At 45.8% G+C, this 72,089-nt stretch overlaps 1 protein-coding gene across 1 annotated transcript; it reads left to right on the plus strand.

Annotated features, from left to right (window-relative positions):
- Positions 1–19,107: 19,107 nt before the first annotated feature.
- Positions 19,108–51,413, plus strand: ccdc102a (coiled-coil domain containing 102A; the record flags this gene model as incomplete). Its single annotated transcript, XM_080843028.1, has 8 exons — positions 19,108–19,787; positions 22,945–23,171; positions 23,368–23,476; positions 25,937–26,053; positions 28,236–28,445; positions 42,081–42,251; positions 43,024–43,127; positions 51,272–51,413. Exons 1-8 carry the CDS (start codon positions 19,125–19,127, stop codon positions 51,411–51,413), a joined length of 1,743 nt encoding a protein of 580 aa, XP_080699154.1. The 5' UTR covers positions 19,108–19,124.
- Positions 51,414–72,089: the final 20,676 nt, after the last annotated feature.

A 72,089-nucleotide genomic window follows, 5' to 3' on the forward strand; every position in this document is an offset into this window, starting at 1 on the left:
ATTAAAGGCGCAGTCCCTTTTGATCGCACCTTGTAAGTCCTAATATCGTTTGCAACACTTTACATTAATGGAAACACGCCAGCCATCGACGGCTGTAACAGTGAAATATAGAACTGCTGTTGCGGGCCGTTATGGGGTCTAGAGAGGAACCTCTGCAGACACAGAGGGCGAGTGGGGGCAGAGTTGAGTGAGGAGAGTGTCAGAGAAGACATGCAAACACTGACATGGCTTTACGGTAGAAACAGGTTATGTTACAACACAACAAACAATGTCAATGTAAACAGTGTATCCTATCTTGTTTGAAGATAGATCGATGTAGCTTAAAATGTTGATATACTGTCCAGACCTAGAATATACAATAATTTTTTTAAACTTCAAGTTGTATTGTTTATGTGGTTATTAAGTTAAAGAGTACATTAATGTTTCATGCGTTGTTGATTTTGTGCTTGTTGTTGTCTACGGTGTCTAGAATTCTTTTTTGTATGACTTCTGTGCTAGTACTGTGTGTTTGTGTATGTGTTTGATGTGTAAGATGCAATGTATGCCGTGAACTGCGGCAGAAAGGTGTGAGGTGGTGGGCACATTCCTCTGTCAGCAATTTGGCTGAATTTAATTAGGCTAGGCTTTGCCTATTTTCCTACCTTGTGAGCTTAAGCTAAGGTTCTGCTATAGTTCAGTAGGCACTGAATCCTTTGATCTTCTAATTGAAGTCCAATGCGTTTAATATGGCAGTGATTGCGGTTACAGAGACTTAAATCATTATTTTAATGTGTGTGTGTGTGTGTGTGTGTGTGTGTGTGTGTGTGTGTGTGTGTGTGTGTGTGTGTGTGTGTGTGTGTGTGGTGTGGGATAGAAAGAGGGAGAGGGGCGAGACAGTGCTAGAGAGACTTGGAGCCTTACATTTTTCTATGGCGCCAGCTCATTCTTGACATGTGTTGACAGATCACATCACTCCTGGATTTCATGTGTGTAGTGCATGGGTGGGTCGACATAAATGAACGCATATGTGCTTTATGAGTTTGTTGGTCGAGTATGGCAAATAGGAAAGACTGTGTGTGTGCGTTTGCGTGTGTGTGCGCGTGCGTTCTTGTCCGAGTCATAGGTAAGGAATGCACTGTGTCGTCGGTCACCTGACACCTGAGCTCGAGGAGGAGGTGGCCTCTTTGGAGTCCCTGAAGTGGTGGTGTGGAGAATAAGTGACACTGATTTACAGTCAGCCAGTAGGACTCAGACAAGTGAGCCCCACGGATCACTGGGTCTGTCTGTCCTGGAATAACAGGGAATAATAGCACGTTGCTATGGTGATGTTGGCACAGTCCCAGAATATTCCCGTCCTCTACAAAGCTGAGCTAAGCCATACCTTGTCCTTGTTAAAATCACGTACAGCATCTAGAAGGCTGAAAGCACCCAGAACCCTTTTGGAAAGTCTTGGAATCCTTTAAGTAACAAGCTGAGACCTCTTTCAGTTGGAGGGGACACGAGTTTGAAATGATCATCTATAACCAGATACATAATTCTGTTGCATTTGATTTAAACACAGATGTGGAAGAACTAAGCTTTCCAGCAAGGCTACAATTGACTGTTTCCTTAGACAGTGACATGTCAAGCCCCCTTTTTTTTCTGCTGACCTTGGCTGTAGCCAAAAGCCCTTGTTCCCAGGCTGGCCTTGATCCCTGATCTGACCCTGGGACAACTATCTCTATTGTGTGGGAGTGGAGCTAGGGGCTGTGCATGACCGTTCCAGGGAACCTCTACTTCATTTCTGAAGTTCAAAGTCTCCAGGAGTTCACAGCCTCGGTGACGTGCCTTCCAGGGGTGTGGATGTCAAGACCCTGCTTCAGAGATTAGGGTTTGATGAATATTTGCGTGCAAAGTCCTGTTTACAGAGTATCTCAAGTGTTTAAATCCAGTTCTCAGGGTCCTTTTGATGTTTTCGCAAAGCTCTGGCTGGCCCTGTTTCAAAGCTGACTTAAATTGAATTCATTTCATACAAGACAGGGTAGAGGTAGAGACAGAGAGAGGGAGACTGGAGGGCTGTGTAGTCTTACATTTTAAATCGGTTGTTGTCTGGTTTGGCTCCATGACCTTAGGGTTCTCTGTCTCTCTCCCACTGCTGCCTGAACTCCTTCCCACTTCTCCCGTCTCCCTTCCCATTCCCTCCCACCCCTTTATTCCTCTGTGTCCCTTCCTGATTCCCCCTTCCCCCATTTCAAAGATGCCAACAGGATTCCCCTGTCACAGGCTATATTTTATGACCTAAAGTTTCTGTGTGTCCCTCTGCCTCTGTCCCCCTTTCCCACTCTCTCTTTCGTTCTAGATCTTCACATCTTATGATGGTTTATAGGTTCGCTCAGCCAGGTGCTCTGGCCCCGTTCTCCTCTCATGAAGTGTCCTTCCTTAAAAGACCCCTGTGATTCTCAGATGGCCAAAGCCTCACAGCGAGAGGCACATTCACACCCGTTCAGCAGCGGTTTTCTGGGGAACAGATACTACTCCAAGGCCAGCCTCTGGACAATGTCCAGCAGGCTTTTGACAGGGTTTATGATCCAACCCTCCCTAACTCCCTAGGAGAACCATTCAGATCTCAGCAGGGTTTTAGCATGCCCTCTAAAACCCTCAGAAGAACGCTGACTTTGCTCTTAAGAATTTGAAAATTAAGTGAAGTTGAAGTTCTACAAAATGGTCTGTAGGCTTAGAAGGTTTGGTGTTTTGTGTTGGGAGGACATTAGATCTGAGCAGTGTTGCTCAGGGCGTGCCCACATCAGGCTCTCTGACCGGGACAGCTGAACTAACAGAGGTGGCATATGGAAACAACTGGGGTTAAAGTTCATTAGAACAGCTGACTTCCAACCAGACACCTGTCTTTGCCAGTGCCCAATGTAACACTTTCCCCCACTGACCCCATGGCCCAGTAGATCAGACGTTTACTGGCCCCTTGTATATTATTGTGCCCTGAAAAAAAAGAGAGAAAAGAAACGTTGCCATAATATAATAGGGGTGCACGATTCAGAAAATGTCACGATTCGATTCAATACCGATTTTTAGGCTCACGATTCGATTCAAAATCGATTTTCGATTCAAAAACGATTCTCAATAAAAAAAATTGATTCACAGTATGTAAATGTTAGTGCTGTCAAACTACTGTCTGTCTGACTACTCTATTCTGACTACTAGACTCTACTCTATTTCTATTTCTGACTATTTTCTATTTAAGTCTTCCATACATTTCTTTCTAAATCAGCTCACATATTATTGATTGAATCCTTGACTCTTCATATACAGATATATTCTTGTCAGTAACAGCTTATCCAAAAGTGACTCTTGAGGTCCATCCCCCTTGACTTTTTGCACCATACAAGTTGAACAATTGTTGATGGACGTTTTAGAGCCTTCCCCGGGGTGATGTGTGGATGCATTGATATGGTAAGTATGGCAATGACTAAATCGCTCAGTCGTGCCTTACAATGCCTACAGCCCCAGGGTACAGAACAGATGCCTGGTTGCTGTTATACTATTACCCACAGCAGTGAAACTGTTTTATTGGCTTGCAAATCTGCTGTGGCTGTAGGGAGAGGTGAGTTGGCCAGTAGTGTGGGAGGGTGAGGCCCAGTTTGAGAGGACGTTGAATAGAGAATGGTCTTAACAGAGGTAGTAAAGTCGGGGTAATGATTGTGTAGAGCGGATTTACTGACAGGTGAATGAAGACTGTTCTGTCACCATTTTTTTGGATGGTCGAACCTTCATTTTGAACAGCCAATTACGATTCTACTGACCAAATTCTGAGTCGGGTACAGTCTGTGTGTATGTATGTGTGTGTCTGAGAGAAATACACTACATTAGTACAGTGTAAGCCAATATTGTCCACCAATAAACGGCTTTTCTGCTGAGTTTTGACATCTATCATGTGTGTGTGATGTTCACGGCTTTTCTGCTGAGTTTTGACATCTATCGTGTGTGATGTTCACACACACACATGCACTTGCATGCACACATGCACGCACTTCATACATGCACTCACTTCACATTCTCCAGTCACCTGTGCTTTGTTAAAGCAGATCCACCCCACTGTATTTCAGATACAGCCTTGAGAGCACTTTTCAGCTGGAGGGTATGAAGCCATGACCCTATTTTACCAGGGCCTGCATTATTGTGGGCAGGAGCTAAAGCCTGGCTCTTTTAGTGATGGCACATGTGAAATACTTAACACAAGCTTCAGAGACAGCCTGCCTCGACAGAAACGCAGCCTTCAGCTGAGGTAAAAGTGATGACGAGAGCGTATCTGCATGCATGCATACAAACGAGGAGGCCGTTTCTTCCCATGCTTGCATAATAACGAGAAGGCCGTTTCTTGCCTCATCTCAGAAGTTAGGGGCTGAGGGGTAATGGGCTATGAAAGTGAGATTTTAATTACAGGTCTTGAGATTCATCGAAAATGAGAAATGAGTTTTTCACATGGGTTGCATGGATATGAGGCTGTTATAGAGAGAGAGAGAATGGTCTTTGTTTTACCTTCTTTGAATTGGATTGTATGTTAGGCATTTTCTACTAAAGGGATTTTCCAACTCTGCCTCTCTCTTTGTTCCTACTTATTACTTCTCTTTGCTTCCATTGTCTCTCTTTGGTTAAAAGCCTAGTCCATTTGCTGGTTCTGATTAATGGGTCACGTAATGGTAGCTGGTCCCTTCATTAGTCTGTTTGTGAGTGTGTGTTTGTGCTAGATGACCCGGCACTTCCTCTTTTTGGTCCTCAGAGTAAAGGAGGCTTGTTTGGCATCACAATAAACACGCCACAAATCGTCCTGTTCCAGCCGGGCATAGAGGCTCCTTTGTGTTCTCTGAAGTCTGTCTTGCGCAGATGGTTTATTTTACCCTGGCGTCACACTTTCTTGTTGATGCACATACACTTTTTACCACTTTACCACTTTTAACACACAACTTTTGCTGTTTTCCCATAGATTATAAGTGTCAATGATTTGTATAGATAGTTTCGCTTAATCCAAGACCAACTTCTTACCCCCCTCTTCCGCACAAGACAGCACGTTGTTTTCACACATTTTATCCCTACACCCTGTGCTTTCACACATGGCTGTCCTCTTCTTGCTCTTTATATCGAGCTCCTCCCTAGCTGTGTTCTTTAACTTTTATTTAGACATCTCTTGTTGTCTAGACATCTCGACAATATGTTTCCATTTTTCAAACTTAGTACCAGACAGACAGAGAGACCAGAGGGGAAAGTTTTCGAAAGAAAAGGGAAGGAAGCAGGGCCTCGAGAGAAAGCTGTTGCTGTCTGACCCTTCGGGTTGTAAATTAGGCCTGTAGGTTAAAGCTGTAGTGGGGGAACCCCTCTCTAAAGAACTACCTCATTTTTCTGCCATCTGCTGCTCGTGCTCGTGTTTCTTCCATATCTCCTCCTTCTGCTCCTCCTCCTGATCCTCCTCCTCCAGGACCATGCTCTCAGACATGGCTGACATTCCCTGCATCTGTAGTGAGGACTCGTACATCTTGGCATTGTTTTTGTGATCACTTGACACCATTTTTACCTCCCAGTGTGCCACGCAAAACAATCTATTCAAACGTACTTTGTATTTAACCTTGTTGTGTTTGTTTGTTTATTATTTATTTATTTGTTTTCTTATCAGCGCATTTAGGCTAACAATGCATAATACTTGTGTTACCTAATGCCCGTTAACAGTAGTTTCTGTTACAATCCGAGGCTAATACAGTTACACAACATAGCTGCAGAATTTACAACTCTGAACAAAACCGTCTCACTCCAGACACTTCCTGTAGACTGCAAAGAAACCTGTGTGGTTTCCCCTCAGCACTACGTGTATCCTGTAGCGCTGAAGTGTAATAGAATGACTGAGAAAATCAAGTACTTTATGCAATACCATGCCTGTGCCCTGGACATTTTCCAGTTGGCATTCAGTAGGAATGTAGCCTACCCCTAAAGATATAATTAGCGAAATAATGACAGCCGACCAATTCATGTCGCTTGTCAGCTACTTGATGTTAATGCTCTCTTAGGTGTTATATAACAATTTATATTGATAATCTGTTGCCACTGCTCCCCCATGGAATCACTGAACAAATCATGTTTCAGGCTGACTCCGCAGTAAAGAAATTGAGGGACCATGTACCACTAACGCACGCATATCCAAAGTAAAGACAGGCAATTTATTTCTGTGAGGAAACCTTCAATCTTCCTGCTGTGTCAGACTCTTGCTCTTGAGACTATTTTTGTCCCCTCTTTGATCTCTGAGTGATGGCATGGAAGGCATCAATGCTTAGGCCTGCGGATGACTCTTATTTCAACTCTCCTCAGTTTCCATTCTTAGCCTCTCTGTCCTACAGGCATTAGTGCACTTAGACATGCAGGCAGAGTATTAGCATTAGCGCTAGCACTGGTAATGAGCTGCCGACCAGTTTAAATATTCATGTCACAGTGCCTGAAGGATGCCATTGCACTGCAGGTTCTCCCCTCCCAAATGTCGCCACCTGCTGTCAGTCAGGTTGCTGCCTTTCAGGCATTTCTGCAGGCCTTTGCTCCTTATGAGCCAAACACAAGGCTAATCAGTATTCTCAGGTTTCACTTTGACAATCGTGCTGGGTTAACAGGCTTTGGTTGTGAGACTGAAACAGTTGCCAGGTGTGCAAATGAGGACCATCCCACATCTAACCTCAGTCATTTGTCCCATGGCTCATCATTCTGCACAGCTGTGCTGTCAAAGGTAGGCTGCATTACTTGAAAAAAAACCAGGCATGATCTTGACCACAATTCCAAGGCAGATTGTGTGACCTCATTTTTTAGGCTGCAGAATCCCAGTTTAATTTGGTTGAGATAATACGACTGACTTCCTTAGCATGCTTAGAGCTGGCTCAACAAAATGCCGGAGAGACTTACTGGGTTTCACTGAGCAGACATCTCCCTGAGACAGAATGGGGAAACCTGCAGACAATGTCATCCACCTCAGGAAACAGGACATCCTGTTCTCATTCTCTCTACTATTTGGTCTGTCTCATTCATTCTCCTTTTTGTCTCCAACATAAATCTGGCATTTTGACACTTTTTGTTAACATTGCTGTCTTGCCCTCTCCACCTCTACCCAACGCTCGCCCCTCATCCAGTTGTAAGGCATGCTCCGTTTTCTCTCCCCTCTACACCTCTCCTCAAGGTCCTTTGGGGTTTGCCCAACAGCCCCTGCTGCTCCAGAAAAGCAAAGGCACAGCAGGTTTTTTTTATTCTCCCACAAACTGCTGTAAAAAGAGCACACAGCAGAGGCATTGTTCAGCGTACCCTTCCCAGTTTAGGGCTGTAAGTGCTGCCGTGCATTTGTAGTCACAGATAGTGATATCGATAAACATCGATCTCCTGCCCACACCTGCCAAGAGAGGCTGTGTCTCCATTGATCGAGCCACCTGACTGCCTCTGTGCCACGAGGATAAGAAAAAAGAAGCTGTAGATCTAAAAGTGTTCTTAACGTTGATTACATGTCCATGTGGTGTGTTTTATATGACACAAAAGATCATGAGCAAACCAACAGTCGACATCATGGTTGAATATTTCCACCTTGGAACTGCAGTGAACCAATGTAAGTCTCTAAACCACGGAATCAGAGAGCCTGGCTTGTATACGTCACAAACCTAGGGAACCAATCCTGTCAACTTACCTGTGCCATCCATCCCTCTTTCTTAATCTGTTAACCTAGTTCATGTTTATTAGGGGTGTGCAAAAAAAATCGAAATCGTATCGCGATTCAAGTGCTCCCGATTCAGAATCGCTTCATAGAATTCCAAAAATCGATTCATATTTTTTTTTTTAAAGATTAACGTCCTTTTTGGCTTCACAAACTGTGTAGTAGGCTAACGTTACGGTTTGAGTGATGGTGAGCGCGATACGGCGAAATGGTTGATCAAAAGCTTCTGAATAGAAAGTTTACCTTTAAAAGTTGTGTTGTGCAAAAGAAGAAAGCTTCACTGTTGTCTGAAAATGTCAACAGGCAGCTGGCTGAAAGCACAGAAGTAGTAGGCTTACCTTTTATTGGTAACCTTACTGTTACGGTTCATTGTTTTTGAACTAAGAGGCCTGACTTCTATGTTCACAGCAAACTTGAAAAAAGAAAATATTAAGCCATGGTTTAACTGCACTATAGGCTGAGTCTGAAATATGCACTTTATAATTTTATTTTGTACCGCCCTGTTTGGCAATGTTATTTTTCAATAAAATAAAACATTGGATAAAGCAAGCCAATCCACTTTTCCATGATAAGAGCATAAAAATAAAATTGGCGATGAATTAATTTGCGATTATTCGCGATTCATTTTGAGTTAACTATGACAAAAATGCGATTAATCGCGATTAAATATTTTAATCGTTTGACAGCACTAACATTTACATACTGTGAATCAATTTTTTTTAATCGAGAATCGTTTTTGAATCGAAAATCGATTTTTAATCGAATCATGAGCCTAAAAATCGGTATCGAATCGAATCGTGACATTTTCTGAATCGTGCACACCTAATGTTTATATGTCATCATCGACAGAGGTGGCTAGTTCTGTATTTTTGGGACTAGATATCATTGCGGCTTTGCATTTGACGCAAGTATGGTGTAAGTTCCTCCAGTTGTATTCTTCTGTTTTTCCATCTTCACATATAATAGGCCTGTAGTGGTTCAAACCAGATAGATAACCCAGACCCATTTTTGAAGTTCCTCAAGTTACGTGTTCCTTATCTTCTGGTGCCTCCTGGCTTTTTCCCAGAACCTTGTGGCCCCTCTAAGCTTCTTCCAGGAATGACCAAGCCGTCTTTTTGAAGCCTATACTAGTGGCTACCCAGCACCCCTCTTAAATGTGCCAGTGAACTTTGACTCTTAGCTGGCCTCACAAATTGACCAGTCATTGACCTTAGTTGAGGCCTGTCATCTGGACGCATCCCTCCCGCGGTGTCCAGTGTGCAATGTGAACCCTTAGTCAGCACTCCTGGGGTAGTTCCTGTTGGCTCTTATATACAGCCGCGGAAAAAATTAAGAGACCACTTCAAAATTATCAGTTTCTCTGGTTTTACTATTTATTGGTATGTGTTAAAGTAAAATGTACATTTTAGTTTTATTCTATAACCTACTGGCAACATTCCTACCAAATTTCAAATAAAAATATTGTCATTTAGATCATTTATTTGCAGAAAAATGACAATTGGTCAGAATAGCAAAAAAGATGCAGTGTCTTCAGATCTCGAATAATGCAAAGAAAACAAGCTCATATTCATTTTTAAACTACACAATACTAATGCTTTAACTTAGGAAGAGTTCAGAAATGAATATTTGGTGGAATAACCTTGATTTAAAATCACAACTTTCATGTGTCTTGGCATGCTCTCCACCAGTCTTTCACATTGCCGTTGGGTGACTTTATGCTACTCCTGGCGCAAGAATTCAAGCAGCTCGGCTTCTTTTCATGGCTTGTGACCATCCATCTTCCTCTTGATCACATTTCAGAGTTTTTTTTTATGGGATTCAGGTCTCGAAATTGGGCTGGCCATGACAGGGTCCTGATCTGGTGATACTCCATCCACACCTTTACTGGCCTGGCTGTGTGGCATGGAGCATTGCCCTGCTGGAAAAAACACTTCTCAGAGTTGGGGAACATTGTCAGAGCAAAAGGAAGCAAGTTTTTCTTCCGGGACAACGTTGTACTTTGCCTGGCTGAGGTTTGTAAAAGACCATAAGGATTGAACCAAAGCCGACTGGAGGGTCTCCTAGTTCGTCTTCTCTGATGAGTCCAATTTCACAGTAGGTGCAAGACTCTGTGGCTTGTAGGCCTCTCCAGGTCTCCGTCTAACCATCAGACGACCATGTGTTGGGCAATGCTCCATGCCACACAGCCAGGCCAGTAAAGGTGTGGATGGAGTATCACCAGATCAGGACCCTGTCATGGCCAGCCCAATTTCGAGACCTGAATCCCATAAAAAAAACTCTGAAATGTGATCAAGAGGAAGATGGATGGTCACAAGCCATGAAAAGAAGCCGAGCTGCTTGAATTCTTGCGCCAGGAGTAGCATAAAGTCACCCAACGGCAATGTGAAAGACTGGTGGAGAGCATGCCAAGACACATGAAAGTTGTGATTTTAAATCAAGGTTATTCCACCAAATATTCATTTCTGAACTCTTCCTAAGTTAAAGCATTAGTATTGTGTAGTTTAAAAATGAATATGAGCTTGTTTTCTTTGCATTATTCGAGATCTGAAGACACTGCATCTTTTTTGCTATTCTGACCAATTGTCATTTTTCTGCAAATAAATGATCTAAATGACAATATTTTTATTTGAAATTTGGTAGGAATGTTGCCAGTAGGTTATAGAATAAAACTAAAATGTACATTTTACTTTAACACATACCAATAAATAGTAAAACCAGAGAAACTGATAATTTTGAAGTGGTCTCTTAATTTTTTCCGCGGCTGTATATGAGTAGTGTGATGCTCAGTGTTTACATTTCTTCCACTCCACTGTGTTCCAAACCATTCTTCTCTTCAAGGAAACCTTTACATGCAAGTCATAGCCCAAAAGGATGGTCCTGGTGTTCTTCTGGTTGTCTGAAACACTGGAACTGGCCGACCAGACTAAACATTTCCAGCGTCTTAAATTGGATAATAATTGTGTGTGACGCATATTAATTGTGTGTGACACAGTGTCGTACAAGGGCCATCTCTGGTGAAGAAGGTTTCCTTTGGCCTGTATTTTTATCCCCTCAGCTTTGAGGAATCGTGTGTGTAAAGCTATTGTAACTGGGGGATTGTGAAATATGTTCTCAGTGGGGCAGGTATCAGGTGGAAAAGCATGGAGAGCAGTACAGCATCAAACCTTCTCAACATTCATGAGACACAAGGTGCTGTCTGCTTGGCTGTGTTGATAGTTGATAGCCTGTCGCTTTTTTCGATGTAGGTTTCCTTTTTGACTTTGTCCCCATATGGCAGATCGGTTGTTTTTCTCTCCAGTTGCACCTCAAAAGGTCACACAAACAAATACAGTTCCAGGGGAAATGAGTTTAGCTACAGTGCTCAACAAAAAGCAGGCTAAAGTCTTGCTTAATCCTTTTTTTACACATAAAAAGGAGGCTTGTTGCACCACAATCGTCACCCTGAGAGCAATGATAAAAGCATGTGGTTTGCACTATCACCTGTAGCATCTCCATCTCTTCAGATGCAGACACAGGGGTTAAACCTCTACATCCATCTGTACTGTCTGTACTGTCCCTACCTCTGTGACTTTACTTGCTGTCCCTCACTTCTTTCAAGTTTTTTTTTTGCAGTGTAGTGTAAGCTGATCCTTTTGTGCGTGTTAGATGTAGGCCGGAAATAGCTACTGTCTTTTTTTGTGTGTTAGCTTTATTCGTTTTATAATGAAGGGTTTCAGCTTTTGCCATCCCTGACTAAAGTGAAGATGAAAAGACAAATGGCAGTCTTGGGGCAGTCTTTGAAGTCTGTGTGGACTACCTCTTTTAACAATGTCACCAGCCCAATACATGTCATTCCTTCTGGGAGAAGTTAATTATCAGAAAGAATTCACATGTTGAGACTGAACGCATTCCACACGCTGCTGCTGGGGCCTGTGAATGACATCATCATGCCCCAGAATTCCTTCACGTCTCCCACTGTTCCTGTAACCCCCTTTCTTCCCAGCTGCTGCTCATCTCCCACTGTTCCTGTAACCCCCTTTCTTCCCAGCTGCTGCTCATGTCCCAGTGTTCCTGTAACCCCCTTTCTTCCCAGCTGCTGCTCATCTTGCACAGGTCATGGGCATAGAAAATGCAATGTCATTTTTTTACCAGTCATCTAATAAGTCTTGATAGCCTTAGTTTACTATTATCCTTAGAAATCTAGACTTTCCTAGAAATCTAGGGCTTTCTGTAACACAGCTCCTCTATCACTTTTGGTTTCTGAACTCTGCAAACGTCATTGCTTTATCCCTGACGGCTGTCTCAGACAAAGTTTAAGATAAGGTCTAGTGGTGTGTGTGAATATGTATGCTTTTGTGTATGACCGGATGCTCCTCTACCTGTGGAAGGGAACACACTCGTCATCTGTTTATGGAAGGCATATTTCAGGCCATTTCTGAATACTTCAGTGTAGTTTTGTAGTTCTCATGATAATCATGTTACCGTCACAGAGAAGAAATAGTTAGACAGTTGAAAAGAGATCACCGGAAGGAGAGCTCGTGCCAGTCCAGTTCTGCTGGATCGCCATCCCAGACCGTCCAGCCATAACCAGTCTCCATGGGATCTCTGGGGAGCAAGTCTCTTTATTTATAGCCGCATTTAAGTCTTGGGTCAGTGATCTGCGATACCGCTGTCTCAGAACTGACAGCATACGCGAGCCAAGCACAATACAGTTTCCTTGATTCTGCGCGTCTGGCTCGCCTCTGCTCTGTGGTTTTGTGCATAGTTTACTGTGTCGACTTATTTCTGTCACTTTTGTCCTTATTTCTTTTCCTCTGCCTCTTCGCATAGCTCACCTCGCTAGCTCCTCTTTAACCCTTTAGGGGCACCTCCTCTCTGCCCCAGATTCAGCAGGGCTCACATAAACCGGTGCTGCTGTTGTCTGTGGCCTATTATACTGTGTCTGCCACACTCTGTCTACCTGTGTGTTTTGCCCTCAGGAATAATATGAGTTGCCAGACTGTTACTTGTTTTATTGTTTGTGTCACCATGTTGATGTGTGTGCATGCATAGATTTGTGTGTGTGTGTGTGTGAGTATCTACAAGAGCAAAGCCAAACAGAGCCATTGAAGCATCAGTGGAAACTAGGTAGGTTGAGTTAATGATCAGGCTAGGTGTTGCAGAATGAAGAGGAGATAGTCCAGCACTAAGGGAATTGAAGTCAAACACACTGACATGTTGCAACTGCTTTATGGGCACAGCACACACGCTGCACCGGGTTCACCTTTGACACACTTTAAAGGAGCAATAAGGAGTTCTGTTCCAAAACTAGCAAGCTAACTACCTAATAGGCATGCAAAAACCTTGCAAACATCGACAACAGCCCAGTTGACACTGATATAATCTTGCCAACAGAAATACATAGGGCAAATCCTGGATAGCAAGTGGGAAAGACACAGGTGTGTATCTGTCCTTCACATGACCATATGCTATCAAAATTTTAGGATGGTACCAAAACTAGTTGCCTATAATACCATACCTCAAAAAGTGTTACTTTAACGGTCAAAGTCAAATTTATTTATAAATCACATTTAAAAACAACCTCACATTGACAAAAGTGCTGTGTCTTTGTGTGTTTGTCCCGACTGCAAACTCTGCAGAGACTTGCATCAGACATGAGACTGTTGTGTATGAGAAGGGCCTGCGGTAATGTCAGCCGTTCACGCGTCTACTCCACACATCCTCCTCTCTGTTTCCTCTCCTAACCTCAAGCTCAGTTCTGAGAAGATTATTCAGTGTGCTACTTTGCGTCAACCTGTTATGTTTTTATTTAATTTTTTGGCACTCTGGTAAATGACTGTCAAAGCAGACAGCAGAGCTGTGCTTTTTATGTGGGCTCTCAGAAATCTTTACTTCAAAGGAGCATATTTCCGTATGTTGATGTTTTTTAGGTCATAGGGAGCCAAGGTGCAACTCTAAGATCAGGAGCAATAAGGTTTAAGGCTGCGCCAGCACAGGGTCATTGCCAGGTGATTGTTCATAAACCATTAGCCTACTCTTTTTTTTTTACGATGGTTGTGAAGAAAAGAGGTGTCACTGTGTCAAGATGTAGACCTGGTGCTATTGCATACAATGTTCTATTGAAAAGATAGAACAAACCCAAACATAAACATGCTCCTTTGGCCATCATGCAAACATGAACGTTTCCTTTGGCTGGTGCAAACAGAGGCATTTCTCAAAAGTGTTGTGCCTACTTTTGCACCCTGTCTAAGTATATTCTTTTGGCTACATGCTGACACTCCCTCTTCCTCTTGAGCTTATCTGCCTCTGTAATACCCATCGCAAAGAACCAGGGTTTTCTTTCCTCGTAACCCTCCTAATGCTCTACTGCTGTTGATGTAGGTCAGATTACATGGCTAATAGGAACCACAAGTCTCTCTCTACTTCTCTCTGTATCCCATTGCCCTGTTACTTCTGTTTGTCTTCTCTTTACAGCTGCTCAAGTTGAGTAAATGATCATTTTCTCTTAGGCTTAGTTTTCCTCCCATGTCTGGTTACTGTCTGATTGCTGTTTATCTTTCTTTTTTTGTCTCATTTATGCCCCATTGTAGGGGGAATTGGGGAACAGACCTGTCTGTCTGTTAATGTATCAGGTATAAAACAACACACATTTTCCCACTCAGTCTTCCATAATGGTAAAGTCACGGGTGTGGTGTATTCCCACCTGACTGTATTTAACAGCATGCTACAGAGCACAAACCCCCAGCAGACGTGTAAAACATGCAAGGCCTCATGTCCGTCCGTATGAACTATCCTAGCTATCTTCAGCTGAGGGAACCACCTTAACAGTTACCAGTTGCTAGGGTTTGTAAATATGAACTAATAAGCTGCTAAGTTAAATGTTTTATTTATTTGGGGGGAACACCGTAAAGCTGCACAGGCACCTTGAAGGTTTCTACCTTTTCCTATTATAATTGTATACGTTAAATAGAGGAGACTGTAGCATTAACTAGATAGCTAGCTATTAATTCAACCACATCTCTGCCTGAAAATAACAGAGGTAAATGCATAATTACATTTATGATGATTGTTACTGTCTGTGGTTGTTCAGGTAATGATTTTTTTTATTACTTTCTCGAATATATCTTCCTTTCTACATGAAAATTGGGCAACCAAAGTCTGAAGAATACCTGACTGAAGGGCTACCAGGGATTTAGTGTCAGACTTTTTGTACCTGTGTGTGTGTGTGTGTGTGTGTGTGTGTGTGTGTGTGTGTGTGTTTCCATCTTTGTGCGACATCCTGTCTGTGGTGTTCACAGCCACTCTCTGGGCTGACAGCCGGTTGTCATCACTTAGCTGCTGATCTCCAGATGTGTCTCAGACACGAGACGGGCCTCCTCTCCTCTCCTCTCCTCTCCTCTGCTTACCAGAGATTTTGCAGACCTCTGCCTGATCTGCTACAGATCTGTCCCCCTGAAAGGGTTTGAAGGCCCCCAGATTACCTTACTAAAAGTTGTCCCTCTCCAGAGCGTCGTGAGATCTCTAGAACGGCTTGAGACACAGGCTTTTCCTCTCATTGGAATAAGAGGAAGGAACACTGCTAACTGAAGGGGTCACCAGGTCATCTGAACTATGAGGTCATCTCTCAGTGCTGATCAGGAACTCCAGATGTAGGTCACGTCCCCCATTGGGAGGAGGCTTTCAGTGGGATATGGACTGGGTTTGGTGTTTTAGCATCATGGTGCATATTTAATGCTAAACATCTGCCTGATTCAGAGATTGGGTGTCACTTTTTAAAGGTCATAACTTTCTGTCATTTCTCTTTGTGAGGGAAATCAATACACATCCCCAGTATTTACAGAGATCCCGTTCCTCTCCATCCAGTTTCCAAGTACATGGATGGAGGTTTTTTTGCTGTGTCTCTTATGCGTCTTTACCTTCCCTCCTTCTGAGAACCACTAATAGGCCAGACTGCAGCTCCTTTAAGCCACAGCTCTTTTGAATTCTCTTAAACCTGCTCTGGCTTTTATTACTTTTATCCCTGAATTCATAGCACATTAGCCCAAGGCTGACTTCAAATAGATTTTAAATCACACTGTCCAGAAATCTGGGGACTATCTGCTTCACTTTTTGCCCAACTTAATGATTCTGATGATTGCTTTTCATCAAATTAGCTTGTTATACAAACATATTGGACACAAACATGTTGGTTTGATTCCCACACACAAAACTGCATATGAAATAGCTATAACATTGCAACTACAGTAATTAGCTAAACATTTTCTTTTTCCAACAGAATTAGGAATTCTAGCCCACCAGTGGCATCCCTGTATACAGCCAGTAAATCAAAACTCTCCCCACTCGTGTTGCATCGCTACTTCAGCTGGCAGTTGGACCCATGAAGCACTGTCCCAGACTGCACCCCAGTTGCCTTTGTGTAGGAAAAATGAAATGGGAGGACTTGAAACAGATCTTAACTCCCATGTGAGATGTTTTCAGAATGGGGCTTTATTCTGTCAGCACAGTCCAGACATGGTGTTTGGACAAGACACTCCCAGAAAGAGCTTCTGACACCGATCCACGTTAACAGTCAGGGCTGAGTTGAGGTGCGTTTTTGGCGGCCATTGTCAAAGTTGTAAATATGAGGAGATATGAAGAAATATAGTGTTTTTTTGTTGTCACCCCTTCTCCTTCCATCTGTTTGGATGCAGATCTGCCAAATCTCTCCCCTCTGTTCTGTGTCTGGATGACAGCGAGTAAGAAGGGAGAGAGAGACCACGAAAGAAAATCTGAGTGGTTTATGGAGGGGAGTGTGTTTTCTTTGTGTGCTTTTAGCCTCGTTGCAATGCGCATGAGGCTGCCCACAGGTTTCCTGTTTTCAGCCACCACAGAGTGTGTAGTGGGGGGAGTCTTTGTCTCCAGTGGAAAACAAGTTTGTAGTTCTCGTACAACACATGTCCGTGTCTAATCAAGGCTGTCACAGGCCTGTTTGTTTGTGTCCGATGTTTGTTTGTTTTTGTATTGTCCCCTGGCAAGAGCAAACTTCTCTCATGTGCTCTGTTCCATTCAAGCCGGAGAGAAATCAATCCTCTTCCATGGACTGTGCTGCACGGAGAGAGAGGGAGGGAGAGAGAGAGGAAGAGAGAGAGAAAGAAAGAGTGCTGCTATGCAACATCCATATTTTTATACACAAGAACTTGCAGATGCGCTGTGCTCAATGCTTGGGAGTAACTGAGTGGTAGCTGTCTCATTCTGCCTCTCCCTGTGAGCCACTTTGTCTCTCCAGTGGTCGTGTTTGTTGCTTCCCCCTCTCTTAACACATCCTCTCATGCCTGGAGTGAAAGCTCTGCCTCCACAAAACTCATTTGAACTGTTGCCAGGGTGATGCTTTATTAACTTGACTTTTTTTGTATGCTCTGAGCTTTCTCGCGGGTTGCCATGGTGCCGTGTGTGTGTGTGTGTGTGTGTGCGCGCGCTTTGTGTCTGTGCTCGTGTGTGTGCTTCCCAAATGGCTGTCTGACATGAGTGTGCCTCTCATCCATGGCCAGGTCCTGGAAAGGGAGGTAGTGTGTCTCGCACCTGTGTGGTTACAGACCGCCCTGTCTGCCTGGATGACTGTGGAGCAGAGAATTCAGCTGGGAAATGTTTGGACCAGCCCACGGCCTGGTTCCCCAATAACAAGGAATCTTCCCGTGTTCTCCATGAATGATTCTAGGAATGTTTGTTATTTTTTTTACACACATGCACACTACAATAAATGTGCATGGCCTCCTCTTAGGTAGTACAGAGCGGATGCCGTTCATGTAAACAGTGCTGAAATATCACCTAATTTGGTGATATCAGGTGACCCCTCAGCTGCCCTCTGTCAACATATTACCTGGCAATATGTCAACATACTAGGCCTACTCAAGATGTCCAACATACTGTACATCCCGACGATTAACCACACCGTATAAACCGAATTACAGTATTCTATGTAATTTTACAAAACAAACCCATTTATTGACCACACTCGTCATGTGGCATTTCAATGGGCATTTCAAGCATAAAGAACACACACAGACACACACAATTATAGGCTACCTCATCACCATTCACTGTGAGAGCCATTTATTAAGCGATTATTTAGTGTCATGTTGGAATGTACACTAAACAATAAAGTCAAATCATTTATCATTCCCCTGGGGACATAGTAGGCTACCATAAATGACAGTCTTCTGAGTTGCTTTCAGTGTGTCGCAACCATTGAGTTAACGTGTTTGGGAAGGGCAGGGGGGGGGGACTTCTCCATCTTCATTTTCTTCATTTATATAAGAGGAAGCCCTTGCTCCTTTGGTGTCCCATTACTTCTCTTTGAACCCAAAACTGTCTTTTATTGGTGAGCTGATTTTGAGAAACCTTGCTTCAGGCTATGCAGCAAACAGTAACAGCAATTTCCCTGTAAGTCCTGCTGGTGACCCCAGTCAGAAGCCCGCTAGCCGTCTATGACTACTCCGAGACATGTAGATCTACAAACATGTTCAAGTACTACTTTATGTTACAATTGTAAGGTGACTTCGTTAGAGGGATTCTAGGAACTACATAGGCTTACGATGCTTTTGGGAAACCCGACCCAGATCCCATGCAGCCCGGCTCCCTCGCTGTTTCTGTTTATTTCTGGCACTCAGAGCAGTTACAGTGCGCCGCATCTTTATACAATTTGGCTTGCTATAGTTTTGGTGTCCTCATGTTCTTGTTCAAAGCATTCCCGCATTCCACTTGTGGTCAAATGATGCCAAACTGGTTATTTGAATAATGTGGCGCTGCTCCTTTTACATGTGCAGTCCTGTGTGGTCAGTGAGCACTGCTGTCTGTCATTCGATGGGCTGCTGAATGTTCCTGAATTCAGTTAGGACGTTGAGCAGATCGCCCCGCCCGGCTCCTCTCCTCCGGCTAGCGCTAGCATGTCAAGAGAATAGTGAATCACCGTGTTTGTATATGGTGACAAGCTTGAAAGCTCATTGTGTGGGGCTGTGCTGAATGTTTACAGCTGAGATTGGACGCAGGCCTTTGGGCTTTAAGCTTAGGCTGATTACAACTATCCAATGACTTGAGTGGTTCTTGGGAAATGGGAAGCAGGCGTTTTGGTCAGGATGAAGGCCAGGACTCATGTGTCCCCAATGAGTCTTAATTTGTAGGGTCTGAGATGCTCGTTTTATGTGTGTGCCTCAGCGAACTGAAATAAACACAAACAGACGTGTGTGTGTGTGTGTGTGTGTGTGTGTGTGTGTGTGTGTGTGTATGTTTGTGTTTGTGTCTGTGTGTGTGTGTGTGTGTGTCTTTGTGTGTGGATCTTGTAACAGTGTCTTCTGTTGTCTCCTCTGCAGGACCCAAAATTGTGCAGCTGATGGCTTCCTGATCCGTTCTCCCCGCCTGGTCTCTGCTCTTTAGGCTGCAGTCCTCTCCGCCTGGCAGAGCCATCGGCTCGCTGATGAACCACACACCCAGCCCCCACATGGCCGAGGCCGCAAAGTCTGGGTCGGGGCTCTTGTGTGGCCTGGGTCTGGGTCCCGACCGGGTGCGCTCCCCGGACAGCCTCACCCACACGCCCAGCCCCTCCGGGGGCACCCCCAGCTCCAGCCCACCCCTGCTGCTCTCCCCAGGCCTGGGCTGCGAGGGCCTGAGCCTAGCCAGCCTGAGTGCCGGCGGCGACTGGGAGAGCCGCGAGGAGCTGCGGCTGCGCGAGCTGGAGGAGGCACGGGCGCGCGCCGCCCAGATGGAGAAGACCATGCGCTGGTGGTCCGACTGCACGGCCAACTGGCGCGAGAAGTGGAGCAAGGTGCGCGCCGAGCGCAACCGGGCGCGTGACGAAGTGCGGCAGCTGCGGCAGCGTCTGGACGCACTCACCAAGGAGCTGACGGGCGCCCGGCGCGAGCGGCAGGAGCTGGCTGCCGAGAACGAGCAGCTGCGCCAGGAGACCCAGAGGTTCCGCACTGAGCATGGCTGCACAGCCAGCGCCTCCTCCTCTTCCTCCCCGTCCTCCTCCCCACCTGTCGCTCCAGACAGCAAAAGCCCTGGAGCAGGGGAGGGGCCTGGCTCACCTGAGCAGGAGCCTGTCAGAGACATCAGCAGCGACAAGCCAGAACACAAGAAGGTGGGGCAACCTTGCACCACAGTAGAGTTTAAAGTCAAAGAGGCTATTTAAGAGCATCTTTAAACTGGCACTAACATAGATACCATCTGTAGCTTGAGCACTGCATGTTTAAGGTTCTAGTTTACAGAAATGTAATGGGGATCACACTTCACTGGAACTGACCCTTAAAGCACATTGTTGAAAGTAGAAGAAAAGATGTCTCACTGTGATACAGCTAAATCCAAAACTAAACTACAACTCACCAAGTTCTAGGATGCAGGCAGATGAGACAGCTCTTTATCAGATGCTAATGACTGGCCTGAGAACAGGGTTCTTTAAACACCTCACTGCTTCTCAGCTTCACTCTTCACACAGAGGATTGTCCTCGATGAAATCCACCTTACCAGTGCATATAGTCACAAAAGTCTTGTTTTTCCAGCTAAAACTGATGTTTGTTTTTAGCAGGCAAGAGTTACGATGGCCATCAGCATGGATCATCATGGATGGCCTGCTGCTCTCTGAATGCTCTGTATGGGGCTGCCCAAGTGCTTTGTGTGTGTCAGCAGAGTGCTGCTGGTGCAATCAATGTCCTAATTATAGTCCTTTCCACACACACACACACACACACACACACACACACACACACACACACACACACACACACACACACACACACACACACACACACACACACACACACACACCGTGGAGGCACTGCCTGGGGACACACTGCAGTGCGACTATAGTCATGAAGCTGAAAGGAAAGTGAGTGTGTGCGTTGCAAATGTGACCCATCTTCCAGTACAGCCTTTCAAAGTCGGTTACATTCCCTGCTGTTAGATGGTGGGATTTCCCGAGACTGGACAGTTTCATGCTGCTAGATTTTAACTGCCCTTTTCACCTTTTACACACACACACACACACACACACACACACACACACACACAGAAAGAGACACGTGGAGGTAGCGGCAGGAGAAGGCTTAGATACTGTCAGTGTCCAGTCCCTCCCCTCTCCAGGGGTTCTGCAAAGCTGTGGAAGCCTTGAGTGCCAGCCTCCGTCATCCTCCATCCTCAGGCAGAGCAGCACATACCCACAAACACCTCCCACAACTGGACAGAAGGTCACTCTCCTGCCCAGTGCTGCAGATGATGCGAGTGACCAAATACCTCTGCGTCTCTTTGTCTGTGTCAGATTCCTGGCTGTTGGTTTCTTTTTTCCCTTTATCTCCTCTCTCTCCACTCTAAACAAGCTTCAAGTCCTTGCTGCCTAAAGAGATGTGTGACACTTGATACACTTCCGTTTCCCGCCTCTGTTGTTTTTGGAATAGCATCCAAACCCAAAACACACACACACATAATCTCTCAATTACCCACACACATACAGGCAGGCATATCTCTTCCCCTGCATATAGTGTTGCCACATCTGAGTACAGCATCAGCCAAAGCCAACAAAGTCTTTGCCTTGGGGTCCCTCTGGTGGTGAGCATGTGCCAGTGCATCTGTTTATTTTCTTTTTTATTCCATACGAGCGCACAGCAGTCCCAGGAAGTTGGCTCCACACTGTACTGTGTGTTTGTCCTTGCATGGCCAAGCATTTGATATGTAATCCCTGCTGTACAGCGAGAAGAGAAGAGGAGGGAAGAGAGAAGAGGAGAGGGGAGGAGGAGGGAGAAGGAGAGAGTGGAGCAGTTTTTCATTAGCGATCCACAGAGCCTGGGAACCTCATCTTGTGCAGGCAGGAAATGAGGCCGTCGGGGAGGGTGCAATGCAAAAGGGGGAACATGATCGCTTTTATGTGGGCCACTGTGCTGACTCTCCTGATGACGGGCTAGCCATTAGGAAATGCAAATATTTACACCAGGTTGATTTCTCGACAGTGGTGGAGGAAGTACTGAAGTTAAGTACTTAAATAAAAGTACAAGTATCCAGGAAAATAAAAGTAAAACTAAACGTACTACATCAACAATCCTACTTAAGTGAAAGTAACAAGTACTTACTTTTAAATTTACTTTAAGTATTAAAAGTAAAAGTACTCAAGCAATGGGTTGTCTCTCAATGTCTAGGCTGTGCCATTTTGATAAAGAAATAGCTACTGGTAATAAATGTCTCTACAGATGTCACTACTAGTAATAATTATAAGCAACAACATTTGTTAATTGGAAAGGTTGGTGTACTTATTGTGCCTACCATCTGTAATAGTGTTCACACTGTATCTTACAATTCTGCAGATGACAAGTTATCTACCAGGGATTATTTGCAAAGTTAATACCATAAAGCCAAACCAATAAAGACACCATGTTATATCTTTAAATCTTTCATTTAATTGTAAACGTGTAAAAAAGTCTCTGCTTACCTCGATATGCTACTTTAAATTTGAGGGGCGAATTATTGAAGGCTAGCAACTCGTTTTTTTTAGGGAGACAGGAAACGGGTTGAAACCTCCAGGAGTCATTCTTGGGGCCTTTGAACTCGAACATATCATTTAAATAGGGCCAAGGGTGGCTCATATCATAGGGCTTAGTTCAGGCCGACTCTAGATCCATTTTGAATAGGCAGTTAGTCAGACTGTCTGTTGAATGTTCAGGTATAACAGGCAAAGCTACGCCTAGTGCTGCTGCCAAACGCGCACTCTGATATCATTGGAGTTGATAGAGCCACCTGATTAGTTTAAACTTCCAAAACAGCAACGCAATCCATAGTTTTGTGTAGGCAACATTTTGGCGAAACTGCGTTCATAAAATGTAACGAGTAACAACACATATTGTAAAAATGTAGCAGAGTGAAAGTATAGATAATAGCTGCAAAATGTAATGGAGTAAAAGTAAATAGTATGCACTATTATTTTTACTTAAGTAAAGAACAGATACGTAAAAATGTACTAAGTACAGTAACAAAGTAAAAATTCTTAGTTACATTCCACCACTTTTTCCCGACTATCCATACATAAAATATTTTAGTGAATGCCTGTGCGCCTGTGCAAAAACATAGTAAGACATTTTGAAGGTGAGGGTGATTTACAGGTCTACAGAATGCCAACTGGCAAAACGGTCCACTTTCCCCTACCTCTCCACTCAGTGTTTTTCTTGTCCCCCTATTTGATACCTTTATAACTCTGTCTCTCCACCCCTCTCCCCGTCTCCATCTCCCTCAACCCCACCCTCTCCCTCCCTCCTCAGGAGCTGGAGCTGCTGGAGGCTCTGCTGCGCTGTAAGGCTGACGCTCTGGAGGGCTGGGACGCGCGGAGCGTGAGCAGCCTGCGTTCGGCGCTGAGCCGGCAGGAGCGTGGCGGGGGCCGCCTGCAGCTGTGGGACGAGCTGTGCCCCCCAGAGGAGGAGCCCGGGCGCATCAACGCCTTGCAGCTGCGCCTGGACGAGTCCCAGAAGGTCCTGCTCAAGGAGAGAGAGTGAGTAAGGGGGGGGGGGGGGGTGGGGGCACTGGAGAGGTGTGTGTGAGTGTGAGTGTGAGTGTGAGAGTGAGAGCTAGGTGTGTGTTGAAAACAAATTAGATTAAAGAAGAGGCCATGTGGTGGTTTGATGAAATGTGCTCCTGTTCTCACATATAACATATGATCCTATGTGTTCCTGTCTGCCCCTGTTCAGAGACAAACATGCTCTCAGCAAGAGCATTGAGAAGCTGGAGACGGAGCTGAGCCAGTGGAAACTCAAATATGAGGAGCTGAACAAGACCAAGCATGAGGCCTTCAAACAGGTGAGGAGGAAGAAGTACACATACTCACACTCTCTCACCTCCATGCTGTCTGTCTCTCTCACATACACACACACACACACACACACACACACACACACACACACACACACACACACAATTTAGAAATAATTTCACACTGTTCATTCACACACCCACTTGACACCTAGACACTGCACATAGATACACAGATTTAAACACGCTTGTAAATTCAAAGCCACTTTCACACATCTACATTAACACTCACTAATACATATTTGTCCACAATCTTGAATATCTAGAGATTAACGATGCAAACATGGTCACAAAGTTGTGTGGTTGGAACACCTGCTCGAGACCAGTTGTTAGATGCATCGTTCCTGGATATTTGCTGTTGTCAACGTTAATTGCGTTAGTTTGACACTCCTACTTCCTACCTATCCGAACACCCAACAACTGAGAATTTCACTTATGAGAGAATTTTAAATGATTCAATGACCACGGTGACAACAACGCTTTCGAGAAACACATCTTACCATGGAGCCTACTGCACGTGTGCAGGTAGCTGATGGGCCGTGACAGGCTGTGATGAATAAGATAAATAGATCAGTTTTTCAGCCACACTCCTATCGTTATTCTTGAAATGCACCCCAGTTAAGTACAGCTGATGTTTTTCTTGTGTTCACTCAGAGGTAAACTCAAAGTGAGGTAAGCTCAAATGGCCATAAGCAGCCCTGAAAAGATCAGAGGAAGAAGAGCAAACTTCAGTTAAATGCATAATGATATTTATTAAGATTTTTTTATTATTATTATTGCTTTCTCAAATATATCCGCCTTTTACATAAAAATTCACTTTTTTATTTGGTCTAGTCTAATTAATTTCAGGCAAACCAAAAAAAAATAATTGAATGCTTTAAGGGCTACCAGGGATTTCGAAGCCCTGCTATGAGAGAATGTGGATTTGGAAAATCAACAAAATAAGCCCTGTGGTAGTTAAATAACATTCGATTCTGTTCACCAAATAGATGTGCATGTCATGTTCATAATATAGATTTAGAAAGGAAGTCACTTAGCTAATTGTCACCAAATTCACATGGTGAGCAGAAGCCTACAAGAGGATAGTTGGCACGCACACAATTTGTGTTCAACAAAATCTACAAGAATACACCAACAGATAGCCATCAAGCCTTCATAAAATCCATGTATTATTTAATTAATATCAGCTGTGCTGTTGAGACACAAAGGGTGAAAATGGTTATGGTATTTAGCCAGAGACGCATCTGTATTTTGCTGTGAGCTCGCAAGTTGTGTGGCATGGCCAAGACATTGAAAGTTTTTTTGTCAGTTGACAGTTAACTCCTTAACCTCTAATGAGAGTCTAGTGCTAACAGGAACAGCCCCAATTATTTCCAGACCAACTGAGCACTGACCACCTGAGCCAGAATGGCCAGAGAGGAGGCCATTGTTTCCCCAAGGTCACATCAGAGCCACCATTAAAAGAAGCCAATTTTCTTCCTCTGAATCCCTCCTTTTTGTTAGGATGCCGCCCTTTGTGCAGAAGTCACCTTGGTCTGGTGTGTGGCGAGGTGGTCTCTGCTTTGATGTGCAGCAGGGCTGTTAAAGGCTGCTGTGACGCACCTGCCCACCTGAGGTTCTTAAGCCCCACTATCAGCCTCCTGCATCCCGCAGGCCCCCATATCAAAGACCCACCGCTGCACTCCCACCCCCGCCCCCGCCGGAGCACCAGCACACACCCAGTAGAACACAGACCTTCACCCACATACACACACCTGCACTGGCACAGATTACAACTTCAAATGCACACATGCGACACACAAGCGCGAATGACGTCTGTCTCAAAGGCTGTGAGATATGTGCGTGGTGGTGGTCGTGGGGGGGGGGGGGGGGGGGGAGAGAATGTCACTATGTTCCTGTTTGTGTTCAGATACACACATGTTTGTCAACTTCTTTCCATGTTTTAATGTGTGTGGGTTTCTATCAGTGTGCGTCACACGTCTGTTTGCTTCATGTCGGTAGTTCGTTTTGGATATGTGTGCACATGGACATGCATATCTTGGACAGCAGGGGGCACTGAAGGTTCATAGGCAGGCAGCAGCACAGGCCTGACCCTGAGTGTGAATGAAAGCACAGCCTAGCAGCGGAAGCCCAGATAAAGGCGGTTTGATAATAAACCCTAACTAGGTTCATCTTAGACAAACTCATTTCTCATGCACACTCTGTCATACCAGAGAGAAGCACATGCACCCTGTTGGAGCTCAAAAAGCACAACAGCTCACTAGTCTTCTGCGAGTTTGGTCACTAAATGTGTGTGTGTTTTTTTTAATATGTGAATCTGCTTGCATATAAAGGTTTCTTTAACACTGAAGTTACGTTTCTTCCCTACTGATCCGCATAAGACGTGGATCCACATCTGTGGGCCTGTAGCCTGTCCATAATGTTGTCTCTGTGTCTGGTCTGCCTAAGCTCAACATGCTGAAGGAGGTGCACCAGGACGAGCTGGGCCGCATGTCGGAGGACCTGGAGGACGAACTGGGGGCGCGCAGCAGCATGGACAAGAAGCTGGCCGAGCTCCGTGCAGAGGTGAGGCACCGTCCAACACAGCGCAACGCAGCACTGCATAGCGTGGCACTGAGCAATGCAATAAAACAACTGTGCACAGACCTGTGCCTGACTGACCCCTCTGGTCTGATGGTAAGAGAGGGCTGTTGTGTAACTATTGCTTTGCAAAGCCAATAGCGTTCCCAGAAGAGAAGCCAATTCAGGTGACGAAAACTGCAATTAAATTGTTCCCACTGGGGTCTGATTTTACCCCACCTGATGTGCTGTACTAAAAGAGTCGATAAACACACTCACTCTCTCTCAAACACACACACACACACACACACACTGACACACACACACACTGACACACACACACACACACACACACACACACACACACACACAACCTTAAAGAGACATAGAGAACACACCTGCTGGCCCTCTGTGAGGCCTTTAATTAGCCATCTATTGGAGTTCTGTGTTGCCATTGATTAGCTCTTTGAGGCCATTTTGATCAAATAAAGTCTACATTCACCTTAACTTGGGAAGGTTGCCAGAATTCCTGAAGGATGTAGTTACCTAACACCAGCAATATATCAAGGACTGAGCAACCTATACAATTACAACCACTACACTACACACCACTCAGTCAGTCACAATCACAGGAATCATCGTCAACCTCCTCCCCCTCTTCCTCAGTTTGGTTTATTTAGTCTAGATGACCGAGCTTAGCTGCAGCTTAAACAATGTCTCAGCAGCAGAGGTTTTTTTTCTCTCAGAGATAACCTTGCAACATTCTCTTTTCACTGAAAAGCTTCAGAACTAGATTACGCAGGTGGACTCTGCGGTCATAGAGAAGGGGCCCTTGGTTGTGACGAGCACCTTTCCACCGCCACACAGCCCACCATCCTCCTTTACCATCAAGCTGCATGCTTGTCTTTATTTACAGATGACAGGATCTCTCCTGTTGCCTTTGACTGTGCCGGGTCTCTGGCCGTGTGTCTCGGCCCATCTGCTCGTCGTCACATGGCACCCGGTCCCTGGCCCCATTCTGCCCCGTGGTAAAGCTGGCTCAGGCTCAACACGGGCGGTTTGGTGATGGCATGTTTGGCAGCGGGGCGAGGGTGGGCTGTCGGGGGGCGCGGCGTGGCTCTTTGATGGGCCTTTTTAAAGCGTGCTGTCCTGTCCTGTCCTGTCCTGTCCTGCCCCTCGGTCTGGCGCCACTGCACAGGCACGCTTCCCAGAAGCCTTCAGCCAGGCCTAGCACTCAGGCTGGCGGCCACTCAGGCCAGACCAGCAGACACCAGGCTGTGCTGACCCTCTCTCTTTTGTGGTCGCTCCCTCACCCTCTCTTTCATGGGTGCTCCCTCCCTCTCTTTGTCTTCTATCTCTCTTCTTCTCACTCTTTCTTTTGTCTACCTCTCTGTCTTCCCTCTGCTATATTCCCTCTCTCTCTCTCTCTCTCTCTCTCTCTCTCAGGGATTCTGTCTGTCTGTCTGTCTGTCTGTCTGTCTCCCTGGGGTGGGGAGATGTGAGGAGAGGGGCTGGAGATGGAGAAATGTTGTTGGGGGGAGGGGGGAGGGGTAATGGGTCGGCTTCCTTGATGAAACGTGGGCGGAATATTTCAGCATGTGTAATGCACAGGAGGAGACACAGCGGCCTGTTTTCCTGCCGGATCCTCAGATGCCCTGCGTGGGTCTTTTGTTTGCCTCTCCCTGTGTAATTCAACGAGATATCACAGGGCATGTGACCGGGACATGCTCGCACACACACACACACACACGCGCGCGTGCACACACACACACACACACACACACACACACACACACACACACACGCACGCACACGCACACGCACACGCACACGCACACGCTCACGCACACGCACACTCACACCCAATCACTCTCTCCAGCACTCATTCTGCCTCATCTCCAATACTTCTAAGGGTTCCCTTTAATATCTCTCACTTCATTGTTTTGTCTCTCTTTTTCACTTGCCCTCCACCTCTCCCCCACCTACCCCCATTTGAATTCCCAATCTCCCTTCCTCTCCCTTAATCTCTCTATCTATCTCTCTGCCCCACTCCTTGTCCTTCATTTCTCTTCATCGCCTTGTTCATTTCTTAATCTCTCCTGCTTTCCTTCTCCTTCTCTCTTGTTCTCTACATCATCCCCCTCTTCTTGTCCTTCTTCTAACTAACTCTCTCTCTGCCTCCCCTCAGATGGAGCGTCTGCAGGTAGAGAACGCCGCTGAGTGGGGTCGGCGCGAGCGTCTGGAGACGGAGAAGCTGGCGCTGGAGCGCGACAACAAGAAGCTGCGCGCCCAGATGGAGGACCTGGAGGAGCAGCTGGCCCGTAAGCGCCGGCAGGCCGCCAGTGCCCTCGACTCTGACCTCAAGAGCATCCAGAACGAGCTATTCGAGAGGAACAAGGTGGGCGACGCACACGCAAGCAGACCCACTGATGCTCACTCTAAAGGGCACTCATACTCTCGCTCACACACACACACACACACACACACACACACACACACACACACACACATGCAAGGGCCATGGCTTCACACACACACACACACACACAGAAAAAGGTGTACCTGACACACACAGTTGTGGAGAAATGCTTGCACTGGTCAGCTATACCATATACATCCAACAAGGCAGAGAATAGACAGAAGGGGGAGAGAAACAACTTGTGGATGATGGAAGGAACGCTGGCATGGGGGGTTTCACATTCTCAGATAGTGCTATAATATACAAGCACTCACACACACACACAGACACACTCAGTGTGGACACATGCGTCCAATTTCCGATTTCAGTCCGATTTAAATTGGATATTGGACACATGTGACTCCCCAGAACTAGATTCATTGTGTCCAACTTGAGTCCGACTGGACTCCGATGTAAACCCCCAGACACACGATTCGATTCCGCTGGTAATTGGACTGGGCGCGCATGTGTCTCTCGTATCTGATTCAAATTGGACAACAACAACTTTTGCACGTGCTTGAGATCGTGCCCACAGACATATACATGCATCATATATAATGTATATGATATGATAAACGCTGCTAGACGCTCAGTTCTTGTGCTCCCTCTCATTCACGTTGAAATACTGAAAGCGAAAGTGAAACTTAGAAACTGGAACGCAACTGTTTGGGACAGAACGCGCTAATTCAGTGAACAAATATTTTCTTATTACTTTTCCACCCGTTGTTAGTCATGTAATCCATTCATATCGATGTGAATCAATCAATACTAATACAACTTTAACTGTGGTGTGTTTTTGTTTCATTTCACAACGTATTTACTGTATAATCAACGGTTTTGTTTCATTTCACAACGTATTTACTGTATAATCAACGGTAGCAGATGTAAACATTCCGCATTTGATTTGAACTGATCTAGTTTTGTCACTTCCATGTGCTTTGAGATAGAGCAGTTAACCCCCCATGGAGACCCCATGGAGAGAATCGGATAGGATCGGAGTGCTGCCATCATGTGCCCGCACTGACTCACACTTACCCTTACACTCACACTCACTCACACACTCTCATTCTCACTCTCACTCTCACTCTCATTCAAACACACACTCTCACTCTCAAACATCAACAAACAACCGCACACTGTCCACTACAACTATATAAGCACTATTAAGTCACATAAAGAAAATGTAAATAGTAATATAAAGGGGCCTGTAAATTGTGGTTGTGCCAGAGAGAGCGAGAGCGACAGCGAGAGCGAGCGCTGTGGATGGAGTGGGCTGAAGTGGGCGCTGCATTAGCGTCCCGGTGTGTACAGCAGCCCTCATACACAGAGATTAGCCGCAGGTCCCTCCAGGTGCCGTAACTTGCGCGAGGTACATAATTGGCCCTATTTCGATGGTGAAAATGGAAGCGGCAGCGGATGTGATCTGTTGCACAAAACAGGACAGTTCAGAGGGAGTGCTAAGTGGGCAGAGCCAGGCTGAAGTTTATTAGCGAAAGGTTTCATTACAGTTGACCAATAGCATTGTCGAGCAGTCCCTTTAAACTGAATGTGCCAGACGAGATTACATAGCAGAAAGTTGTCAATGTCACAGTGGGTGCTGGACAGTGTTTGCCAGGAGCACTTTTACAAGGAATAATGATTCTTCTGTTGTTCAAAACAATTTAATTCGTCAACACAGTTGTAGCTTGTCAGACCTGTTTTAAAATGCCCTAGCCACATCCCGTCAAACCGACTGTCAGATCGTTAATCAGGGTATGTGATTTTGAGCCTGTTAAAACTCAAACTAACTTCGATTCTATGACAAGCTTATGTTATTTTTGTCGAGATCAATATAGTCCAACTCGCGTCCATGATCGAGAATAAATTTGGGCCCAGAATTTTAAGTGTCCAAACGTGCAATTTAATAATCTTGTATAGCTTCCATCTCTGTTGAATTGTGAAATGTTTCAGCAGACATTCTGGCACTTGCTGCAGTGTGACTTGTGGTAGCTTATAACAACCCATCTGGCGGAGTTTCTTCAGACAGAAGTAATGTGCATGTAAGCAGCCGCAGTACTGTCAGAAGACTCCCTCCTCCACAGCCTGGAGTACTTTGTGCGACGTGTTAAAGAGGTGTTTGTTTGTTATGGTGTTTGTGTGAAATAATAACAGTATGGTAACCACAGTAGCTGAGCTCTGCTTCTGTTTGGCAGCAGACGTGACATATTGTAAAGAAATGCTCATCTCGCCAAGATGTTGTCTTAGACTATGGATTACACTTAAAGAGGGTGTTATCTGCCTGTGCAGCGCGATCATTAACCTCAGTATATTAGAATATTCTAATTTGAAGCATATCCCTCTTCAATTTTCCTTTTTAGCAGATGTAAAACTATTTTCACAAAGTAGATATTTCCCCATGAAATGAAATAAGAATAAGAGTGTTTAAAGATGAGAGATTATAAATTAGTTTACAATATGGTGCTTTATTCCCCCTTCAACATGAGTCAGCATGTGTGTCTGGAGATTGCATTAGAGGGCAATTGGAATATCAGTGTTGCTTTTCCAGTGCAGCCACACACACACACACACACACACACACACACACACACACACACACACACACACACACACACACACACACCTCTTTTCTCCTTTCCTCAATACTGTTACCTGTGCATTGTTGCAGTCTTCATTCGGTTCAGAGTTTTGTCACTTTGATTTGTCTTCCATTTTCTCTTTTGCGCTCCGGGCAGTCGAGCGAGAGTGCATGTGTGTGCATCTGTATAGATCTCCTATACTTGCTGTGTGTGTGTGTGTGTGTGTGTGTGTGCGTGTGTGCGTGTGTGTGTGTGTGTGTGTGTGTGTGTGTGTGTGTGTGTGTGTGTGTGTGTGTGTGTGTGTGTGTGTGTGTGTGTGTGTGTGTGTGTGTGTGTGTGTGTAAATGTGAGCAAGAGAGAGGAAATAAAAACACTTAGCGTTGGCTCTTTATGAGCACCATTACTGCAGGCAGAGATTTATGGAGTCAGCCTGAAGCACTCCTCACTACACACCCCACATCTGCAAATCACTCTCTCACCTCTGAGAGTGTGAGAAAGAGAAAGAGAGAGAGAGAGAGAGAGAGAGAGAGAGAGAGAGAAAGAGAGGGGGATAAGGCATGGAGGAAAATAAGCGAGGGAGCAGGGGATCGGAGATGTGTGGAGAGTTCCAGGTGTAGCACCGAACCTAGAGGTCAGAATGATTTGAACACAGGTGCCTCTGTCCTCCTCTGTGTGTTTGGGGGCCGAAGGGAGGGGCTTCCTTTGCATATGTTTCGAAGTTTTAAAGGAAACGAAGGACATTTCTGTGTGTGTGTGTGTGTGTGTGTGTGTGTGTGTGTGTGTGTGTGTGTGTGTGTGTGTGTGTGTGAGAAAGACACTAATCGTGAGCATGTCTGCTTGTGTGATAGTGCATGGTGGTGTAAGGGAGATTGATGTTGGTGTGCGTGTGAGAGAGAGAGAGAGAGAGAGAGAGAGAGAAAGATAGATAGATGGAGAGAGAGAGAGAGAGAGAGTTTGTGCTTGAGAGCATGTGTGTGTGAAAGACCGAGTGTGTGTATGTGATCGGTTGAGCGTCTGTCCCAGTCCACAGCCGTAGAGCTCCAGCCAGATTGATGGCACTCGTGGTGCCGCCGAGGCGCGGCGATCAATGTGGACGCAGCCAGAGAAACACAGCAGGCGATGAAGACGTTGAACGGACGCGCACTCTCACACACATTCTCACACACACACACTCTCACACACACACACACACACACACACACACACACACACCCACAAAGGCACACATACACAGAGGGAACAAAGTGTGATTGATACCAAAATCATATTCCCAGCCCAGCCGAAGTGCCCTCTCTGTGCCTGCAGCAGCCAGCGTTGAGATTGATGTTCTCTGTCACCTCGCAATTCAGCCAAGCCCTGCCAGAAAATTGGGAAGGGGACTCTGTGACTGCTCTGTGTTTCTTTGTCTCTGTCTGTCTGTCTGTCTGTCTGTCTGTCTGTGTATGTGTATGTGTATGTGTATGTGTGTGTCAGTGTGTGACCTGTGAACGTGTCTGCAGCGAGCTCTTCCTTTCCCTCCACCATTTCTGTCCAGTCTGTGTTTGAGTGGCTGTGAGGTGTGTGGGGGTGTTTGATAACAGGTAGAAGTTCACCCCTTGTTAGAGCCGAGGGCCAGCGAACAGGAGCTCCGCTTTCAAAGGATTGTTACCGTGGCCGCAGGCAGCTGGCGTTTATTCCTCTCGCCGCTCGCCCGGCTTTCAAACAGCGTGTGAGGTTGTGCATGTCTGTGTAAGAGGGGAGCGCATGACTGAATGCTTGCAAACAGTGCGTAAATGTTGAACATTTAACATGTATGTGTTTGGCTGTTGGTGTTATGCACTGCCAGAACCCCTACAGTGACCGTGTTTCTCCTGCTGTCTGGCCATCTGTGTGTTCTGTGTGCTGTTTGTGTGTAGGGCGTTGTGTGTGTGTGTGTGTGTGTGTGTGTGTGTGTGTGTGTGTGTGTGTGTGTGTGTGTGTGTGTGTGTGTGTGTGTGTGTGTGTGTGTGTGTGGGAATGGACCGCCGCCACTCTGTGTTCTCCCCGCTTTGGCCCATACATACATGCATACACTCACTCACTCACTCTCACACATACATATTTGGTCATTTGCTCTACAAGCTTGAGGTGTCTTAATCAGATCTCCTCGTGGACTTGTGGAATCCCCCAAATCGTCTTTCCTGGCCACTGAGCGGTTTCAGCCCGGACAACTATGAGGTCAAACGATCACAATGAAGGCAGGGCGCTCAAAAGACCTTGAAAGCCAATGAAGCAGCAGGCACATCAGTCTCCCCCCAGAACAAGGCCACTGGTGTACGCTCGTGTCTCTCCTCATTGAAAGCACATGCAAAGCACTCATACACTAATACACACACGTTTGCCTGCTTGTCTGACATCACTTTGTGCATGATCGATAACAATAACCTGTGTGTGTGTGTGTAAGTTAGTGTGTGTGTGTGTGTGTGTGTGTGTGTTGGCTGTGCCCACGTATAACATGTGTGCTTACTTTAGCATAGATCATCCAGGTGGCTCACAGTGCAGGTGGCTCCTGTGTTTGCTGCTGGGACTTCAGGTCACAGATTCAGACAAACACACACACACACACACACACACACACACACACACACACACACACACAGACACACAGACACACAGAGGCGTGTGTGTGGGAGTGCGGGTCGCGGCGGCAGCACATGGAGCGTTGTGTTCTCCTCTGATGGGTTCACCCAGTTCCTCTGCAGGCTCTTTGAACCAAAGAGCCTGGTGTTTTTATCTCCTACATCAAGGAGAAGCCAGTCTGCCTCTGAAGGTCAGATCGAGCTCATTCACACGCTCACACATACGCACAGACACACATTGTTTCTCCCCGTCATCTTTCTCCCCCGATTTCTTTTCTTCTCATCGCATTGCATATCTAGGCATGCTTTTCATCTATCTTCATCTCTTCTTTCCTCTCTCTCTCTCTTGCTCCCTCTCTCCCCCTCTCTTTCTGTCCCTCTGGAATCCTGTCTTTCTGTTGCAGCTGGAGTTTTCACTATACCTCTCCTCCTCCCCTCCTCCCTGTACCCCACACATACTCCATTACACCTCCATCCCCCTACACATCTATCCCACTGCCTGCTTCACCGCACATGTCAACAACACACACACACGCACACACACACACACACACAGGTTATAAGTTGCACATAAACAGAAATGTACACTGACCCACCATACACTCACATAGTATACACACAGTGCGCGCAGGTGCAAAAACATTCACCCACACTCCGAATTGTTGTGTGCACTCCCGTCTGCAATAATACTACAAACACACACACACACACACACACACACACACACACACACACACACATACTATAATGCACTCAGGCACACACATTTACCACAGAAACAGAGGCACACATACATGCTCACTCAGGGGCACACAGACCCACTGGATGCATGCAGTAAGGCTTGACTGGCCACCAATCAAAGAGATTAATGTGTGGGAATAAGGCCCTCATCTGTTGGCCCTGACTCTTAAGGCCTTTCTGTCTGATGGAAGCATAGTTAACAGTGGCCTTGCACCATGTGTCGAGGTGGCACACTCCCCAGTGCATTCTGTCTGTGTGTGTGTCTGTGTAAGTGATTGTGTGTGTGTTTCTGTGCTCATTGTATGTGTTTCAGTGATTTGGTTTCTGCGTGTGTGTGTGTGCATGTGTGTGCTTTTATTTCTGTTATCTTTCATTGTGTGCTTGCTTTTTCTTTGTGTGTTTCTGGGATGGGTTTCTGCTGTGTTTGTGTGTGTGTGTGTGTGTGTATGTAAATGGAATCTGGCATGCTACTGGAGCATCTGGGCTAAGGCAGTGTGAAATGGATTGTCTTGCCTCTCAGACTCAGGGCTCCTCTTCCAGGAGTTTCTCATTTACTGCCTGCTGTTCCACCCTCAAGGGTGCACTCCCTCTCTGAATGGCCCGCTCACTCGCTTTCGTTCTCATGCTCACCCCATCCCTCGTTCTCCCACTCTTCCGCTCTCTTCCTTTTTTCATTACGCCCTCCCTCTCAAACCCCCTTACTTACAGGAATCATGCATATTTATAATGTGTGTATTAAAAAGCATGTGAAACCAATCATGAAAATGCTACAGCTTTATACAAATCTTAGGGCACGTCTACACAGAGCCTGGATTGCCTGAATCCGATTTTTTTTTTGGATCCGGTACCTTTTTTTATTGCGTCCACATGAAGCCGTGTCAAGAAAAACCTGCACAGTTTTTATACTACAACATTAATCCATGAAATAATACACGGCCAGTGGCTCCATAAACAACTTACTTTTATTTAGAAACCAGAAACTGAGTGTGTTGTCATTGACTTTTCTGAAGAATTTCTAAACTAGACTTCGCTACCGACGGATCGCTTCAGGAATACAGTGTCTCTTGCAGTAATGGCTAGCAATCAGAGACGTCCGCGTCTGTTCTCACTGGATGAGACCATATTTTTGTGCACCAATGATGATATCACATTTGTATGACAGTGACGACCATGTTGATCAAGTCAAAATAAAAAAACGTATTAAAAATAGCAATGTGTGTGTGTGCGTGCGTGCGTGCGTGCGTGCGTGCGCGCGTGCGTGCGTGCGTGCGCTTCCATGCAGTCATGGGGTCCTACTCACACGAAAACTTGTCACCCTGCGAGTGACCTTCGCTCGGCCGTCTGGGACCGGAGCACTACTGCAGCGCTGCCACCCCCCCTCATCTCTCACTCCCACACCAGGGCTTCAGCTGTTCTCTAGTCAGTCCACGGGGCGCCATTAACACATTCTCCGCAGGCCCACAGCAGACGACTGCATCAGTTACTGATCTGAGAGCAGTCTACTGGGCCCTTTTAACAGCTGGTAGGCGCAGTGTAAATGACTCCATTAGCACCATGCCCGCAGTGGGTTATTTATTGAGCCTGCGGGCTAATGCCCCAGTTAGCAGGCAGTGACACTACACCATTAGTGCTGATCTAGAGCTAAGGGCTTCAACCAGGGGGACAGAGGACAAGGCTAGTTACTTTGTGTCTGTGTGTGGCAGCACATTCGATGCACGCAGTAGCAGCATAGGTGCATTAGAAAAAGCAAAGTGTGTGTGTGTGTATATGTGTCTGTGCAAATGGCAGGGTGCATTACAGAACATGTCAGGTGTAGGTGAAGGGCAAGAGGTGCCGTGCTGGACCCTCCGGGGTTAGGAGCTCGGACAGAGGTGAGCCGAATGTAAAACTAGTGCAGGATGAATTATACCACATGTGTGTGTGTGCAAGGCCATGGCCTGCCTTCCAAAGAGGTATTGAGCATACACGCCCCATATAAATCACACTATGGCCAGCCCTGTCTTTATGCAATTTCTGGAAAAAAAGAGGTGAGTATTCTACTATTCTTCTTTTACAGGAAATCTGCACGTTTAAAACAACCTAGAAAGAAGGTTTAAGGATAGGGATCATCTGTTTCATGTCTTTGTTCCATTAATAAGCAGGAGGTGTCCGGTTGTGGGTTTAAGGAGTCATGAGAGTGCTCCCTGAGGAGGGAAGGTCAGTGGACTCTTACACCCCCCCCCCCCCCCCCCCCCCCCATATGGTCTCTTTCCCTAACCCAGCTTTGTTGGAAACCACACTACAGAATAGGATTGGTCAGTGTGGAATACAGAACCAGCCATCACTTTCAGGAGTCAGGAAATCTGATTCAGTCACAATGCCAAATCACTGTGGATCAGTTAACCTCACATAAAAAGCAAGCCTTCTTTTGTGCACACATATGCTTGTGTCTCGTACTCTCGCTCTCTGTTTTGTGTTTGCAGCTTAGATTTAGACTTGTTTTTGGAGGGAGAAAAAACCCCTTTGCCATTCCTTTCCATCTGGTGTAGTCTCGCAGCGGTGGGTTAAGTGAGATGGCTGCTGTAAGGTGTTCTCCTGCGCTGGCAGTTGTACTGCACTCTGCAGGGGAGGGAGATGAGCAGGCGAGGCTGTTAGCGAGCGTTTAGCCTCAGCCTCAGCCCGTGGCTCTTTCCTCCAGCGGCAGCAGCTCCTCACTTCATCACACTTCCACAGGGCTCTGGTACGCCTCGGGCATGTGGGCTCTGCATAAACGGAGAAACAAAAGGGCATACACACTCACGCAGACACACAATCTGATACACACACATACTCACACCGCAATTTCCCTCTCAAACGCACTCTTTTCTCAGCCTTTCTGTCTCACAAATACACATACACACAGTACACTCAGAATCTGCTCTACTGGGGCTTGCATGTTCTATGGCTCATAGTCAACACCAACATGATCGTGCAGGCCAATATGGCCATAGGGTTCATGAATATTGAATGTGGATATAGTATAGTATAGTAAAGTTAGCTCTGATAGTTCAAGGCCCTGTCTGTCCATAAAAATGTCCATATAAAATTCTGTTGGGCTCACTCAATACACTCATAACGCTGTTCTCAGGCTCTGTCCTATTGATGGCCAGAGGCAGGATTTTGGCCATGTCAGCAGGACGGCGATTATATCTGTGAGAGCAGTCCTCTCTGCCCTGCTCCCCCCTCTGCCTCAACATTGCCCTAGTCTAAACAGCCTGCTCTTTAAAGGTCCCACTGACCGTACACCCCACCGGTCAGCCCCACAGCTCCCAGCATGCCCGTGGAGCACACTGGCCTATAGGAACCCTCAGGCAGTAGTCAACTGCCTGCCCACAAACCCAACTGTACACTGATTTGTATGCATGCGTGCGTGCGTGCGTGCGTGTGTGTGTGTGTGTGTGTGTGTATCAGTGGATCTTATTTGGTTGTTCAGTCTGGGCTCCACTGAAGAAGAAACATTTAACGGCCTCCTTTATGTAACCCACCCTACCCTATACCCCCAACCCATTTATCCACTGTGTTTGTGCACAGGCTTGGGGGATTGCGTGTTTGTACACGTCTGGAATTTCTTCTTCTTTTTTTTTTTTTGCCTATCTGCGTCTGTGTTTTTATGTTGGCGCTTCAGTAATTAAGGAGCAGCATGCCATCTTGCTTGTCCAGCCCTGCTGAGTTGTCTTCATATTTGAATTTGGACATCTGCGCTACGCCTCGACTGGAAGAGAAGGAAAGGAGCCTCAATTAAGAAAAGACTGGACCTGATTGGCTGATGATGTTTACTCTGAGCCGCTCAGTAAACAAAGCCCGTGGTCACACTGGCGCTCCTTGCATTGTCTGCACTCCTTGTGCTGCTTAGTGAGTGTCTTTTACTGAGAGACTCCCTGTGTGCTGTTCTTTCAGATGTGGCCCAAAATGAGAACAGAGTCGGTTTATTTATTTTATGTGACAAGAAAGGACACAGTAACTCAATTCCTTGCCTCTTTCATTTAATTTTGTGGCCCTCTTTCATTTAATTTTGTGGCCCTCTGAAGTTAGGCTTTTTGCTGTACCCTGTACTGTACCCTGTTGCTGTATTCATTCATTCTCTCTCTCTCTCTCTCTCTCTCTCTCTCTCTCTGTCTGTCTGTCTGAGGGATGAAATGTGAGACCATGAGCATAGAGAGCGCTGTTAGCTGTCCACACGTCTGAATGAGCCACTCAGCAGTATTATGTGATGGGATGTCTTCTTCATCAGTGCCTCGTCATTCACTTGTGTTCTGGTTTCCCTTGGCACTGAGCCAGCCTGGTTTACTGTCTTCATTACTCTGTTTCAGTGCAGGTTTTTTATTTATTTATTTTTTCGTGTCAGGTTAACTCTACACACACACTATCCTTTTGTGTTTACATCCTGTGGCGGGACCCGTTGTTGCCGTCTCTCTCTTTCATCTTCCATCTCTTTTTTTCTCTCCTTTTCTCTTTTCCGTGTCCTAATTGTCGTCATACAGCTGTAAAGGCGCTCAGTAACTCTAGTTCTCTGCTCCAGTTCTCAGTTGGGTAAATGTTTTGAGACACCTCGTGAATGTGGTACATGTAGAGGCGCACACAGACAGACACACCGGTCCCCATGGGGCTAGTCGAGGGCTGTGTCGTACGTGAGGTGCACTTGAAACACGCTCTGGGCCCGACTCGCGGGCTGGCTGCTGTCTGGGAGGTACGGCAGAAGTGGATCACGTCCCCATTTCATGTGACCCAGAAATAAAGAGCGCGGCATCATGGGAGATTTCCTCTCTCCAGGTGGCCGAGAGCCTTGGAGATTGTGCTTATGCGCGCGCGTGCGTGCGTGCGTGCGTGCGTGCGTGTGTGCGTGCGTGCGTGTGTGTGTGAGAGAGATGTGTCCTCATACGTACATTGTGTGCGTGCAGTATGCGTGCGTGTGTGTGCGTGCGTGTGTGTGCATGCGTGCGTGGGTACATGTGGGTCGGTATTCCCACTTTGATGATTGAAATTGAGTTGAGTTTGCATTGTGAGCCAGTGTGTGTGCGTGTGTGTGTGCATGCGTGTATGTGCATGTTTGCCTGCATAAACTGCTTATGTGGGCACTAGCCGCCCAGCAGGAGGTCTAGAAAGGCTCAGGCACAGGTCTGGCTGATAGCTCCCTGCTCTGCTGCACCAGCGAAGACCTCGCTTAGACTGCCCTCTTGATTATTCTCCTCAATTATTAATAGGCTCTGATGGAGCTCACTGCATTTCCCCACCACTCATTTCCTCTTCACCCACCTCTCCTGTTTGTCCTATCTTTCCTCTCATTCTTTTCATTTATACTTCTTTATATACTTCACCCTCTCCTCCTCTCTCTGAGTTTTTAGGGGGTTTCTGTTTTACTGGTAGTAATCAAATCTCTCACTCTTTCGCTCTCTCTTTGCACTTTTGTTCCTACTGTCCTTTTCTGCCGTGTTTGCTTGAGTGGTTTGCAGAGTTCTGGTCAGTGTGACCTCCTAAGGCTGCCGCAGCAGACACGCATCTTCAATTTAAAACCTCACTGACTGAGCCACACCGCTCCCACCAGGGTGCAGACAAAAAGGGACGAACAGCTCTTTGTTGGGTACAGTATAGCATGGGCCTTCCTGGCATGGCTTTCCCTGCACTGCCAGAATTATGGCTTTGAGAACAAAACGGATCCTTCGTACCACTCTACCCCGCCCCCCCCCCCCCCCCCATCCTTCCCTGTTTCTTTCTTTCGTTCTTTTCGTTTGCTGAGGATAAGACATTTATTGGCGTGTGAATAATAGTTTGATAAGGGGAGGAGGGGATTAGTGACTTACGGCGATGTGAGAGAGGAGCTTTCACGCAGCTGGCTGAATGATGGCTTTAGCACCCGAGTGTTTCCTAGAGGGCCCGATGGACCACGTTGTTCAAGGCTATCAATAATTTAATCGTGGAATGAGAGTGCAAAAATGAACAACTGAAAGAATGTGCGTGTGGATTAAGAAGGATGAGAGCAGGTGTCTGTGGTTTTGTGTGTGTGTGCCTTTGTGTGTGACAGCAAGACGGAGAGAACTGGCGGTGTGGGATGGATGGATGTGTGCTGGGGAGGGGGGTTGTGAATAGAAGAAGTGTGTGTGTGTGTGTGTGTGTGTGTGTGTGTGTGTGTGTGTGTGTGTGTGTGTGTGTGTGTGTGTGTGTGTTTCTGTCTGTGGGTAGGAGTGTGCTTATGATAGGGCTCCTGTGCCAACAGTTTATCACTTTTGAGTTTAAAACATCCCCCTCCTCTCTTCTCTCTCTCTTGTGCTGTCTCTGCCTGTTTGTTGTTTTAATGCTTTCTGTCCTCCGTTTCTTTTCCATCTTTTCTGTTCTTATGTCCCTGTCTAGTCTCAGCACAGCTATTGGCTGGTGCTCTGAGTTGCTGCCCAGAGCTGTCTCTGCTGCTAGAAATGATGGATTGTCCAGCCTAACCTGGCACCCTGGAGATGATCTCAGGTCCAGTGTTTGGGTGTTAAGACACTGGTCTATGGAGCTGGAAGAACTAACCCAAGAGCGCTTTCAAAATGCAGAGGGTCCTCTCTCTCTCCATGTCAGATTACTCAGGACTTCATTGAGAAAATCCCACACAAGAAAGTACATGGTGTTCTCCGTCCATCTCTTGGTAGCCGGAAGGTTCAGGAAAGATGTTAAGCAGCAAAGGAAACTAGCGTGGCGAAATGGATGGCGACAGGATGTTCCAATCCCACAGCCCTCAATGAGACAGAGAGGGAGAGAGAGAGAGAGAGAGAAAGAAGGAAAGAGAAAGCCGAGATGGTGGGAGGGAGAGGTGGAAAATGAAAGGGAGAAAAAACCTGCAGATCAACAAACAAAAGGAACTTTCATCCTCAGCAGCTGATTTTAAAACAGTGCTCTTTGTTTGTCTGTCTGGGGATTAGCTTTGACCTTGGTTCCTCTTCACACACACACACACACACACACACACACACACACACGCACGCACTGGAGACAGACAGAGACACACACACACACACACACACACAGTACACGCACAGTACACGCAGACACACTCACACACAGTACACGCAGACACACACACACGCACTACACACAGGCACACACACACGCGTACTACACACAGACACACCACACACTCTTCCCCCGCCACTCTTTAATTTTCTACCAGGGAGGTGCTGACAAACAGGCTCACAGTGTGTTATTGTGTGCCGAGCGTCCAGCTCTGTGAGTTGGCCCTGTGTGGCGAGCTCTGTGTTATTGACCACGCGGCGGGGGCTTTTATCTGTCTTTCTCCCGCGCCGCCAACACCTGTGACCTTCATACCTCAATGGGAGGGTCACTAAACACATCTGGACTGCATGTTGGGGGCCCATTTCTCCTGTCAAAGGAGGGCTGCTTTCCTGTTTGCTCCAGACCAGGTTTTAGGCTGTGAGTTTCCCCTCCTCTGATGTGCACTATGAGTCAAAGGTACCCTAGTGCATCTATTCCTGAAAGTCAACAACCCCCACCCCAACCTACCTCCACCCCCCTTTGATTCCTGGATCTGGGAAGTTGGGGGCTAGCCTTGAGATGTTGTGCTGCTTTGTTGCAGACATTTAAGAAGGAGCTTAAAAGCCTAAAATGTGCTGTTTTTTGTGTGTGTGTGTGTGTGTGTGTGTGTGTGTGTGTAGGAACTGGCTGACCTGCGCCACGTTCACACCAAGCTGAAGAAGCAGTACCAGGAGAAGATGGCTGAGCTGGCCCACGCCAACCGGCGAGTGGAGCAGCACGAGACGGAGGTGAAGAAACTCAGGCTGCGCGTGGAGGAGCTCAAGAAAGAGCTGGGCACGGCTGAAGATGAGGTTAATACACACACACTCACACTCACACTCACAGATACGTAAACATTCACATACATTCACCCACATAAGCAGCACATAAGCAGCACACGTCCCACATAAAAATCCTGGTAGGCGAAAACCTACTTGGCAGTAAAGACCTCTCTGATTCTGATTTCTGATTCTGATTCTGACATGCACTTTGTGCAGCTGAAGAATGCTTGCACTATGCTTTAGAGGATGTAGTCACATATAGACACACACACAAGCACTTTTGCAAATGCACAGTCTGACATACAAACACACACACACACACACATTCTATGTGTAAACCCTTGCTCCTGGATCCATAAATGTAGCTTATCTTGAAGCAAATGCATACACACAAGTGTGTAAGTACAAACAGTTTATGCATGCTGGTACATCCACATGAAGCATTCCCAGGCACACTGTGTTGTTTTGTTGCTCACAGGATTAATGAGTGTCTTTGAGTGGACTGACATAAAACAAATGATAAATTATAATGCTTGTGTCTGCCGTGCAGCTTGTTGTGGTTTAGATTACAGTAGTAATCAATTTGTTGTACCCATTATGAATGCAGTGCAATATGGCCCCTCTGCATATCCAGGCATTGATATCATTGATGTCTCTCTGTGTGTGTGTGTGTGTGTGTGTGTGTGTGTGTGTGTGTGTGTGTGTGTGTGTGTGTGTGTGTGTGTGTGTGTGTGTGTGTGTGTGTGTGTGTGTGTGTGTGTGTGTGTGTGTGTGTGTGTGTGTATGTGTGCACGCGCTACAGCTGGATGAAGCCCATAACCAGAGCAGAAAGCTCCAGCGGTCCCTCGATGAGCAGGTGGAGCAGACTGAGAACCTCCAGGTCCAGTTGGAACATCTGCAGTCCAGGTAACACACTCTCTCCATCATTGTCTCTCTTAGACACACACATACCTGCACACACACATACCTGCACACACACATAGAGAAACTGATAGCTGCTGGAGGTTGTGGCAGTTTCTCTCCCTGATGATTGTGCTGAGAGCATTAGTAAGGGGCTGTTGACTCCACCTTTCTCTCTCTCTCTCTTTCTCACTCACGCACTCTCTCACTCAGACCTATATACACACTCTGCTCACTCACTCTATCTTTCTCCCATTCTTGTCTGCCTGATACTCCAGCTCACATCATCTCCAGGTCTCCGTCTCTTTTCTGTCTGCTTCCCTCTCTTCCCCACCCCTCAGCTTCTTCCTTATCATTCTGCTTGCGTTCCTGACTCACACCCTCCCACAGCCAATCACATGCTGCAGAGCTGCGGGTTACCTTAGTAACAGGGAGAGTTCTGGACACCCCCACAGCTCCAGCGAGCAGAGCGACAGGCAAGTCGGCATGGAAACGCATCTGGAAGCACTGCGATAGGCAGCCCTGTTGGCATGGAGACGCCCAGGCTGACACACCCTCGCTGCGCAGCTCATTGTTTAACTCCTGCACCTAAGTCGTGTGTGTGTGTGTGTGTGTGTGTGTGTGTGTGTGTGTGTGTGTGTGTGTGTGTGTGTGTGTGTGTGTGTGTGTGTGTGTGTGTGTGTGTGTGTGTGTGTGTGTGTGTGTGTGTGTGTGTGTGTGTGTGTGTGTGGTAGGGTCACAGGGTTATCACACCCGAGCGTAATGCGAGAGTGTGTTTCGACGCATGAGTATCAGCGGTTCATCAGGTTATCGTCTTGCAGCCAAGAGAAACCAGGGGAAGTCACAGGCGTTTAGCCTCAATGCCCTGCATCACCAGTGGGGTCCCGTCAGCAGAAAGGCATAGCACCACTTACCGTGTTTAAATAATTCTCCTATATGAGAGAGAGAGAGAGAGATGAGATATAAACCACTTAGTGGTGCCTTTTAATGAGACAGACTAATTTAATATTCAGTTTTCCCACTGCGTTATGCTTTTATGGTAATGTGTGGTAATGCTGTAGCAGTCTTTAGTTCACCAAAGTACCCAAGTCAACTCGAAGTACCCAAGTCCACTCGAAGAGCAAAATCACAGACACTTATCCTTGTAGGGACAGTGCCTTACTTGTGCCGTGGACCTTACCTGTGCCTATAGACACCATGACAATTCAAGAACACTGCTGCCGATTCCTGGGAATTTTGAGATTATTGAAATACTTATATTATATACTTATATTATATAACTTACGTATTGACTTTATTAAGAATATGAATTATTAAGAATATCTACAAAGATTGAGCTGAAATCAACAATTACCATTTTATGAAGATTAAAAAGAAGAATCAGATATTTTTAATGGAATGACATTTATCGACTATTGTGGTGACATTGTTTTGCAGAACTTGCTTTGATAGGTCTTGCATATAGGTTTTGATTTCACATTATTTTCTTTTTAAAATAATGAACCTGTTTAAGGATTTACATTATATGATTAACAATTTGTTCTTCGGAAAATATACTTATATTTATTTGCTGAAGAGTCAGGAGCATGCTCAAGCTGTAAACATACGTATAAGAGGACAAGGAAAAGTGAATAGAAAAAGCGATGTAATCATAACCCTATGTGATTATAGTCACCATCAAACCGTATACCTTTATTCACCTAACCACCGACAGAATGCGTGCAATCTCCATATTGCCTTAGTTTTGTCCTAAGATACTATGCTAGCACTAAACCGTATTGCCTACAATAAACACCACTGCAAGTGCCTTGGATGAAAATAGAGATTAATTTTCACATTCATAAAGATATTTTAGCAAGTAGGGTAATTAGGGTAATCTTCTGTCTTTTTTGAGAAATACGTTCAGTAAAGTCAATACCGTTTACAACTCTTTCATGAAAACACATTCCAGCCGTCGTCAGCGGTCGTTACAGTGAAATATAGAAACTGCTTTCGCTGACCACTAGGGGGTCTCTAGAGGGACCTCTGCAGGAGCAGAGGGAGAGTCGGGGCTAGAGTGTGAGAGAGGAGCAAACACGGAACGGCTTTATGGAAGAAACGGCTTATGTAACACAAGATGAAACTGTATTGGTATAGACAGCACCTATATCTCGTTTCCAAATATAATAGTGTACCTTATGAAGTTTATATATCGCCCTGTTCTACCTGTGCCGAACAGGTGGACTTCGCAGCTGGCAGTCCCACCAGACACAATCCTAGTCTCAAGTGGAGAACCAGGAGGTGGTGGGGGGGGGGGGGGGGGGCACCCTGTTTTGGGGTTGTCAGGGTGACCGTTGAAAAGGAGGAGCTGTTGTCAAGGAGATGGATGGAGTTATGAGTTAAACTACAGTTGTCATGGTGATGTAGGGTGGTATTTGTCTCATGCAGCCAGGTAGGCAAATCCGTTGGCCGCGATGGCAGGGCAAACACAAGGCTGAGCCTGGAGATGGTGTGCGCATCGCGTGTCAGCATTGAGTCATTCTACACACATGCAAAACACATTCTATACACACACACACAAACACATATACACACACATACTCACACACTTTTATATTCTATAGAAAATGCTGTAAAAGAGGTTTTTATTTCACTCTCTTCTTTCTATTTCTCTCGCTCACTGTCGTTTTTTGTTTGTGCAGAGAAAGCCCTTTGTGACCTCCCATACTGTAGAGCCATAACACATATCTGGCCTGAATCAATAGTTTTTCAGAAGGCAGGTGATCCCTCCAAGGCATGGTGGATTTCTAGAAGAAAGCACACACACATATTCACACCCAGCCATAGACATAACAAACTCTCTCATTCTCTCTTTCTCTCTATCTCTCTCGCTCTCCTCTACTTGACCTTTGGCCTTCTGGCTGTGTGAACAGCAGTGAGGTCATAGGCTAGAGGGGGAACAAGATGTGTGTGTGGAAGAGCAAGGGCTCGTGTGTGTGCATGAGAGACACACAGCGATAAGGTCCGAGCCGGGCAGAGCACCACTGATAACAACGTCCCTGGGAAGCGGCCTGGGAACGCTGCCGGAGCATCATGACAGGGAAAATCCTGACCCTTGCGTCTCTCCAGGCATCCCGTGTCCTGTAATGGCTCCTTGGGTCCTTAATCTAGCCCTCCTGGCTGTCCATATCTGTCACTGCCGCCACGTTTAACAACCCGAACACGCCATCCCACACTCAGGCAGCCTGACAGCTCCAGTGGATTACCACTGCTCAACATGACCAGATATGGGAGTGTATGTGGTGTGTGTGTGTGTGTGTGTGTGTGTGTGTGGTAAGAGGTGGATGGCTGACTGGTGTGTCTGTGTGTGTCTGAAGGATTTTTGTATGTGTGACGGACATGCTATTTAGCCGTCTCTAAACACTGGCTGAAAGAGGCTTTTGTGGAATGAGAAGGAAGAAAATCTGATCCTTTTTGTGTGTGTATCGATCTCCATCTAGCTGAGAGCAGCCAAGGATCGTCTGTGCCTCCAGCCTTCAGTCCTGAGTGTGTTTGTGCATACGTGTGACTGAAAAAGAGGACTGGAGAGAGACGCTGACGCTGTTAGCACATGACTGGCCTTAAACAGTGGACCTGGGTCAGCCAATCAACATTCCCTGTTGAATGAGAGATTCATTTCACAACTCTCCCGAATGTCTTTCTCCAAATTCTTCATTAGCATGAAATACCCATTTGTAACCAACAAGCCAGTAAAACAGTGGGTGAGTTGGTGATCAAGTCCTCTGTTGGACTGGCACACATGGTAAAATCATGAAACAGAAAGAAATATGTCATGGTTGTCATGTTTCCCTGCTGTCCGTGCAGAGGCACAAAAACATTAATTCTCGATTCAGTTACCCCCACCCTCAACCTTGCTCCCACCATCATCATCTTTTGTAGGACCTTGGTCATGTTGTAACCTGCTAAGTGTTTTTGGGCACAATCGAAAAGCTTTTAGCCCTGTTGCAGGCCACTGTGGTCACATTTCAATTATGTGCAATTTGGCCCCATTAACAGGATTCCTCTTCCTGACAGTGCAGACCAGGAGAGAGGGGAGGGGAGGGGATGGGAGGGGAGGGGAGGGGAAGATGGGGCAACCAGCCGTACTTCCTTTTCCACCAACATGGAGACCTCTCTGTTCTTTTTTAGTCGCTCATGTTTTCTCTCATGTTCTTTTCTCTCTGTTTCTCTTTCTCTCTCTCTCTCTTACCCTAAGCAAGACATTTGACATGACACAGACCCCTCTGAACTCTTCAATCCTGTCACTGTAAAGTCTGAATATACTTACACTCCATATTTATGCGCATGTACATTCATTTACTACGCAGGCCTTGTCATCTAAACCTGCTCACACCGCAGGGAAGATGAAGATTCCATTGCCTTTGGATTGTTGCATGACTCATTGAATGGTGTTGTAGTTCCTCCTTTTCCGTACAGTACTCTCCTCAGCACAGTCATGCCCCCCCCATAAATAGGACTCCCTGCCTGGCTGCAGTGGGCCTCTGCAGTAGCCCCCAGGCCCCTCTGCTAGTCCCCTAACACGGTCATTAAGGGAGGTGCAGTGGCCAGGGATGTGCCAGAGCTCCGGCGGGCTGGGATTTATACCCCACCTCTCCCCACCGCCACAGCCACCGGTGCATGAAAATGTAATTAACCCAGGCCAAGCGGCCTCCTTTCCTCTATCTGCTTCTCTCACACTCTCTTTCCCTACCTCTCCCTCTCCCTCTGCCTCTACTTAAAACTGTATGTGTCTTACTCAGACTATCTTCTTCCTCTCACACAGGCTTCTGTCTCTCTCTCTCTCTCTCTCTCTCTCTCCCTCTCTCTCTCTCCCTTGCTCTTTCTCTCTCCATCTCCAAGCTATCTTCTCTCTCCATCCCACGGTCCTCTGTACCTGTAACAACAGTGCATATTGCACACAACATGTGGCTTTAAGGCCTGCCCTGATATCCACATGTGTAACTAAGCTAGTCATTGCACATTGTTTTATATGTCTCTCAATCTTCAGCGGTGTGTCAGAGCCATCTCTGTCTGTGTAGAGACCAGCTGGCCTGCAGTGGCCATGCCATCAGCAGCTGCGGTTCTCTGTGACGTCCCCCTCTGTGTCCCTCATGGCTTCATCACTTCCATTACGGATCCTAATTCATCTAACCAGGCTCCATATGGTGGCGTGCCCAACATGTGTTATAATGCACTGGCCGCTAGCCACTGTGGTCCTGTGCCATCTCGGGCTATCCACTCACCTCACCACCCTAGTCATCCCACACACACACACACACACACGCGCACACACACAGAACACCTGGTCCAATATTGTAGGGGTCCCTACTTTACCCTCACCTTAGACCTCTCACCCTCATCCTTCACACCTGTCTACTTTTGTCATGTATGCCTATCCCGTGTGTGTGTGCCTGTGCGTGCGTGCATGCGTGTGTGTGCCTGTGTGTGTGTGTGCGCGCGTGTGTGTGTGTGTGTGTGTGTGTGTGTGTGTGTTTGTGTGTGTGTGCGTGTGCACGCGTGTGTATGCGTGTGTGTGTCTGCTCATTGTGGGGGTGGCCTCCAGTGTGATATCAACCCCATCATATCTTAATGAATAAGTGAGAGGGGCACTGTGAATGCTCGCCTCAGCTTGAGGTCGCAGTTCATAAGAGCTGCTGTATAATTGATCAGTTGTGTGAGTCATTGCCTGTCAGTCGCTGGCGCTCTGTCGCTTTCTTTTTTCCTCTTCTTCTCTCCTCACCCCTGAACACACACACACACACACACACACACACACACACACACTCTCTCACTCTCTCTCTCGCGCTTTCTCTCTCACACTTGGGTGTCAAGGTGTCGGCGCACATGCTCTCTTTCTCCTCATTTTCTCCTCCTCTTGCACTTCTAATACAGCGGTCCTGCCGTAATCACATATTCTTGCCACCTTCGCTTGTTTATACTGTACAAAACAGAAGCAGCATAATGACGCCCCCAGTGTTTCATTTTACATACTAATCGGACTTTGCGTAACCAGAGGTGTGGTGTGTAACAGAGCATCTAGCTTCAACTATAAACCACTAAAGAACACTCGGATATTTCCAACTCGGAAAACTGCACTAGCACCCCACTTGAAGACGTAGCTCTGACTCAGAAACTCTAAGAAAACAATTCCCTGGCTGCAGTTAGGTGATTCATTATCAGTGAAGGTAATATAAAATAACAAAACCTTGACTATAGCAAAGTACAAAAAACTCTTTTAATGTGTGAGAAGATGCGTGAAGAGGCAGTGTGTCAAAATGAACAAAAAATCAGAGTTATTGATGTCAAGCAAATTGAAGGAAAAAAAGTTTTTATGTTTACATTTGGCTCGAACGCATTTAGGTCGAAGCTGGGAAATATCATATGGATGTTCCGAATTCCGAGTCGTCTCAAATGCGCCATAACGTATGTCGGAAATAAACTAGCCTACCTGTTAAAAAAAAACAGTGATGGGTGAACTTGGTGTCAGCAGGCTCTTGCAAGCCGTGCACGTTTGTTCAGACGTAAGCACAGTTGGTGTGCATCATGTACAACATGTTAATGCTCTTCCTGTATAACATGTTAACGCTCAGGTTGCTAGTTCGATTCCCTGTCGAAGCGTCCTTGAGCAAGACACTGAACCCCTAATTGCTCCTGATGTGCAGTGTGCCATCAATGTAAAATGTGTATACACCCTTGTAAGTCGCTTTGGATAAAAGCGTCTGCTAAATGACGAAATGAAATGTAATGCTCATCATGTACAACATGTTAATGCTCATCATGTCAGATTTGTGTGTTCGGACAACCCGGTAGTCCTGCTGCATGTTGGTTAGCTACCAGGCTGCGTCACCCATGTGTCTATTGCACAGACGTCAGCCCGCCTGTGACTATCTCTGCTGCCAGCTCAGAGGTGGACCAACAATGATGACACACACCCCCATCCCCCAAATTGTGCCTCTATACTTTTTATACAGAAAGACGAGGCGGAATGACGCACAAATATTCTCGCCTTGAAAAAAACACTGTGTAAGAAGTCTCACCGTCATAGCTCCACTCTTGTGCACACTCATTCATACATTTGAAGACTTAGACACACAGTTTTTTTTCTCCTCTCTTGTCTCACTTCCAATTTTACAGAAAGATATACACACACACACACACACACACACATCTCTTCTACTGTCTCCCCTTCTTTACATCTCCCCCCCCCCTCCTTCCCTCTATCCTTCTAATGAAACTCTATTTACCTGGACAGCTGGCAAACGTACCCAGCAGGCATCTCAGTGGGCAGGTATTGTTTGGCTGCTCATTTCTGGGAGATTAAGCTGTTCTGCCCTAATCAGCCTCGACAGAGGCACAGACATGAGCGCCTGTGACAGCCCAGAGAGAGGATGGGCAAAGAGATGGATGGAGAGAGGGAGGGAAAGAGCAATGTTGAGCATGAAAGAGAGCGGTATAGAGAGTGTGTGTGTAAGAGTGTGTGTGTGTGAGAGACTGAGTGTGAGAGACTGTGTGTGAGACTGTGTGTGGGAACATGTTGGTTTAAGGAATTGAATGTTTTGGGTTTGCTCTCGTGCCTGTTTGTCTTTGTCATTAGGGGGGAGAGGGGTAGCGGCAGCTGGTTAAGGCTGGCTCAGACCGCCAAACACAGTGGCAGAGGCGCTGGCTGCAGATGAATGAAATTAATCATTGCAAAATGAGGAGCCTTCTCTCTAGCCCCAAACACTGATAAATCAGGCGCATTTGTTTCTTTATTTACTCAAAATTGTGGAGTAACTTGGCTAAGTTTCATCCAGTGAAGATCACCCGCATCCATTACAGTTGAGTCTTGGAGTGTGTGGAACATAAGCTAGCAGGGAGAACAAATGCTGGTAGTTACCTTTAGCTGGCTCAGTAGTATTCATGGCATTTGGAGAAGCCTGGCCTCAGGGTTGGACCTGGGTGTCTGCGTTTGAAAGTGTCTGAATAATTCATTGAGGTGGGAGATTTCGTTTACCTTTTTGCTCACTTATTATCAACCTGTCTCTGGGAAATGCAGAGTCGAGGACAAGAACCTTTCCCACCTCACTTGAGTTCTCACCAGCCTCTCTCTTTTTCTCCCTCCTTCTCTCTCTCTCTCTCTCTCTTTCTCTCAGGCTGCGGCGGCAGCAGAGTCCAGGGCTGTTTGGGAAGATGAGAACGTCTGCCTCGGCCCGGTTCAGCTCGGACAACCCCGACAGACCACCCAGCGACCAGGACGACGATGAGGAAGAGGAGCTGCAGATCCAGATCCCCTGAGAACCAAGAACCCGGAGTTCTCTCAGAGTGAGACAACAAGTCCCTCAGTTCTCAAGACTGATAACACACAGCTTTGTGCTCTAGGCTCCTCGCCAGGACTTTTTGGTCAGGCTGTCAGACAGACAGACAGAAAGACAGACAGACAGAGAGCGACACAGGCAGACAGACGGGCATATGTGGACTCCGAACGGACTGGTTGATAAACACTCGCAACTAACTGCCTTCTGAAGCTGTGGCACTGTCTCCACACAGCTGGTTCCCCCTCCAACCCCCAGCTGAAGGACCAAAGGAGCTGGATACTGAGTGATCAGCAGGACTGTGAAGGTTGTCAGTCTCCCTGCCCACCACCACCACCACCACTATACCTACATCTACTGTACTGTCTCCATTGACCCCCCCCCCCCCCCCCCCCCGGCTCTCTGCCTTCTTTCTTTCCCCTGTGGTTAAGTGAGTGGTCCCCTGCACAGTTATCCTTATACCATGACATTCTGTGCTCTGACTCTCATTCCATCACCTCATCAAGCCATATTACCATCTCTTCCTCCTCCTCCCCTTCCTCGTCCAGCTTCACGTCATCCGTCCCTAGATCCATGCCATTCACCTGCTGATATGTCCAGGCTGGCTAAAGTCCTGGAAGCCATGCTGATCAAGGCTATGTGCTAATGCTGGGTATTGCAGTCATGCTGTACAGTCTCAGTATGTGTAATGTGAGCTCAATGTGAAGGCCTTGGAGCATCGTCAGAGCCAGCGGTTTTTTTTTTTTCTCGTTTTTTTTTTTCTTTTGCAGCAAGGGTCCCTGTGTGTGTTCGTGTTTTGCTGTTGTCCTAGGGGAAAGTTACCTTGGTGACAGTGACCAAATAATTCAAACAATCAATCAAACATACCCTCCCTAAACCGCTGACACCAAGTACACACACACACACACACAGTCACACACACACACACACACACTTACTTCCAGCCTAAAGCCTGTTGATCAGGAGAAGAGTCACATAAACCACAGAATACTCAAGTAGACTTGACCCTCTCCAAAGCAATAAGATCTCAAACATGCCCAACTGTACTTCACTGGCCGTGGGGACCAAGCTTTTTGTACCTACCAGTTGTATTGAACTTTATTTATCTGTTAAATTTTTTACATAATATGTCTGTACTACAGTGTTTTGTATTTAGCTTGATGATCTATAAATGTTTAATGTGTATATATATGTATATATATATATATGTTCATCTTGAGTCACTGGGTATATTTGTGTGTGTGTGTGCATGCTTGCTTGAATGTGTGTGTAAAAATTCTTAAGTTACGTAGTTCAGAAGACGATCTACTTCCAATTTACAGATAAAAGCAAAACTACCTCTTTCTAAACAAACATTTCTCATATCAGTGTTTGATAAATCATCTTTGCTGTGGGATTGTCTCGTGGTAAAAATCTATAACACCGTATTCACCCGCTTCTGCCTCGTCCTCGCCTGTGCATTCAAAACACAAGCAGCGCACCGGACCCCACATGAATGCAAACATCAGACACACACACACACACACACAAGTGACCAGCGCCCTCTCTCACTGCTGTTTCCGTCTGACTCAGTGCTGTGGGCATAAGTAATTAAGCACAGAAACACACACACACACATGTTTGCCACTAAGTGATTCTGCTTAACAAATTATAGAATTACCATATTGTGTCTAAAGACTCTGTCAAGTGTTGCTGCTGCTGCTGCTTGTCATGGACTACCAATTTCCCTCAGAGATTTACTTTAACCTGTTAATTATGGAAAGGCTATAATTACTTAATTAAAAATATTGATAGGCCTGACATGATATATTTGGACGGAGCAGGGAAAAAGGAGACTATTTTGGGCAGCCATGTTTTTGTGATCCCCTGATACACAAGCTGCTTACTGGGCATTTAGTCCGAAATTGGTCCTTTTCTTTGGTAAGTTTAAATTTAGTGAGGTAACCTGCTTGTTGTAAACATTGTGTTGACTGACTCATTCTGATTAGCTTTGTGAGATGGTTTCTTTTTTTCTCTTTCTTTCTTGTCATTATTGATTTTGTTGTGGGTATCTTTGTTTTACGAGGGCTTAGGCTCAGGGCTTAGGCTTTCGTCAGCTCGGTTCATTGATCAGCTTCTCCCTTTGGGCCAAGGTGGCTTTCTTCTGATTGTCTTGTTGAGCTGCTGTCAATCAGAGCTTGGCACAGCCAGGTGTGTCCAAAACATGGTGTGGCTCACTCACGTTACGTCAAAGGCGAAACCAGGACCTGCGCACTGCTGTTTCTTTGGTTCCTGTCTGGTAGTCTGTCTCTTGTTTAATGATTCTTCTCGTTAGTAGTGTGGATTGGATCACTGGTTCAAATAATCAATTCCACTTTACACACAAAAGTGCTCACTTTCTCTCGCTACCTCTCTTCTCTCTTCGGTCGTGCGTGTCTTATGTACTCCCATTCTCCTGCCAGAGAGCTCTTAATGGTATGTAATGGGCCTCTTTAGCTTAGCATGACTGCAGCCTAGTAGGTGGCAGGCCACAGGATGAGTAGGAGAAGAGTGGAGCTGGTGCCAGGCACTCCACCCCCACCACTCCAGCAGCCCCCCAACCCCAGACCTCCACCACCCCCCCTAACCCCAGACCTGCACGTGCATCTTGGGCTTGACCAGGTCAGAGCAGTCCTTCAGAGTCATACCATTTCAACTTAAATATCTCTTACTATATGTCAGCCTCTGAATAATACATCAGTACATAACTGTTAGAGATGGACATATGACATTTATAGATATTAGTAATTGATAAAAAAAAAAAAAGATTTTGAGTGGACAGAGGAAATAAGTAGGTGGTTATATTTGCTAGAGAGGGTTATAAACTGAAAGATTTGTTTGGTACATATACAGCTGTTGGGGTCCTGTGTGTGGTATGGTCTTTACGGTGTGTGATTGTGAGTGTGTGTGCATTGGTGTTCTGAGTCATGCTGCCGGAGGCTACGTTCGGGTCCATTGGGTGTTGGCAGCATTGTGAGGCTCCTGGCTCCCATGTGCTGCACTGCACCGACTACCTTTATTTCTCTTGTTGTCCATCCTCCTTTTCTTTTTTTCTCCACTCCGTTCTGTCTTTCGCTCTTTTTCGTTTTATGTTTTTTTGAGTGCGACCAGTGCCGACAATGACTTTTTCTTCTGCAGTCCAAAATGTGGCTGATCACACACACACACACTTCTGTCTAATGTTGTGTGACCTTGGCTTCACCTGCACTTACAGCTAATGTAGCACATCCTCCTCTGAAGCATGCCAGGCTATAATAACACCCTATCCCCCGTTGTCATACGCATTAATGATCTCCAATTATCAGCATGTCTGTGCCACTGATAGAAGAGAAAACACTTTCTTATGGCAGTAGCCTTCTCTCAGTTAATGGTGCAATTTCCAAACCCACACAACATATCAGGCATCTACAGCAGATAAACATGCCGAAGTGTACAAGTGGTATACTCTCGCTCTCTGTCTCCCTCACACTCACACTCACACACACACCTCTGCACTCCCACTGTGCTGAGATGAGGTGAACGCTTGGATGAATCTGTCTGTGGACTCCAGAGTGCTCTGTGGAAAATTTAATGAGACTTAAAACAGGCCAGCAGTAGTAGTTCTGTTCAGCTCCGCTCTCCTCCCTGTGCTAACAGTAGCCCTCTTCACCCTGCCACCTCTCTCTCTAACTCTCTCTCTCACTCTCTCCTGGGGGCTCTTAAATGTCCATCTATGCTATAAGACCCATCACAGAGAGAAGATTTAATTAATGTTTTTCTGGCGTATTACCCGGATCCAAAAGGCTATATAATCTATCGGTCAGGGAAATGATGCTCCAGCCATGGTACAGAATGGGAGGAGTGAGAAGGCTCGGTGCGTTGGGGTTGGCATTATGCGGCTGCTTAAATCTCAGCCCTCGTAAATGTGCAGATTGCACTGTTGGTGTTATGGCAGGGGTAAAGGCTAGAAGCTTGCACAAACACACACTCTCTGGCTAGATCTGCAGTCCTGGATCATTTCATTCGATACAAAAGAATTGTGCTCAGTGCTAGTGTAATGTCATACATTTGCTGTGGGGCCCTTTGATAGTGGGGCCAATTTAATGAATAAAACAACACCCTCCTGCTGGGTATGCTTGTAAGAATAAGGTGTGTGTGACACACACAGTACAGATGCTCCAAATGGTACTGTGAATCGCTGAATGAGAGCAACATGTTCAATCCTACCTGGGTTTTTTTACACACACACACGACATGTTCATTACTACCTGGGGTTTTTCTGAAGTGACAAGATTTGTGTCAGGATTTTTGTTGACCTTCTAGTTCCCATTCCAACTTCTTAATCCGCATTTTGACCACTCTAATAAGAATTCCTGAGCAGAAATGCTTAAAATTTGCATAAAATCTTTCTACAGTAAGTCAAGTAAGAAATCGAATTTTCATAAATGTGCTTCAAATATGTAAATGAGTTTGATTGAAAGCCAGCTTCTGACCTGTGTCCGCTGACAATAGCAAGGTCTTGTTTTCATGCTCTAGATTGTATCCTTATTTTTATAAGGTTTCTATAGGTTTCTTTTCAATCTGACTCCTGTTGGTACAACAGGTGATGAGAGACCGAAGACAGCTGTAAATTGTACTGTATAACTGCAGCTCATAAAACGGTTAATACCCTAATTTTCAACTGATGGCTTCCACGATTTCTCTCTCTCTCCAATATGGCGTTATACTCATCTCCTTTACTGCCGTCTGTAGTCGTCCTGCTCATCATTTCCTTCTGGTTTTTGTTTGTGTGTGTGTGAGACCATTTCCCTTGTCCCCTGCTTGTCCCTTCACATCTGCATCAGTTTTTTTGTTCTTTTTTGTTCTTTGGTGTGGATCTGTTTTGCTGTCAGTGTTTGTAGCCCAGAGCCTAGTTCATTATGTTCATTTAGTCCGTGGAGTAATCTCTCAGCCTTTCTCATTACGCAGCTAATGGCTCAGAGGCAAGGAAAGAGCAGATTAAATTGATCTGAGTGTAATTACGCTGGAGGGCGGGATGGATATTCACTTTAATCAGAGTGTGTGTGTGTGTGTGTTTTCTGTGTGCATGAATGTCTATATCTGTCGGAACATACGGGAGATTCTTTTTGTTGTTTAAGAGTGAGATATTAAGAGGCGTTAGTTTTATGTTATAATGGCAAATAGCTCTGCAATCAGTCACGTGCACAGGGTATGTTAACGGTTTTCTGAGTGTGTATTGACATTCAGCTGATTAGGTCTATGGAGGGTGGTTTGATGTGTTTTGCGGACAGATGTTGGGGAAACAGCATAGCTGTGTGGCACCTCTGCGTGTCGTCCTGTGTTCACATGGTGATGTCATCACAGCCAGATCCGTGCTTCTCAGGTGAACACCAGATGTTGAGTGCTGGAGGCACGAGATGCAAAGACACATCCACACACACACAAACACATCCACTTAACATGCAATCACTCTTTCTCACGACACTCATTAGTCACATACTTCATACAGTTTCACAGCTCTACATTTGCTTGGAGGAGAGTGCTCACAGCTCATGTCATTTAGGTCACTTAAGTAAACCCTGATGCAAATCACATACTTTTTTTTTTTAATTCACCCATTTGTGATATATATAAATGAAGAGGGTCAAACAGTGCATTATAAAACAAGAACTGCGTAGGTGGTGCGCACAGAAACCTCACAGGGTTTTAGGGAGAAATGCACGACTAATTAGTGTAAATAGAAATAGAGGGAAAAAATGACATAGACCTCTCCTAATTTAAAGACTCCAGCTTTCTCTACATAGTCAACACGTTTCATGGCCTGCAACTGGGATTTTACCCATTTGCCCCCTCCTAGTGCTACAGCCAGTAAATGATGAGTCTGACAGGCCCATCAGTTGGAATCTCAACTGACTAAAGCGTCACTACCCATAACCGAAAAAAAGATACAAATAAAAAAGAATCCAAGATATTCTGTGAACTGGAGGAATGTGTCTGGCAGAGCGAGAGAGAAAAATGAGAGAGGGGGATGGATAGACAAATACAGTCGCTCTGCTGACAACATAGAACTCCCGTCCCATCTCTTTCATGAAAGATGAAGCGCTTACTCTAATGTGCTTGTCGTACATCAAAGTCCCTGTGCGTTCATCTCTACATCTTGGCTTCCTTTCCCGGCCATCGGCGCGCTGAAAGACTCACAACATGAGCAGTCACGGAATTCTCACAGTGCAGATTCAATTTCTGCCGAAGTCTTTGTTTGTGCGTCTTAGAGAATTATGAGACGGTCTGAAGATATCACTGCATCACAACACTCCTGTCAGATAATCGGATTCGCCGTGTCTTCCCTGTCTAACAGGCACAGTCTCTTAATGCATTCATAAAGAGTTCTGCTAGTGTACAGGGATTAGATTCACACAGATATTTTTTTTTAGAAAACTAGCAGGTTGGGGTCTCCATTTATCTTTCCTGCACAATAAGCCGGGGAAATGTCCTACCTTTTCAAAAGCCTTTATTAACATTATTTTAAAATGCCATCTATCCACACAACAGACGTCTGCAAGATGCAGGATACCCAATCTAGGGTAAATCTCAGTGGCAAAACAGCTGGTTACTGATGCAGCAATGAAGGTTAGTCAAGGAACTGGAATCCTCTTATCTGTGGCCTAGTGAAAAATGAATGTCTCTCATACTGAGCATAAATGAAAGACTGATTGTTAAAAACATTGAAAGAGATTGTTAAAAGAGGACATGTTGTCAATATAACCTGGGCCAAAATATCTGCAATTGCTCCTGGAAATAAAATTTCATAAATGCCTCAGATAGTGATTCAGTGTGGGCTGTGATGTGCCCTGACATTTAAAGGTCTTACTGGCAAGCTTAACCTACAGAAGAAGTATTCCATCCTCAGTACTGTAGCTTTAACTTGCGCTATGGACAATGTTAAGCAAAGTCATCATTTCTATTTTCTTTGAGGTGTGGATGTGGTGATGACCCTAACAAGCTGGTAAAACACCACACCTGCACACCATTAACTGACATTACTTAAATGCAATAGTTAAGTACTTTATGCTTTTCCTAATGACCGCAACAATGTTAGTAACAGTAACAGCAGTAGTAATAATGTTGCAGATCCTGGATGTAAAGCATGATTCTTAGTTAACCTGCACCCAATCACTATAAGCTATGGGTAATTTCTCCATTAATGTTGACCTTTTACACATTCTATATGCAACACTGAAGAATTGCATTTCCATGGAAGGGGAACCTTTTCTCCCGATGAATGGCTGGGGTTGTGGTAGCACTTATTTGAAGTGGACTGACAGTGGGTGCGGTGAAGCTCTCCTCCTGGTTCACCAGCCTAGCGCTCATCAGCACATCTCATCTCCAGGCGGCTCTCCTCCACCCCCCACCCCCCCTCCTTACAGAAGGGCCAGCAGGGAGGCCGCCTCACCTCCAGGTACGGGCAGGAGGGGAAAATCAATGCGGCGTGTTCCATGTCAGATAACATTTCAGTCAGCAGCCAGGAGCATGTGCCACCCTCATCTACAAGAGCGGGGACTCAGCTGAGCCGGTCGTCTCGTCTGTATCTACACACATTCACACACACACACACACACACACATACTTACACAGGCACACACACACATACTTACACAGACACCCACAAACACACATACTTACACAGACACACACACACACACACACACACACATACTTACACAGGCACACACACACACACACACACACAGCTCTTTATGTGAATGCCTTCACAGGGTCCCAGCTGCGGCTGGGAAGACAGACAGGATTATGAGTCCTGTCTCCTGGGCGTCAGCTGGCACACAGGTAAGACACACCGAGAGCTCCAACCTCAGTGTGTTACACTCCTCATTTTCTTCTGCTGTCTAGCTCAAGGACACACACACACACACACACACAGAGCTCCAACCTCAGTGTGTTACACTCCTCCTTTTCTTCTGCTGTCTAGCTAGAGCCATGACAGCAGGGATTATGTCTCACGCACTAGCGCAACACAGCTCATGACACAGGAGCAGCAGACACATGCTGCCTGCCTGTCTGTCTGTCTGTCTGTCTCTCTGTCTCTCTCCTTCTGCCTCCCTCTTTCAATCTTCCTGCCTGGGAAAGACAAAAGTGTCTGATCACCATGGGGATAATTACAGGCGGCGTCACCTAGCACCCTGCTACCCCGTCATTACATACCCTGGTGTGTCGCTCATCTGCAGAGCCGTGCACGTCAAGCCTGACTCCAGACTCCCAGTCGGCAGCTCCCCACCCCCGCACTCTCCCTGGCAGGCGTCTGCTCTTAACCTTAACCCCCCCATGTGCGCACTGACAGTCCTTTAACACTGGGCCAGCCTGTGATTAGTAAACCTGAGCATGCCCTGCAGCCTGGGAACAGGTAACGGCGTCCAGACAGACGGGAATTACGCAGCGGGTTTTTAATATGCAGCGACTTAAAACAGGTGAGCGCTGAGAACCTCTGGTGTGGAGCTGTTTACCTTGATTCTGCTTTTCCACACAGGCCTTGCGTTCTTTTGAAGGGCATAAGAATCCGATGCCACACTCTACATTCATAAAGAGAGAGGGGTGGGGGGGGGGGGGGGGGATTTGATGTGTTAAAAGCTGCCTCATGTCAGCGTCCTCTGTTTAAATCTCATATAAGATTCCCACAGGGGCCGAGGTTTTTTCCTGAGAACACTGCAGTGATATATCAGATGCCAGGATCATGATTAGAATTCTTCCTCCCAGGTATTCTGTGTTCAGGTTTGGTGTGGAATATATAGCACTCTAACACTATCACAGTGAATGCCACCGGGGTTGCATTAGCTATCTCCGAGTCTAAAGGACCAATTGGACATGCTGCATAATAATACAGGGAGTGTTTACTCTATGAAAATCAATCTCTGATGCTACGCTTATTCAGCCTGTGATTCAGAACCTGATATATTTCAGGGGAAACTGCTCATAGATGAAAGGAGAGAAAGAGAGAGAAATGGCTGCCCACTACCTTAGCGTGGCTGGAAATCTAATTTGGGATGTACTGTTGTTGGGATGAGTATGGTTATGACTTTGTGGAATGTTTCCTCGCATGTGTGCTAAACAGGGACAGATGTGAACGCTGTACCTCTTGGGGGAAGAAATGGCTGTGTGGTGGACGAGGGACAGTCCGAGCATTGTGAGTGTGTGTGTGTGTGTGTGTGTGTGTGTGTGTGTGTGTGTGTGTGTGTGTGTGTGTGTGTGTGTGCCTGCGTGCGTGTCCATGTGTGCGTCAGAGAGAGCAAGAGACCAAATTAAATTGGGGAACAGGAATCCGTCCCTTTCTATTCTTAAAGTGTGTGTGTGAGGGGAAAATGACTTGCAGATAAAAAATACAGTCACGCATTTGCTTGTTGAGAGGGCCCTGATTAGCAAGCCATAGCTTGAATAGACATCCACAATTAAGTGTGTACATGTGTGTGAGAGCGACAGAAAGAGAGAGGGAGAGCGACAGCATTGGTTGGTGCTCTCGGCGGAGAGGAAGGAGTCCTTCATGGCAGCTTAAAGAATGATGCTTGCTTGCCATCTGTTCCATGAAATGGCCCTCACTGTCGTCTGTGGGCTGCTCTTTATGGGCCCAGATGCCTGTACGGGAGGATTTGTCTCAGTGTTTACTCCTCACTTGCACATTAAATGGCTAGACAAATGGGACTCCTATGCTAATACAGCAGTAACAGTTTCTCTGCGTGGATGGCTGCTCTGTGTGTGTGTGTGTGTGTGTGTGTGTGTGTGTGTGTGTGTGTGTGTGTGTGTGTGTGTGTGTGTGTGTGTGTGTCAGTATATATCGGTTGTGGTGGGAATCATTGTTAATATGAATGAGTGAATTTTCATTTCATATGATGTAATGGCTCTTTTTAATCTTTGTGTGAGATAGGAGTGTGTGTGTGTGTGTGTGTGCGGCAGTATATATTGGTTGTGGTGGGAATAATTGTTAATATGAATGAGTGAATTTTCATTTCATATGATGTTATGGCTCTTTTTGATGTGTGTGTGTGTGTGTGTGTGTGTGTGTGTGTGTGTGTGTGTGTGTGTGTGTGTGTGTGTGCACAGTACAAACCTCTGCTTTTACCCTGAGAAATGACTGAATGTATCTGAAAATAGCTGTGGGTGTCTTTCAATTTGGATCTGCTCTGGCACTAGAATGCATATTCTAGGAAAATGCATGACCCAGGACAAAAGCTGCATGCACTATATTCTATACAGTACTCACGGACAGGATATGCTGATTATGTGAAGGTCACATTTCAGCACAGGAAATGCTGAACCAAGCACTTCTGATCCAGCAAATACCATAAATTTGCATCTTTGTGACTACTTGAACAGCCTAACAGAGTCTTTGTCGTCAGGTATTTGGTTTTTACATTGGCTGTCAATTTGACACACCTCACAAAGAGAATGTATGCTTAGAAATGCATGAACGTGAGTCTAATTTAGTCTACCTTATACGGGCCGCAGATGCAGGTTTGGTCTATCAATGGTAAGCGTGGGCGCAGATCCGCTCCCCCATATAGAGTGCAGATTATAAAGAGGTCGTTGGAGATAACTGGCCGCGTCTATTTTTGTGCATGTCTGTTTGTGTGCAATGTGGCTTTGGTTGACACCCTCAGAAATATATCTGCTCTTACGGAGCCATCCTGGAAGCAGAATGGACCAGATTAGTGTGCCGCAGTGGGGGAAATGTCAAGGTCGAGGCGGGCAAGCCAACCCTGGACTCCGAGAGTAAATGGGGAGGTAGCTATACCACCGTGGAGGGGTGAGGATCTCGTCCGCTGGAAATCAAGCCAATTAATTCCAAGCCCAAGGGCTTCGGTTTCCACTGTGTGTGTGTGTGTGTGTGTGTGTGTGTGTGTGTGTGTGTGTGTGTGTGTGTGTGTGTACATGGGTGTGTATGTGTGTTTAAAGGGCATGGGGGCTGTGAATGTGTTGGTGGGTAATTTGGTCCGACTGTCGGAATGGCTTTAAGATATATAATGCAGATACATCTCTGTCTCTCACCGTCCCTTGAGTCCCAAAGCTACTGCTCTTCTAAAGTGATTTAAAAGCCCTAAAGTACGGCGCCACATCAAGAGGCATCAAAAACACATTCCGTGAGTTTCCTGCAGCACTCTTGGATAGCGGGGGTCAGCTGAATGAGATCCTCGTCACAGCAGTCGCTTTGCACGCCAGCAGCCTGGGCATCGTAGAAGTGTCTCCTCCCATCCAGCAAAACCTTCCACTCTCTCAATCAGCCTACAGGTCCTGTCCCCAACAGGGCTCGTTTTAGCACACACACACACACACACACACATCGACAGACACAAACACAGACACACACACACACACACACACACACACACACACACACACACACACACTCTCTCACACACACATACACACTCACACACACACACACACACACACACATACACGCACGCACACACACACACATGCAAGCACACCCACATAGACACACAGACAGCCTCCCCAACCCTCTGTCAGAGTCAGACACAGCATGCTCCGTTTCAGATGCTGACCATGTCCTTAAAGTACCTTTCAGCATGGCCGACTGTGTTCTTTTTTCTGTATGGCCCTCTCATTCTTTCACCCTTTGTCTCTGCAGGCCCTACTGACTTGCTCTTTTGAGTGTATACACTCACGCACATAAGGATAGACTGGAACAATACACTGACCCTGAACTTTGACCCCACATCCAGCAGGAATAAAATACACTATAATCCACACCCTTCATGTGCAAATGGATCACATGCACATCCCAACATCTACTGTCAGTGCAGATTAGCATTGGGAAAAAAGTTTTCAATAATATTCGTGCAGGCAAGAATTGGAAATATGTAAGAACTAATAGACATGAAGTTCCCAGTTTATACAAAGTCATTTCCATCACATGCGTAGGGATCTGTCCCCTACAGAAAAGAATAGGCACTGTTTGAAGATACAGATACAGTATGAGAAATTAATTTACAACTACATAATCCTTCATGAAAACAAAGGTCATTATACAATTGGTAATAATTAAGTAAAGATAAATTGTTATTTTGTTTACATAAATCAGTTACAGACTAGAGTCTTATCTGTGAAATTCAAATAAGAAGTTTTAAGTTTTGTATTTCAACAGGTTTTGCTCCAGAAATACAGCACAGTGGCAGACACACAGAAAGAGAGAGTGAATTGGCCAACAACTTGTAGGTGGAAGAAAACTCCTACTCTGGATAATCCATGAGGACAAATAATGTTGTTCGTGGTTTAGGGTATCAAAGCAAAGCTCATGTGGCGAATGCCATTCAGTTTGCTAAAAAAGAAGTTTGATTTAGTTAAGATACTCAGGAACATAACGGGACCTTCAGACCTGACATGAAAGAGACAGGGTACCTGCAGATGGGTTATTGCACCCAAATGAGTAATTTGGTAGGAATGGTTGAAGGGGAATACACACATAAAACAACATGGATGTATGGTGGGGAAGTGGTACACTCATGGTTCACAGCTGTCACTGATCCCTTGAGCCAGCCTGTCAGAATCACTAACGCTAAACACACTGTGGGATATTTCTCCTCATCACAGCACCACAGTCCTGTCTCAAATGTGCTCCATTGTGAGTCTGAGAAGGAGTTTTAAAACGACCTTCTGTGAGTTAAGGATTCAAAATAAATAAATAAATAAAAAAATCAACAGGGTTCCGAAACAAAAGGAATTAGCTAAGTCAGCATGAACGCTCTCCAGCTTTGGTGCAGAGCGACGGTGGAGCGCGGCGCAGAGAGGTTCATTCCATTAGGGCTGCTGCTGCCCTCGGTGACAGATGGTGAGGGGGGCGCTGGCCAGGCAAGCGGCGCCGTTAGTAACGGAAATAAAGACATTAGCACAGTGACGGGGCGGAGATAAAAGCGCATTTAAATGCACGCTTGGAGGACGCTCGCTCCTCCACCACAGCTAGGCTGCGATAGAGACGCCTGAGGTGGGAAGGTTTTAAAGAGACCGGAGAGTAAATAACCAGTAACCCTGTCTCTGTGGCTGGGAGAACGGACACATAAAACGAGCATTATGGTGACAACCTACTGCTCTTTTGCATATGCAGCCTGTGTGTGTTAACACAACCTAAAGTTACCATCATCCCCAATCTTTCTTTAGCTCTATAACCTTGAAAATGTTTTTTTTTTTTTTACCCTTCTGGCTCAGTGGGAAAGGGCGTGCAATCTCGGCTTAGACAAACTTCCTCCAGAGGGGAAAGGCCTTCATATTTGTGGCAAGCGCCGTCAGTGACTTCACTGATATTGGTCTCATGTGGCGGCAGTGGCAGTGACCAAGGCAGGCAAATGCCACTTCTGTTTACGTCCACGGCGCTCTGTGCCATTATCCAGAGCTCTGCCCTCAGCACAGAAGGAAGGAAGGAGAAAGAGAAAAAGAGACGGAGGGAGGGAGAGCAAGCTCGATGGGAGATGACAGAGAGATGAAGCCAGAGGCCACTGGCGTACTGACACAGAGAGAGAGAGGGAGAGAGAGAGAGAGAGAGAGAGAGAGAGAGAGAGAGAGAGAGAGAGCACTTTCCTCCCGCCACACTTCACAGAGGAGCCAGCGCTTTAGTTTGTCTGGTAAAAGTTGCCTCTCAGGGTTCATTTTGGCCGACTGCTTTGTGTATACGCACACGCGCACACACATATACATAAGCACACAAAGACAACACACAGACACAGCTGTTGTTCATTAGACAATAACTTTGTTAAAGGGTATTATTTTTTCCTCAATACAGATGCCAAGCACCCCTCCTAACACAAACACACAGCATGGAGGAGGGAGAGGGAGCAGCGAGGAGTAGAGCAGAGTGGAGAGGAGTAAATGGAAGACTGAACGCTCTAGGCAGCGTGGATCCAATGACAGATACATTTCCTTAAAAGTAATGAATCAGTCTCTTCAATCTTTTGTTTACACCAGTTTTTGTGTGTGTTTGTCTGTGTGTGTGTGTGTGTGTGTGTGTGGGGGGGGGGGGGGGGGGGGGTGTTTGTGTGTGTGTGTGTTTGTGTCTCTCTCTCTGTTAGTTGACGGAAATAAATGAATGTCGGAGGAATAGATGGCCTTAGGCCCGTTTTGGTCTTATGCAAGTGTGTTTCTCCTCTGATTCTCTTTCATGTCTATCTCTCTGTTCCCCGATTCTCTCTCTCGCTTGATCCACTGTTGTTCTTTTTCTGCCTGCATTGCTCTTCAAGTTTATATCTCTTTCTTTTTCTGCAGCATTTTCTTCTGCCTTTGACGTAAATTCCCCGTCTTCCTGTCCCCAAACTCCATGTTGTCAGTTTGTTCTCTCACTATTCTGTTTGCTTCAATGACCTCATCAAACAACAACAGACTTAGAGCCCAGTACACGTCCTTCCAGGGAATCTCCATTTCCCTATCTCAGGCTGTTTCCGTCTTTTTATCCATCCTCCCGCCCTGTCTCTCTCTGCCTGTGTGTGAGTGTGAGTGTGAGTGTGAGTGTGAGTGTGAGTGTGAGTGTGAGTGTGAGTGTGAGTGTGTGTGTGTGTGTGTGTGTGTGTGTGTGTGTGTGTTTATATATGTGTGTGTGTGTGTGTGTGTGTGTGTGTGTGTGTGTGTGTGTGTGACTTTATGGTATCTGTCTCATAGCAGGGGTTAATGAATAGTTTTGTCTTTGCTGAGGGAGGCGTGTACTCTTTAACCTTCTGAAAGTGATCCTGCCTCACGGCCCCAAAGCCAATTAAACGCTCTCTGGGGTGCGTTCTCGTCCACATTCTTTTCATCCTGCGTCAATTAACCATAAACATGGCTCTTTCTACACACCAGGACTGTTCTCTTCCTCTCCTCGCAACCAAGTCGCTTTGGTTCACTCCTTCGCTTTGAGTCCTGCCGTCTTACGCTGCTGTCAGTGATGAGACCTTGCTGTTGGAAATGTCTAAGTATGGCCAAATGCATGCACAAGCGCACACACACACACACAATGAAAAGAATAAATAGGAAAACATTTCAAAACAGACAACCCTCCAGGGCTGTGTGTGTGTGTGTGTGTGTGTGTGTGTGTGTGTGTGTGTGTGTGTGTGTGTGTGTGTGTGTGTGTGTGTGTGTGTGTGTGTGTGTGTGTGTGTGTGTGTGAGAGAGAGAGAGAGAGAGAGTGGGGGGTAGTGTGTGTGTGTGTCTTTGCTGTCCAGAAGCGTCTGTGGAGATCGGCACATAAAATATTCAGTGTGTTTCTGGCAGCAGATATCTCTCTAATAGAAGAAGAGCAAAGCGTTCCCCATGCAAGGATGGCTTCCTGGTGGTGAGAGGTACAGAGCGGGATAAAGAGCCTCCCTTATTGTTCTGATTGGCTCAGACAGAGGGACAGGGACATCATGTTTCGTAGGGGTGAGGAGCTCTGTGTTAAACGTTATTACTATAAGGCCACACTGGTCTGCAGATGTTTCGCTCACACACTGTGGGCCCTAATTTAATAGTAGAGCACTGTAGGTTCTTGCGCAACAAAGAAGCGCAATGCTTAAAGATATTTTGATGACTACAGCACATGCATTGAGTAATTTCATAACATACGCACAGACCTAAGCGCCTTCGAGGGAGGTTTTTCTGATCAAAAAGGATGGCGTTTCTTGTCACTTATTTTGAAGAAGGCGTTTCGACACTTCCCTCTTTAAAATGTAACCTGCACCTGGAATTTCAACATATGCCACACATATGTAATGTAATCTACACAGTTTCACAGCATAACATTGACCACAGAGTTACTAAATTGACTGATCATGTAACTCAACAAAATAGTTCACCAAATAGCTACGTAGGCTATACAGTTTGGCACAACTAGCTCTATGCTGCACAGACAATGAATAAAATAATCCAGTATCATCCAGCAGGGCCCACAGCCCTCCCAGACACAAAAATACAAAAATAGTAATTTGTTTTGTATTTTACAGCATAGTACTCACTCAGTTTAGACCACTGATCGATTGTTCTCCCATTTCCTGTTCTAAAATAGTCTTACAAATCTAAGTGTAGTGGCAATGAGGACCTAAAGTGAGAAGAAGAGCAATATCTCTGTCTACAAATGGGATTGTTTTCATATTCTTTTTGTTTTCACAATTGAAGTTGACATTTCACAACATTGGACTTCTTTGCCATTTTCTGAAAAGGATTAAATTATCGCAAGTCACCTCATTTAAAGAATTGTTGTGTTATCAAAACTTTTCTCTCGTGTTGTAGTGCGGCTGGGACAGCTTTGCCTATTGGTGAGTACTTTGTTATTTTGCAAGAAAATACGTTGAAGACGATCTGAATATTTATGGTTTATTTATTTATAAGTGCAAATACTTTGATTTCTTTTCACCATGCATAAGCAGGATAAGGACGTTTATCAGTTCCACACAACATATTTGATGATGATTCTCAGTGACAAATTAACAGTTTCAATATTTCCATAACATGCACTGATGTCTGTTGGACTGAACCATACAAATGATTTATGGCTTGTTATCACAGAATTCCTGTTGGTATGACACAAATTCAACAACACACCCACACATTAATATGCCTTTTCACCTGTCCCACAAAGGCTTTGTGCTTCTCTAGCATCTTCTGAGTGCTTATATGCAAATAACAATTCTTCTCCACTCCCTTTGATGTTGCAATACTTGCGTCACATGTCAAGGAACAGCTTATTGCCCTTTCAAATTAGGGCTGTGTGATTGCGAATAAGAATGTAAGGGCTCACTCCCAGACTGCAGCAGACGAGAGAGAAGCAAAATTAAATACATCACATAAGGTTTATACAGAAATAAGTTAGCAATCTCTGACGCCAAAACACTTTGTCAGCAGGGATAACCACGTGGGGGGTCTCTGACGTCTGAGGTCATCTTACTATGCTTTTTGCAACATAATGCATCAACCAGGCAGAAAAGAAGGACTACTAGTTCTTCCTATCAGCCCTTGTTACACACACACACACAGAAGGTACTATTTTGAGCACACATACACAGAGTTAGAAATGTCAGCAAACAGAGACAGAAACGTCATGTTTCAGCTCACAAAAACATACGATTAACACACATACCTCCTTCTTTAAAGCCAAAGTTTCACATTTCCTTATTAATTCATTTGTTAGGAAAGTGACGCATACACTGTTGTTAACATGGTTTTGTAAAACAAATATGATCAGCTGACTGAGTGTAGTTGATTGTGTGTGTGACCATGCACATGTGTGTATGTGTCTTTGTGTAATGTTTATCAGGTGTCTCATGTCCTGACTTATACCCAACATGTACAATGAATGTGTGTGTATGCATGAATAGTTATGTCAGAGGGCCCACATACAGTATCTACAACAAATCATACAAACCAGCATTCATACACCATAAGACTCCATAAGATATGTACTAACTATACTCTCTCACTCTCCCAAGCCTCTCCCACACACTATCAAACCTATAACACACACTAACAAACCTATAACACACATGATTAAAGTATATTATGCACGCACTGTCAAACGTACATGGCCTATTAAACCAGCTCTCACACATTATAAAACACAAAATGCTAACCCCGTGTGTCTATGCCATCACTAAATATTTCACACGCTATGAAACACCATCACACTGTCAACTTACCTCTCAAACTCATGCACTCCCGTAGTATTTCATAAACACCACTGCACTCTCTTGCGTATGCTATGCTATCTTACCATTCAGACAAATGATCAAACTGACTTGCTCTGGAATACCTTACAGTGCTAACACATATTCAAACATCTAAGTCAATCTGACTCACACAAACCATCATACTCCACCCTCTCTCTTGACAGCACCATCAAATGCCCTCATGGTTTTATGGTGTATAACAAATAGTTTAGTGGTTTGTGAAAGATGTTGTGAAAGACAGTGTGTATTTGCAATGAATGTGTGTGTGTGTCAGAGTAAGTGGCAAATCATTTTGTATATGTGTGTTTGTGCAAAATCATAGTGTGAGTATGAATTATAGACGCCACAGTCACTCTGTGTGTGTGTGAGGGGGGGGGGGGGGGGTCAAGTATGAATTACAGAAGTTTGTATGCACTGGCTGGTGAGTGTGTGTGTGTGTGTGTGTGTGTGTGTGTGTGTGTGTGTGTGTGTGTGTGTGTGTGTGTGTGTGTGTGTGTGTGTGTGTGTGTGTGTGTGAGGGGGGGGCAAGTATGCATTACAGAAGTTTGTATGCACTTGCTGGTGAGTGTGTGTGTGTGTGTGTCTCAGCCTCTCTCTCTCTCTCTCTCTCTCTCTGGTGCTCTCTCCTGGGGCCTGTTAGGCAGGCCAAACAGCAGCAGGCTGGCTGATGGGAGGGAAGGGCTGAGCGCTGGTCCTCACTCACATTAGCCCATTTCCCCTGCAGTGCCTGGGGGCTGTTATTCCAGCACTCCACACTGCACAGCCTGACACACACACACACACACACACACACACACACACACACAAACACACACACACATGCACCATACCATTCAGATCAACAAACACACACACATTTCATGAGACACACACACAGTGGTCAGCCTGGCAGGCACATACACACAAACCACAACAAACCACACTGCGCCTACACTGACACCATTCTGTCTGATAAATACACACACACACACACACACACACACGCCATTCAACCTGACAAACACACACACCCCTTGCTGTTCTACCTGACAAACACACACACACTCCAAGCCATTGATCATGACAGATTCACACACTCAGCTTGACAAAAGTGTCCAACCACCTGCCAATGTCACAGCCTCTGATGGCTAGAGATTAGGAATTGATGACACAATGATGTACTCCCCTTGGGCAAGGAGGTTGGTCCTGTAGATAACCTGAAAGTGTAAGTAATTTGCTCACACAGTAAAAGGAGCCCATTTCAAGAAGGTGATGACATTGAGTTCCATAAGGCCAGTAATGATGGTAATTATCAGGAACTCACATAGTCCCCGGGTGTACAGAAAACGTCACCATATTTCAAGGGCTTGTAAGTTCATAAACGAGTAATGATTTAAACTGGCTTGTGAGAGGAAGAATCTGTGTGTGTCTGTGTTTATGTTATTTTTTTTTTTATCATTCATCGTCAGAACAGCAGCCTGCCTTTATGCATCCCATTAGAGCAGGGTAAAGAGAAAGAGGGAGATGAAGGGAAAAGGAAAGACTAAGAGAGAGATAGAGAGCGAGAGAGAGACTCACTACCAGCAACCTGTTCTTGCATGGCAGCCAAAACTGGCTCAATTCATAAAGCTCTTGGAGTTTCTGGGCTGCTGCTTTGCCATCCATCATGTCCCACAGATAATAGATTCTGTTATTATCGCAAAGCGACACGTTTGTTGCTGATACAAGATTACCACAGAAAATTACAATGTCCAACAGACTCTATGAAAAGCAGATACATATTGTGCATCGTGATGCATACTGCACATCTGCACTATTTGCTCACTGTAAATCGGTTCAATCACTTCTTTATAGCGGTGGGTATTATTATGTTTTATAGCCACAGTGGGGGCTACCTGCTTCTTTGGGCTGTTCTGTCTGGTGACTTGTGTGCGTGGGTGTGCTCACTCAATAATGGCTTTGAGATGCTGCTTGGGAGTTCCTGGAACCCCGTGCCTTTGACGTCGGACTGACACACACTAATGGAGGGCAACATAAACTGTGTAGCAAACACATTAAGCCATTTCCAGTGCGCTAGGATACATAGACACAGACACTGCTACACACATTCGTATGAGCACACACTCATACACACAGACACACACATACACACACACACACACACACAAGCACACATGAATATAGTGCTTTCATTTCCTGTGCTGAGAGCAAGACTGATTGATTATTCGATAGAGCACTTGGGCATGTGGATAATAGGGACAGGAAATATGCAGAGCAAGGCTATGATTCACACACTTTACCTCGCTCATACTGCAGGGTATAGTGAATGTGTGGTGTGAGTGTGTTTAATTGAGAGGCAGTGTGTGTGTTTTTAAATAATAGGATGTGTGTGTGTGTGTGTGTGTGTTTTGAAGAGAGAGGTGGTATCTGTGTGTATGTGTGTGTGTTTGATTTTAAATGATTTACATCTGCGTGTGTGTGTGTGTGTGTGTGTGTGTGTGTGTGTGTGTGTGTGTGTGTGTGTGTGTATGTGTTTCGAAGTGAGAGGTGGTGTATATGCGTGTGTGTTTGTGTGTGTGTGTGTGTGTGTGTGTGTGTGTGTGTGTGTGTGTGTGTGTGTGTGTGTGTGTGTGTATGTATGTGTGTGCACGTGTGTGAGGTTAAGTCAGAGGATGTGTGTGTATGTCTAAACACTTGTACTGGAATCAGCACATCCTGTGTGTGGGGGAGCAGGTGTACCTGTGCATCTCTCAAAGGGGGAAACAGCCAACAACACATTTGCGCGTGCTGTAAGTCAGCAAGAGTGGAGAGAACACAAGGGAACGACTAACGAGCGTATTCAGCCTGCTGTGTGTACATGTTGTACAGCGTGGCCAAGGCTCAGTCCTTGCACTGTTGTTTTGGTTTGCATGGCACGCTTTGAAAAGTGTCTTTTAGCAGAGCAATTACGAAAGCTAGTCATGCCAGCCAGCCACGCTGTGCAGTGGCTCTGTGAACGAGGG

Source organism: Sprattus sprattus, assembly GCF_963457725.1.
Source record: "Sprattus sprattus genome assembly, chromosome: 8".
In the NCBI taxonomy this organism is placed as follows: Eukaryota; Metazoa; Chordata; class Actinopteri; order Clupeiformes; family Clupeidae; genus Sprattus; species Sprattus sprattus.